The sequence below is a fragment of the Malus domestica genome, chromosome 15 (assembly GCF_042453785.1).
Source record: "Malus domestica chromosome 15, GDT2T_hap1".
Taxonomy (NCBI): Eukaryota; Viridiplantae; Streptophyta; class Magnoliopsida; order Rosales; family Rosaceae; genus Malus; species Malus domestica.
The window spans coordinates 9,755,203-9,808,331 of record NC_091675.1 but is presented as its reverse complement, the minus strand read 5'-3'; the positions used below and the strand labels follow the sequence as shown (position 1 = coordinate 9,808,331).

General features: G+C 37.6%; 7 protein-coding genes across 7 annotated transcripts; 6 read left to right on the top strand and 1 right to left on the bottom strand.

Annotated features, from left to right (window-relative positions):
• The first annotated feature begins 4,580 nt into the window (after positions 1-4,580).
• LOC139191667 (uncharacterized) lies at positions 4,581-5,045 on the top strand. Its single transcript, XM_070812657.1, has one exon. It carries the CDS (start codon positions 4,581-4,583, stop codon positions 5,043-5,045), a length of 465 nt encoding a protein of 154 aa, XP_070668758.1.
• A 7,047-nt stretch (positions 5,046-12,092) lies between these two features.
• On the top strand, positions 12,093-16,327 carry LOC103456262 (protein kinase STUNTED). The gene is made up of 10 exons (XM_008395944.4): positions 12,093-12,687; positions 12,795-12,892; positions 13,111-13,360; positions 13,455-14,177; positions 14,276-14,524; positions 14,646-14,809; positions 14,897-14,976; positions 15,142-15,289; positions 15,386-15,535; positions 15,643-16,327. Exons 1-10 carry the CDS (start codon positions 12,513-12,515, stop codon positions 15,883-15,885), a joined length of 2,280 nt encoding a protein of 759 aa, XP_008394166.1. The 5' UTR covers positions 12,093-12,512; the 3' UTR covers positions 15,886-16,327.
• Positions 16,328-17,590: 1,263 nt separating this feature from the next.
• LOC103400270 (uncharacterized protein At1g21580) lies at positions 17,591-27,936 on the top strand. The gene is made up of 10 exons (XM_070814815.1): positions 17,591-23,813; positions 24,150-24,351; positions 24,446-24,596; positions 24,736-24,835; positions 24,974-25,048; positions 25,664-25,754; positions 25,915-26,185; positions 26,295-26,337; positions 26,409-26,512; positions 27,124-27,936. Exons 1-10 carry the CDS (start codon positions 19,118-19,120, stop codon positions 27,541-27,543), a joined length of 6,153 nt encoding a protein of 2,050 aa, XP_070670916.1. The 5' UTR covers positions 17,591-19,117; the 3' UTR covers positions 27,544-27,936.
• Positions 27,937-28,173: 237 nt separating this feature from the next.
• LOC103456260 (NAD(P)H-quinone oxidoreductase subunit M, chloroplastic) lies at positions 28,174-29,491 on the top strand. The gene is made up of 2 exons (XM_008395943.4): positions 28,174-28,845; positions 29,234-29,491. The coding sequence occupies exons 1-2, from the start codon at positions 28,408-28,410 to the stop codon at positions 29,420-29,422; spliced, it is 627 nt and encodes a 208-aa protein (XP_008394165.1). The 5' UTR covers positions 28,174-28,407; the 3' UTR covers positions 29,423-29,491.
• LOC103456259 (uncharacterized) lies at positions 29,093-33,174 on the bottom strand. The gene is made up of 5 exons (XM_008395942.4): positions 32,962-33,174; positions 31,163-32,508; positions 30,727-30,958; positions 30,240-30,322; positions 29,093-29,827 (listed from the first exon to the last, which is right to left on the bottom strand). The coding sequence occupies exons 2-5, from the start codon at positions 32,420-32,422 to the stop codon at positions 29,708-29,710; spliced, it is 1,695 nt and encodes a 564-aa protein (XP_008394164.1). The 5' UTR covers positions 32,423-32,508; positions 32,962-33,174; the 3' UTR covers positions 29,093-29,707.
• A 2,223-nt stretch (positions 33,175-35,397) lies between these two features.
• On the top strand, positions 35,398-43,462 carry LOC103456258 (UDP-sugar pyrophosphorylase). The gene is made up of 17 exons (XM_008395941.4): positions 35,398-35,844; positions 35,936-36,040; positions 36,485-36,601; positions 36,828-36,968; positions 37,594-37,693; positions 38,075-38,202; positions 38,279-38,350; positions 38,478-38,542; positions 38,971-39,031; positions 39,134-39,251; positions 39,824-39,948; positions 40,345-40,421; positions 41,232-41,337; positions 41,578-41,637; positions 41,822-41,902; positions 42,430-42,669; positions 43,158-43,462. The coding sequence occupies exons 1-17, from the start codon at positions 35,740-35,742 to the stop codon at positions 43,290-43,292; spliced, it is 1,836 nt and encodes a 611-aa protein (XP_008394163.1). The 5' UTR covers positions 35,398-35,739; the 3' UTR covers positions 43,293-43,462.
• Positions 43,463-44,760: 1,298 nt separating this feature from the next.
• On the top strand, positions 44,761-45,489 carry LOC103456257 (probable calcium-binding protein CML44). Its single transcript, XM_008395940.4, has one exon. It carries the CDS (start codon positions 44,863-44,865, stop codon positions 45,382-45,384), a length of 522 nt encoding a protein of 173 aa, XP_008394162.1. The 5' UTR covers positions 44,761-44,862; the 3' UTR covers positions 45,385-45,489.
• The last annotated feature ends 7,640 nt before the right edge of the window (positions 45,490-53,129 follow it).

Sequence of the window (53,129 nt, the reverse complement as noted above, 5' to 3'; positions counted from 1 at the left end):
GATGGTATTGGTATATATATGGCGGTTTCATGCATGTTGCAACTTGCAGAAGTTGGGGGATGGCTTAGCGGCAGTAGGGGTTTCAAGCATCATTGCCTCTGGTTTTAAGCCCAGGAAAGCGACTTTTATAAGAAAGTGAGATTTTTTTTTTAAAAAAAAAAGAGAGAAGAAAGTGAGATTCTTATTCAATGTAGCTAGGCCCCTTACATTTTTGCTCATCACGTTTTTTATTTCAAGGTACAATACGTGATAAATAGTATAATAAATAAAGGAATTTTAACGAAAAATCATATTTTTATATTAAAAAGTCAATCTTTGTACTATTTACTTTACCATTTATTTTGTCCTTATCGTTAAAAATCAAAATTTTCAAGACATTTTCATTAGTTTTCCTAATAAATAAAGTTTGAGGATGCTGATCACATACTTTCAAACAAAGGGAAAGTATGTAGCCAAAATTCACAAACCTTAGCTAATATTGTCCCATCTATATGTTACAAACACAATATTAAGGAAAATACAGGCCCATAACTATTAATATACAACAGAGAATATAACTAGCATATAGATAATACGTGCCAATTTTTCGTTCTTGTGTTTGTTAGCTTGACGTACATTGTTTGCTCATTTTTTTAAGAATTTCAACTTGTCAATATATGGTTATCTAATCTTTTATATATATATATATATATATATATATATTAGAAATTTGGTTGCGCTTATGAGATCTTACATATATTATATTTTTAAATTAATAATAATATACACTAAGATCAATTATTTTCTGGTTCAACTATGTTACGGATCTCACATCTATTAAAGTTCAGAAGAAAAGAATTGATGCGTCAAGTATGATTGTTTCTCACCTTTCCATTACTTATTTTCTTCTTTCTAGCTAGGGTCGACCCACATTTGGTTTAACAGTGTTAATTTGAGTTTACCAAAATAAATCCAAGTTAGTATTCAGAGTTTGACATGACATACTTTATCAAGGAGACTTCTTCTCACATTACCACATACATGAGAGATTTTTCAGTGTGGTTGGAACACGAGTTGGTACACCGTACACCAAGTGTCATTTTTCAGTGTGATTGAACACGATCTGGTACACCAAGTGTCATAATATAAGTGATTAGATACTTGAAAAAAAAAATTCAACCATTTATATCATGACATTTGGTATATCCGAACATGTTTTCGTCACTTTGAAAAATCTATCCACATACATGCACCCACACTTTTGGCTGGACCAATAGCCGTGACGAAAATGATGCTTAATTATTCCATTCAAAATATGTCCATGTTTCTTTTGTTTATATATCTTATTCAAAAATCTCATCATTTTAATTATTTTTGGGATACAAGTAATTTCATATTTATATATTTAATAAATATGGTGCAAGTGATCCCTATCATCAAACTATTCCAGAAGCATATCTTAACGAACCCCAGTGATTAGAAACAGTAGGATTTCATGATGAAACGAGATCATCACATATGTTTTCAGCGAACTTAATTATCTATATACACGTCAACTCGCTGTATTTAGCTTAAAATAGTATTTATTAGCTGCATGCGCGCATATAATTAAAACTTAAATATATATTAGTTATAAAAGAACTTAATTTATCTATATACAGGTCAGGGGTTACATATTTATATTTAATTTTGGTTTTTTTTTTTTGAGTGAAACGATAGCGTTAGTAAGTTAAATGTTAGATTAGTGACTGACGGGGTTCGAACCCACGCCATCATGTAAGGACAAAACACATTTCCACTACTGTGGTAAAAGACCACTTGCTATATTTAATTTTGGTTGGTATTTATATTTGTTGAATATTTTAGAAACATTTTAGGTTGTTGGGTTTTGACTCGAATAATGGTTCAAAAGTACTGTGGGTGTGGAGGTGCAGGTAGCTAGGTTTTACTGTAATACGCCTTATTTGTCTTGCTCAAAATCAATCTGAGACACGTTATTGTTTTATTTACATTTTAATTTTTAAATATATTATATGAGCGAGACTAATACACATTTTTCGTAAGTAAACATGTTTTTAAGACCTATACGTAATTGACGCTAGTACATGAGATTTAATCAATTATATTCAATTTTTCTAAGATCACGTGGACAAGTTATTGGGATATTGCTTGTCATTTCATCACGTGAAAGAAACCAAACACTAGCTAATCCACCGACAGAAGAAGTTGGAACACATTGCCTTCTATGATTGTTAGAGATGTAGCCCCAATCCATCTTTTCTTTACTCACACATGATAACAATACAAACATTGAAGCACAAACGTAAACATAATTCCAGCTCTAAAGACTACAATGCAGAGGAAGGTGTGGATCTGGACCCCGGATTAGGACCCAGATTTTAGTGGAGGGCACATTGGGATCTAATTAAAATTAAATTACTTATACTTTGATAAAATACAGGCCTACTTGTCCTTGTTGTTCCTTAATATTTGGACGTATCGTCCGCAGAATAATTTTTTTTCCACCTTCTCTGCTGTTAAACAGTGTCACTGCACTTTCTTCCTTAACCTAATTCTAGTTATTTATGGATAAAACTTCCTTCCAGGAAGGAGACCTTTCCTTCATCCCCACGAATGTGAAATTAATCATTTTATCGTAGAAAGATCATAGGTCCTTTATCTTCTTCGATGAACTCAATCCAACTCTGAGCACACTTCCTCTCAGACGCTGTCGAAGGCCATCTCCACCGGCCACTTTCTACCGCCCTCCTGGATCTCTCTTTTTTTTTCGATTTCCGGCGACCCACCTACCATTGAATTTTTTTATATTTTTTTTTTGAGAAACCCCTCCAATGGTTTGCTTTACGGTATAATTGGAATAACGGGTGTAAAGATTAAATCTGGATCCAAAAAAAAAAATGGAGATGGTCCCTCACTTGTGAAAACAATGATATCACATTATTAAGAAAATAAGGATACAATATTATATTGGTGGAAATAGGGCACACGTGGCAGCTACACTTTGGCTCACGTGTCAGGTCAGCTCCATTTCGCTTACTACTTACTTTAAGAACCGCTGCCAAGGGTGATTTCTTACTTGTCACGGGCATATTTAATTTCCAGCACCGACCAATACTAAATTGAAAAGAGGGAAGTATTTAACCTAACCCTAGATATTGTGATTTGCAGAAAACAAATTGGCACTTAAATTATTGATATTAAATGAAAAAGGAAAGTGTGAGCTGGAGAAGGACAGTACATATGGTTTGTCCAAAACTGTGAGCGGGAGTTAGTTCAACATAATTCATGCATGCTCGTGGTTTAATGGTAAAATTCTATTAAATTAGATCGGTAATGTACATGTTATTCAATAGTAGTGAGGAGTCGAAAATTTGTCGTTATTGGTTGTGATAAAGCTCGTCCAGGAAAAAATCGTTTAGAACATTTCATCCAACGCTTCGTCATATTTTGTAAAGAGAACCTCAAAACATAAATTATTACTAGTTGGTCTGGTGGCGCATAGTTTCTCTATTTAGTTAAATAATTTAAAATTCGACTTCTATGAATGAAAAAATGATGTATGTTAACCGGCCATTTGTTTTTGACAGCTAGTTTTAAAAGAAATGATGTGATTTAAAAGAAATATGAAGACAATGTGTTAGTTGTTGTAAATAGTGGGTATGTATGTCCACGTGCATACAGTAAACTTTTCATATGATTAATAGTGTAATTTGCTTGTTTCCAAGGTACTTGCTCTATAAATAGAGCATTACGAGTGTTAAACAATAACAAGAACAACAAGAAAAGAAAGAAAGCTAGAATATTTTCAGTATCTTCCTATTTCTCTCTTATCTGCAATCATTTTATAATATTTTACTACAGCCTCGCTCCTGTCTCTAGCAAAGTTTATCTCTCTAACTTTTGCCTATTTATAACACGTTATCAACACAACTCTCTAACCCTAAAACATTTCTCATTGCTCTTCGCCGAAAGAAAAAAAATGTTTCCTTTAAGGATTTTACTATTCTTCTTCTTCCTCTGCCTCAACTGCTGGGTATACCCTTGTGAAGAATTATTCGCACCATGCCTGCTTTTAGTTCTCAACCTAACTGTTACTTATATCTTTGATTTCTTGTTTGGTGTAATTCCTAATTTTTTTATTTATCTTTGCTGCGATCAAAGATGGTGCGGTATTATCGCCCATCTTGGACTGCAGATTTAATTTTACCGTAAATTTTAGATGGAGCGGTATAATTGCTCACCTTACCCTGCATATTTAAATTTGCCTGCTATTTAATTTTATTGCAATTTTAGGTGGTGTGGTATAATCACCCACCTTGCTCTGCATATTTAATTTTTCTGCTGCTTGAGTGGTGCAAAATAATCGTCTATCCTATGTTATTTCGATGAGAATGGTGCAGTACAATCGCCCTCCTCATTTATCATGTAAATCTCGAGCCTGAAGTTTCGAGTGCTCATCATTTTGGCCTGAAGATCAAAATGAAAATTTAGTAAGAACCAGAAGTTCTAACAATATGTTCTTCCATAATACATATTATTGCAAGTTCTTACACACCTCATTTTTTCTTTCAGAAAAGAAAATGGCAAATTTGGCAAAGCTTGATTTTGTTGCCTTGGATATTACTGGGAAGAATTACCTTACCTGGGTAATGGATGCCAAGATTCGTATGGAGGCAGCGAATCTTGGAGAAACTATTAAGGAGGATAACAGTGCATCCGCTCAAGATCAGGTGAAAGCCATGATCTTTATCCGTCGCCACCTTGATGAGGGACTGAAGAGCGAGTACCTCATGGTTGAATATCCATTAACCCTCTGGAAGGCACTGAAAAATAGATACAATCACCAGATAACGGTGATTCTTCCGATGGCTCGTTATGAGTGGACTCACCTAAGGATTCAGGATTTTAAGACGGTGGCTGAGTACAATTCTGCTATGTTCAGAATTACCTCCCAGTTGAAGCTTTGTGGAGAAACCATTACTGAGAAAGACATGCTGGAAAAGACTTTCAACACCTTACATGCCTCCAACGTGTTTCTGCAGTAGCAGTATAGAGAGCGAGGCTTTACTCAGTACAACTAGTTGATATCTGTGCTCTTTGTAGCTGAGCAAAACAATGAGCTTCTAATGAAGAATCATCAGTCCTGACCTATTGGATCAGCACCATTCCCATAAGTGAATGTTGCTTCCCTTGAAGGGAATACCACATCCTCTCATGACAATAATTACAAACGAGGACGTGGCCATAAGACCGAAAGGGTAAGAACCATGGTGTCTAGTTTCATAACCAGATTCCAAGGCATAATACATGCCCGAGCTTTAAAAATGCAAATCGCCAGAAAGGCAAATCTCATATGAACACTCCTAGAAATCCTGAAGGAGTTTGCCATAGGTGTGGTGGCAATGTGCACTAGGCACGTACCTATCGTACCCCAAAACATCTGGTGGATCTGTATCAAGGCTCCCTTAAAGAGAAGGGTGTCGAGACCAATTTTCTCGACCAGGCTAAACAGATGGATATACCTGATCCAGTGTTCGATTTATCAGGACAATTGAATACAACCCACCTAGATGTTTTAGACTTCATTATTGAAAGAGGGAATGAAGTGTTTGGGTCCGATTAAATCATTTATGTTTGATGTACTCTTGTTATTTGTACTTGTGATTTAATGCTTGCATTTTCAATTCAATAAAAGTAGTATTCCAATATGAATAAACTGCTTTTAACTGTAATTTCCATTACTCAGATAACATGGATAAAAATTATGGTTGTTCTCAAAACAAGAGCAATGGTGGAGATTTTTGTCTTGCAGACACCGTAACTATGCATACAATACTTCGAGATCGAAAGTATTTCTCAAACTTGATACTTGCAAAAGTAAGGGTAACAACAATATCAGGGCTATCAGATGTAATTGAAGGCTCAGGAAAAGCCTAGATCATGTTGCCAAATGGAGCAATATTGTTCATACAAAATGCGTTGTGCGCTACTCGATCCACTTGAAATCTGCTAAAGTTTTAAAGACATATGTCTAAATGGATACCACATTGAAACGAAAAGTGCAGAAAATGTGGAATATCTATGCATTACCTCCAATGATACCCAGAAGCGTATATTGGAGAAGTTGCATGGTTTATCGAGTGAATTGTATACCTAAAGACAATTGAGGCACATACTGTCATGAACCAGAAGTTCATTGATTCAAAAGTTTATGTGTTTTGGCATGACCGTCTGGGTCATCCAGGATCCACCATAATGCGTATGATCATTACCAACTCTAATGGACATCCATTATTGAGCGGACACATTGATGTCTCAAATGATAACATTTGCAAGGCTTGTTCCCAAGGGAAGTTGGTAATTAGACCATCACAAATAAATGTTGATGCTGAATCTTTATCATTTTTACAAAGAATTCAAGGGGATATCTATGGACCTATTCAACCACCTTGTGGATCATTTCGATATTTTATGGTTTTGGTTGATGTATTTACCCGATGGTCACATGTTTGCCTGTTGTTTACTCGAAATGTAGCGTTTGCAAGACTTCTCGCTCAGATAATTAAGTTACGAGCTCAATTCCCAGATCATCCCATTAAGTCAATCCGACTTGATAACGCTGGTGAATTTACGTCTCAAACCTTTGATGATTACGGCATGACACTGGGCATTGATGTTGAACACTATGTTCCTTATGTCCATACTCAAGCGACTTCAATTAATAGCTCACATTCTACTCATGAAAACAAAATTGTCAATCTCTTCATGAGGACATGCCATTTTACATGCTGCATCATTGGTTCAGTTGAGACCCATAGCCAACCACCAACACTCATCAATACAACTCATGTTTAGGCATCAGCCAAACATTTCATATTTACAATTTTTTTGTTGTGTTGTTTATGTGCCTATTGCACCGCCACAATGCACTAAAATAGAACCTCAGTGTAGACTGAGAATTTATGTGGGTTTTGATTTACCATCTATCATTATATATTTGGAACCCTTAACATGTGATATGTTTACAGCTCGTTTTGCCTATTGTCACCCTGATGAGACAGTTTTCCCGTCATTAAGGGGAGAAAAAACCGTTCCAGAAGAATGACAAGAGCTGACATGGGCTATTCCCCCTATCTCATTTTGATCCACGAAGCACTCAATGTGAAGATGAAGTGAAAAGGATCGTTCATCTTCAAAGTATTGCTAATCAAATGCCAAATGCATTTAATGATGCTTCAAAAGTGATAAAGTCACATATACCAGCTACAAATGCACCTGTAAGAATTGATGTTCCTGTTGGACAAACTAAAGTGGTAGCGAATGATTCATCTAGTGCACGCATGAAGTGTGGTAGACCACCAGGTTCAAAAGATTTAGCCCCTCGAAAGAGAAAGATGAGGGCACAGTTAAATCCAAATGAAATCATTCAGGAAAAGAAAGCGAATGATACATCCATAATTCATGATTCTAAATTTTATGAAAAAGAAAATGTCCTTGATGAGACACATGTCCCTAAAGAGACAAAAGTACATGAAGGCAAAGAAATCTCCATAAATTATGCATGTACTAATGAATTGTGTGATCGAAATGAAATAAGCGATGACATTGAGCCTCACTCTGTTGATGAATGCAAACAGAGACATGATTGGCCTAAGTGGAAAGATGCAATCTAGGCAGAATTAAATTCCTTGAAAAGGCGAAGTGCTTTTGGACCAATAGTCCAAACCCCGCTTGGTGTGAACCTCGTAGGTTACAAATGGGTATTCACAAGGAAACGCAACGAGAAAAACAAGATTGCAAGATATAAAGTAAAACTCGTTGCACAAGGTTTTCCACAAAGACTTGGAATTGAATATGAGGAGACATACTCTCCTGTAATGGACGCAATTAAGTTCCGTTACTTAATAAGTTTAGTGGTTTCAGAGAAACTTGATATGCGACTTATGGATGTCATCACTGCGTATCTATATGGAGAATTAGATACTGACATATATATGAAAGTCCTAGAAGGACTTAAGTTGCATGAAACGACTAACAAACTACGAGATATGTTCTCAATCAAATTAAGGCGATCATTATATGGGCTGAAACAATCTGGGCAAATGTGGTGTAATCGTCTTAGTGAGTATTTGATCAATGAAGGATATGCCAACAATGTCATTTGCCCTTGTGTGTTCATTAAGAAATCAAATACTGGTTTCACTACAGTGGCAGTATATGTTAATGATATGAACTTAGTTGAAACCCCTAAAGAGCTAAATAAAACTGCTGAGTATCTGAAAAACGAATTTGAAATGAAAGACCTTGGGAAAACAAAATATTGTCTCGGCCTGCAGATCGAGCATTGTGCTAATGGAATTTTGGTCCATCAATCATCTTACATTGAAAAAATACTGAAGCAATTTGGCACGGACAAGGCTTATCCACTTAGCACCCCAATGGTCGTTCGTTTTTTGGACATTAAGAAAGATCAATTCCGTCCAAAAAAAAGATGATGAACCAGTCCTTGGTCCAGAAGTATCATATTTGAGTGCAACAGGTGCTTTATTGTATTTAGCATAATGTACTAGATCAGATATAGCTTTTTCAGTAAACTTGTTAGCCATGTATAGCTTTGCTCCAACAATTCGTCATTGGAAGGGAGTCAAAGATGTTCTACGATATCTTCGTGGGACAACAGACATGGGTCTCTTCTACTCAAACAAGTCCACAAATGACCATATCCTTGTTGGATACGCATATGTTGGTTTTTTCTCCGATCCGCATTAAACTGGCTCACAAACTGGATATGTGTTCATTAATGGAGATACTACAATTTCATGGCACTCAACAAAGCAAACATTAGTTGCTACATCTTCCAATCACTCGAAAATAATTGCTTTACATGAAGCAAGTCATGAGTGTTCTTGGTTAAGATCAATGATCCATCACATATGGAATTCATGTGGTCTACCTTCAAAGACAAACACTTCAATTATCATTCATGAAGATAATACAGCCTGTGTTGCCCAGATGAATGAAGGATTCATCAAGGGTGATAAGACTAAGCATATAGCTCCAAGATTATTCAGTCTACATGAACTTCAAAAGGTTAAAGTTATTGAAGTCAGATAAATCCGTTCTAATGAAAATTTGGCAGACTTGTTCACCAAATCTCTACCAAAATGCACCTTTCAGAAGTTAGTGCAGGGAATCAGATTATGTCGTCTTACAAATTTGAAGAATATGGAATCAGGGGGAGATACAATTCAGGGGGAGCATCCATGATACATGCATGTTGTACTTCTTTTCCTTCGATTATGATTTTTCTCATTGGGTTTTTCCTATCAAAGTTTTAACGAGACAACATAAGCATGTTTAACACCATATCAACAATTCGGGTAAAGTTGTACTCTTTTTCCCACTGGGTTTTTCTAAGCAACGTTTTAACGAGGCAACTGATGTTGATATGTGGGCATCCAATAGGGAGTGTTGTAAATAGTGGGTATGTATGCCCACATGCATACAATAAACTTTTCATATGATTAATAGTGTAATTTGTTTGTTTCCAAAGTACTTGCTCTATAAATAGAGCATTACGAGTGTTAAACACTAACAAGAACAACAAGAAAAGAAAGAAAGCTATAATATTTTCAGTATCCTCTTATTTCTCTCTTATCTGCAATCATTTTATAATATTTTACTACAGCCTCGTTCCTCCTGTCTCTAACAAATGTTATCTCTCTAACTTTTGCCTATTTATAACATTAAACTTTGTTTTTGAAAGCTAGTTTTACTAAAACAGAAGAATAATGCCACTATCTGTATATAATTATAAACACAGTACTCCACTCTGCTTTATGGTCATCGCGACTTTCAGCATTTGCATGGTTATCATCATCATCGTATTAATATTAATGAAACCAACAAAAAATAGAGAGACTAAAATAGTTAAGATGCTTTCTTGAAGGCTGTGCGTACGTTTTGCTTGTTGAAAAATAGAAAAATGATTAGTGTAGTCATGCATTTTTTAGAAAATGAGAAGGAGAGAAGGAGAGAGAGAACGTAGGGGAGGAGTGAAACGTTTTTTATTTTTTATTTTTTATATTAGAAGTATTTTAACATCACATGTAAGTGAAATTTTAATAAAAAAAAGTAAAATTTAGATCTGTGAAATTACATTATTGTCCATTATTTTTTTGTGTGATAGAAAACTAAGTAATCTTTTCACCATTTTTTAGTTAACAAAGAGAGTTTCATTAATTAATAGAGATTATATAAGAAAAACTAATTAAAAAGCTTGAAAACTTTGAGTTTTAATGATAAAGACAAAATAAAGGATAACGTGAATAGTATCATGATTGACTTTTTAGTGTAAAAATGTGGTTTTTTGTTAAAATGAACAGTATGAAAGCTTTTCGTTAAAGTTCACAATTATATAATTATTTCATCCTTAATAAAATCCATTTAGCATACTTTACTCACAATGCATCACTATATCTTATAAAGTAAATTAATATTAATCTAAAGTTTTTTAATACAAACAACGCCATCATAATTTCAAACTAAGCTTTTCAATTCAATCTAAATTAGATCTCAAAATGAATTGGTTTACTGTTTCTAAAGTATAATTTAGTTTTTGCCTCCGCTTAATTTCTGTTATTTCATGTATGCCCCTACCTGAGGAAACATATAGACACTTTATTTTATCTTTTGCATCTTTTACGTTCTGTCTCTTCCCTCCCGCTCTTCTCCCTCGATTGCAACTCACCACGGTGGCCGGCGACGAATCACCATTTTGGGCTTACTAATTTCATACCGGCTGGTCGAAGTGGAGGGAGCTTGAGATTTAGGAGGATAACTAATAAAACACCACCTAATGGTAGTAGACTTACTGAAACTAAGAATGCTTTATTAAAACTACGACTTGGATAATCTACCATCTCTTCATGGAGCTTTAGACCAAACGTCATCGTTGACTAGAGAGGTGTATGTGCATGCTTTCTGATAACTATGGACATATGTATATTAATTTAGCTTTCGTAACGTATCTATCTTTTGAACAATAAGTAGTTAAACATTGCCAATTTTTTGATAATTAAGAACTTATGTATGTAAGTTTAACTTTTGTAGCATCTATATCTTTTGAACAATGAAGAGTTTAACTTTCGCAATCTTTTGATAAATACAAACTTATGTGTACAAATCTAACTTCTATAACCTCTGTTTCCCGTATATATATATATTTCCAAAACATTTTAAATACTTGCAACATGCCATGTGCATTGCTACTAATTTAAACTTTTCGTGCATAGAGTCAACTTCTTTTATCACAATTTTATCTTAATGTCATACAAAATACCCTCGAAATAATATCTTTTTTTTATTTTATAAAATTGATATCAAGATTACAAATAAAACAAAATACTTAACTCGAGCATGAAGAAAATATTCTGAATTATCTGAATTACAAACATCTTATAAAGTATTTTGCAAGATAGAATTGATAGTCATACCTGGCAAAAGGAAAAGGTTGATAGATTCGCCGGTCATACAAAATCGAACCAAAAGGAATATTGAAAAGTGAATAACAATATTTTAGTGCATCCAATACCATCACCTTCACTGTACAAATAAGTAAAAAACTTTGAACTTATGGCCCGTATGCTTTTGAGATTTTTTTAATATATTCAAAATACAAAACGTTATGTAATCATATAAATAGTAGAAAAATTGTTTTTTAAGTATTCCTATAATTACATGATTACATGTAACATACGGTTGACGTGTTCCAATTATACTAAAAAATCTCACACGGCATAATGTGCACCATACACTTATCCTATATACATTTATTATGCCCATTTACCTCCCATTCTCACCGAATTTATATTTTATATCACATCCAGAGAGACTAGACCACTTTTTTTTTCACAGAGGTATAACGAAGTTCATCCATACATGTGAGTTGAAGGTGGCCCCAACCCACAGACCACCCATGCCATCCATAACTAAAACTTTGGTGAAGTTTTTTTATCGTGTTCAGATGATATATTATGTGTCATTCTATACAGGAAAATTTCATTTTTTAAGTTTTTAATTCATAATATAATTATTTAATCTCTTCTATAATAATAAGTAATGTACAATTTCGTGTGATGAGTCTGTTGAAAAATCTCTCCGAAACCTTGATCACTTGCTGAAAAAGCCATTAACAATAATTAACACATGGTTAAAACAGCTCCATCAGAGTGAGTTGAATTAGCAGTAAAAGTAGGTCCGCCCCCGTCTCTTAAATTTGCTGCGCTTTCCTTTTCTTCCGCTGCTCTGTGACTGCTTTTGCGTTTGCGACCCTGAAACGGAAAGCCAAAGCAAAGCAAACCAACCCATCTCTCTCTGCTTTGTAAGCCTTTATAATCCTATTTGACATGAATTTCCAGCACCGGCAACGGAACCGCAGAGCTTCCAGAAGCTGACCCAGATACCAAAACTACCCCGTTTGGACTCCCCTCCCCACATTGCACTGCTTGAAAATGGTGGAAAAAGGCTGTGGCGGAGGACATGGAGAGGCGGAGAGCTGCGGAGGCCGCTCGGTTGTGGTGGGGGTGAAGCTGGACTCGAAGAGTAGAGAGCTGCTGACATGGGCTCTGGTTAAGGTTGCTCAGCCTGGTGATCGCGTGATTGCCCTCCATGTGCTCGGTAAAAATGGTGAGTGAAATTTGGGTGGAAGATTAAGGCTTTTTTTCGTTTGGGATTTTGGGTTTTGGTGGGCTGGAGTGGAAATTTACTTGTTTTGGTGGATTGGGTAATTGCAGAAATTGTTGATCGAGATGGGAAGTCGTCGCTTCTTTCTCTTGTCAAAGCGTTTGACTCTGTTCTTGCAGTCTATGATGGTTTCTGCAACTTGAAGCAGGTTAATTTATCGTTATTTTTTTGTTGTTTTTATGGTAGAATTTTGTTGTCCTTTTGTATAATTTTGTCATATCCTCTGTTCGTTTCCTGAGAAAATGAAAAATGTTGTGTGACTTTTGAGTGAAAATTTGAGTTCAAACCAATTGGAGAGTTTAATAATTTTTTCAGTGGCCTGGCAGAAAGTTAAAAAGTTGAGATCTTTTATGAAAACTTTTACAGGTGGATCTCAAGCTTAAAATCTGCAGAGGAACGTCAGTCAAGAAAATTTTAGTCCGGGAAGCGAATTCATATACTGCAAGTAAGGTTATAGTGGGAACTGCCCAGAACCACCATAAAATCCGGTCATCGACCACCGTGGCCAAGTACTGTGCCAAGAAACTGTCTAAGGATTGTGGGGTTCTTGCTGTAAATAATGGGAAGGTTTTGTTTAACAGAGAAGGCTCTCAAACAACTTACTGTGACCCCCAAGGTATTTAGATTTTTCTAATTTTACGTTGCTTTTGATGATTTTCGAGTCTGTAAATTGTTTAGGGTGGGATTCTGAGTTGAGGACTTGTTTGCAGGAAGTGAAGAGCATCGCCGGAACAGTTTGCTCAGCGCATTTCACCGATCAGTGTATAAGTCTTCCAAAGTACTAAATGAAGGCAGTGACAGTGTGACCTTAAAGGACACATATGGTCAGGTTAATTGTCAAAACTTGGAGCAGGGATTAGCTAAAGTCTTTCTGGAATGTTCGGAGAGTGTTGAGAAACAGAAATGCTCAGTTTGTTCCCGGCCCTCGGTAGATAGTTCTTGTCACCAATCTGCAGAAGAGTCCTCGGATGACAGTGATAATAAATATATGGCTATAGTGCCAGTGCAGAAAGAAGAGGCACTAGCACCGAGCTCAATTTCTATGTTGATCAAAGAATTACCGGAAGTGAGACCTGGTTGGCCACTGCTTCGACGGGCTGTATTACCAGACCGACAATCTCCAGAGAGGTCTTGGATCCGGAAGATCTCAGTAGTTCAGTGGGCAATGCAGTTGCCCAGTAGACAGCATTCAACTGCCAGCAATTTCGATGAAGGGAAAAATAGTTGTGATTCAGATCAACCTTCCTGTTTGAATGGAGAAAGTGGCGCAATTGTTGCGGTGGGTGGTGAGGCAATGACTGCCCCACCTTCACCGGACTACAATTCAAAAAGCCTGCCTAAAGAATTGGAGGGACTGCATGAAAAGTACTCTGCTACTTGCAGATTGTTCAACTACCAGGAACTTCAGTCAGCTACATCATACTTCTTGGCCGGTATGCTGTTCACGAAGTTCATATGTCAGATATCCTATTCATTTTCCCGATTTCTATTGAATTTTCTTTCAAAAATATATTTTCCTTTGTAATCCCAGAAAACTTCATCGGGAGAGGCGGTAGCAGTCAAGTTTATAGAGGCTGCCTTCCTGATGGCAAGGAACTCGCTGTGAAAATCTTAAAACCATCCGAAGATGTGTTGAAGGAGTTTGTTTTGGAAATAGAGATCATTACTACCTTAAATCACAAGAACATTATTTCCCTTCTGGGGTTCTGTTTTGAGGATAACAATCTTCTCTTGGTTTATGATTTCTTATCAAGAGGAAGCCTTGAAGAGAATCTCCATGGTATATACTATATTTCTCTGGGTTTTAAACATTACAACGAAGAACAATAAATGTTTACTTACCCTGTATTTTTGTTTGAATTCTAACGTAATTACAACTTTTTTGATTTTTTCCAAATCAGGAACTAAGAAGGATCCCCTTGCATTTGGTTGGAACGAGAGATATAAGGTGGCCGTGGGGGTAGCTGAGGCCTTGGATTATCTGCACACCGGCAGTGCACAACCTGTAATCCACAGGGATGTCAAATCATCCAATATTCTACTATCTGATGATTTTGAGCCGCAGGTATACATCTGGTCGGTTTGTTGCTTTTAAAGATGCATTTGTTTATCGAATTGTCAGTTTTAATAGTATCTTGAAATGGGTTTTCAGCTCTCTGATTTTGGACTAGCAAAATGGGCATCAACCTCATCTTCGCATATAACATGCACTGATGTTGCAGGCACCTTTGGGTTCGTTACTTAATCTCATAGCTTTACCTTTCATCGTCTTTCTAAAGAGTCAAGACTTCTGTTTTTCTATAAGATGAATAAAATTTCCAAATTGAAATTCTTTTTTAAGAAACCATGGAAATATGAGATGTTGATTAATTAATAACACTATTGCATTTTCTGCAGCTATTTGGCTCCTGAATACTTCATGTATGGCAAAGTAAACGACAAAATTGACGTGTATGCATTTGGTGTTGTACTCCTCGAGCTTCTTTCAGGAAGAAAGCCTATAAGCAGTGACCATCCAAAAGGCCATGAGAGCCTAGTCATGTGGGTATGTCCTCTTCTCCCCTAATGTTTAGCAGTACTCCATGCACCTCTTGATGTTTGTCTCTTGGAAGAAATTGAATTAGTGAAACGTCTTGTACAGGCCAAGCCAATTCTAAACAGTGGGAAGGTGTCCCAACTATTAGATCCGTGTTTGGGCGATAACTATGACCAGGGCCAGATAGAGAGAATGGTTTTAGCAGCCACTCTTTGTATCAGACATGCTTCACGAGCTAGGCCCCAGATGAGCTTTGTAAGCTGGATCCGATCCCTCTTGAGTATCCTCCCATCAGTTTATAGCATGAAACAAAAATCTCTGAATTAATATTGACAAGATTCTATCTGTCCTTTTGAGCACAGATCGTGAAGCTTCTTCAAGGCGATGCAGATGTGACTAAGTGGTCCAGGCTGCAAGTTCATGCCATGGAGGAATCTGATGTGCTCGAAAACGAAACGTGTCCACGTTCAAATCTGCAGTCTCACCTTAACCTTGCACTGCTTGATGTGGAGGATGACTCACTCTCCATGAGCAGCATTGAGCAAACTGTCTCCTTAGAGGACTACCTGAAAGGGCGGTGGAGCCGCTCGTCGAGCTTCGACTAACAAATTCACAAGCACAACAATGCTAGTAATTGCACTCTCCCATTTGTGCGATTCATTTGTATATTAATCCCCACCGAGAAAATAAGAAAGGTAAGAAAACAACAGCTTTGACATGTTGCGTGAGTGTTTGGGTTATAGTTATGGATGGGTTTAGGATGAGAGGTTGTTTGTGTTTGTGCCCTCCTCCTTCCCTAGCAGTCGTAAAGTGGTCCTTATTTGTTGGACTGGTTTTCCTGGTTGGTTTTTTTTTTCAGCTTACTTGTTGGTCTCAATCAGACCAAGAGTTGGGACTGTTGTAATGTTCAAAGATGAATATGTTGTAATTCTGGTTGATTTTCATTTTCCTCTGAGTGAGCTCAAGTCTAAATATGAGGAAAACTTACGTGAAACTGTTGCATACCCTATTTTTTATGTATCAAGGTCTTCTTGGGCCGGTTGTAAACCTTTCCATGTCTCTTATCATGTGTCATTATGTGATTGAGAAAGATTGACACATATTCTCTTTATGTCTTGTCTCCAAAGAAAATGTTGATTTTCATTTTCACTATGTACAAGTCTAAGCATACGGCTAAAGGAGAAAATGAAACCGTTGCATACCCTTTTTCTCTTTCTCGAGTGATCCTTAAGATTGTGTTTTCATTTTTCTCATCGCCTGACGAGAAAGATAAACGCATGATTGTATGCAACTAGTAATAAATCAGATTCTCTATTTTGTTTCTTTCATCACCAAAAGATAAAGAGAGAGAAGGGGAATGCAATGGAAGATACTTTAGTTTTTCTACTTTTGAGTACCTATGCACACAACATGCTCAAAATTAAAAAAAGGGCAAATGCAAATGGAAGTCATTATCCTCCCTCCAACTTGGTAATAAAATTAGTGGACCATACTGTGTTGTTAGATTATTTTCCACAGGACCACAAATCACATGGTGCTAAATCTTTCTTTATGCCCCTAAAAGTCATGAGGGTCTCCCAACAACTCAAAAGCTACAACAGAAGAACCACCACCACTCCTATGGACCAAAATTCTGGTGGCCAAATTAACTAGTCACCGACACCTCAAAACCCATTTTGGTCATTTCCACAACATCCATAACTTTCACAGCAAGATTTTATGGGTGAAATAAAGGATGAATGTACCATGGTTGTCCCTTTTGGGTTGTGAGTACCAAATGTAGCTGGATGAGAGTACTATTCCTAAGCTAAAGTAGAGAGAAATGTCTTTGGCAAATAGTTTTACCACCACCTCAGTAACTATTTGGCTAGCTGAGAAATTCCAATCAAATAATAGGCACCAAATGAGACAACAAAAAATCCAAGCAAATCAATATATGTTAAAACACGAGTGAAAAGTTATGTAACGTGACTGTGTTACAATATTTATGTTTGTCATTTCATGGTTACTTTACTCTAAAAGATTTGGCAGGTAGCTAGGAAAAACTTTGGACTGATAGAAAATATTTTTTTTAATTTTTTTTTTAGAAAGAAAACAAGCAAGTTACGATTATCCACCGTTTCGAGGATCAAAAAGTCTCACAGAGGCATTTCAATCTCTCCTGGCCACAAGTTTGGCTTCCACATCAGCAATGGGTTTTGAACCCGAGACCTCTAATTTTTAATTTTTAAGAAAATATTGTAATCCGTCATTTACTATTGAGCCACCACCTCGTGATTACCGAAAGAAAGTGTTGGTTGGTGGCAATTTATACCCTTTCTCTCTAGAGCCCCGTGCCCATCTCTTCTTTCCCCAAAACCCTAATTTTGAAAGCTTCCTGGCCGTCGGCCCTTGGTTCCGGCTTGAGGTGGGTGGGTAGCCTGCCTTCCACTCTTTCGTGACTCCTAGGCCTCCTTTCTTTCAGCAACTTGGGAAGAAGAACGGAGAGCGTTCCAAATTCTAAACATGGCTAGGGTAAAGAGATTAATGTGACGGTTATAAATCATGGGGTTCACCAGGTTGCAGAGCATCTCTAAAGAATTAGGCAATTGTTTGAGGCAAAATTGTAATTTGGAGATATGACATTTTGCCTGGTTCATTTACCTAATTAAGATGTCTACTGGACAAGGCAAAATAGGTAAGGTATATCTAATACTTTTTCATTTTTATTAAATAGATGATGCTAGTCACACATATCTTCCAATTTTTAATCACGAATTGAATGAATTTGAAGGATTTAAATACATAAATTAACATGGGGTGTGTGGAAAGGAAAATGAAATATGTGGATAACACCACTCTTAAAATATGGTCCAAAGCGTGTTAAGAAAAATATTTTATTACTAAATTACTAACCGATGATGCAGTTTTTTGCTTTTATTACGGAGTGTGAATAGTTTTTAAAATTCAACATGAAAAATGGGACAATGATGAGGCACTTTCTTATGTGGACGTATTTTATTTTTGTTTATTTAATTTTTAGATTATGAATTAGGACATGCTATGCTTATATAGTTGTGAGGTTGGCCTGAAAAACAGTAAAATTTATGTTGCATGTAATTACTAAATTGCCCATTTTAAATATTTTTGTTTAGTTGTAATTAGAGGTTAGAATAATAATTTTATAAAGTTTTAGTTGACAAACATGATTCTATTAGGAGTAAGCTTTTGCATGATGACGTGAGTTTGAATTCTGTTAATGGTTAAACTCACATTTAATTTAAGAAAATTTATTGTTTGATAAAAAATAAAAAAAAGTAGTTTAGATCCGGGGATCCCAAGTTGCCTTATGTACTCCCTAGGGGACCAAGATTCTCGTCGGATCCATTCCCATCCCGCATCGTATATCATGCGGTCAGTTTTCGTTAATCATTTAAAATTTAAAACTTAAAATTCAAATGTAAATAGTATCTAACGAATACTGACCGCATGATATATAATGAACGGACATGATTGCAGGATTACTAGGATCCCTAGGAATGGATCCGGCGAGGATCCTGGTGCCTCCCTAGGAGCCACGTTTTGCTTACGTGGCGCAGAAAACCAATTCGATTGGGTTGAATGGTGCGACATGTCGTGTTGCTTTAAAAACTGTCAAAGACATATAACACACTCTATCGGTTTGAAAGTGTGAACGCAAGAAACTGCCCACCAAAAAATCAAAAAGAAAAAAACAAAGCGAGGTGACTGGATTGGATTTGATTGAAATTTCAAACGAAAGGCGAAGCACAAAGTCGCATAAGAAGCAAGAAGAAGAGGATCAGAGAAGAAACCAAAGAAACGAAAGATACGCCGTCGATGGATCCCTCTCAGTATCCCCACCACCTCACAAGGTACGCTTCTTCTTCTTCTTCCAATCCCTACCCTTCCGACAACCCTTCAAATTTCCCAAACTACTCTCACCGCCACCACAACACCAACCACCACTACACACACCACCACCACTCACAACAACCACCACCACCACAGCAACTCCTCCAACCTCCACCCCCTCCACCACCGCCCCAAACGTCGCCGTATAACTCTCTCCCCCCACCGCCCCTGCCCCCGCCCCCGCCCCCCCCACATCCTTACAACCCCAACCAGCCCCAACTCACCTTCGAACCCGAACGCTCCAGAACCTTCCTCCCCCTTCACGACTACCCCGTCTCCTCCCCTCGGGTCGCCCATTCGGAGCGCCCTCGCCACCACCGATTGCTCCAATTTGAATCGCCCTACGTCGAATCCAATCCCGTTTCTTGGGATTCTTCAAGGGCTTTTCACGATTACGATCGTGAATTGCATAAACCCCAATTTAGGGTTGAATCAGAGGGTAGTGGTAGCGCTAGGTTTAGGGCTGACTACAATGAACAGCTGCTCCGGGAACATCGGGCCCCCGTGGACGACGATTATAACAGTCGCCGCCGTGCTCGTGCAGAACCCAGTTCCGATGGAAAGTATCGCGAATTGGGGTTTGCGTCAAGCCAGAATTTGAATAGTCATTTGGATTCGAATTCGGGTGGTTATGATGGCCGGTATGATGAGTTGAGGAGTGGTGGTAGGAGAGATGAGGTGTATGAGAATAATCAGAGATGGGTTCATAATGATAGAGAAGCTACTAGAGAGTTATATGATCCATTCGTGTTCGATGAGGGTAACAGGGGCCGGAATGTTTTGGCGAAACGGGATTATTATGGTTCAGAATCTGAAAGAGGGAGTGGTACTAGTAATAGGAGGAAGCAGATACAAAAGAAGAGTGTTTTACTCAGGCTTCAAACTGTGAAACCTAGTCACCGGAATGGCTCTGCTTATTTTGATAATTCTGGCTCTAGTTCCCACAGAGGGAAAGGATACTATGAGTATTCGGGTCGCGAGATGGGTGAAGTTGAGAAAGGTGCGAATTCTTTGGAACTTGATGTTTCTTTTAAATCGAATTCACTAGTGGCGAAGGCAGTTGGAAATAGGGATGTTAAGACAGATTCAGTGTATGGCAGGGATTTCTCAAATTTGAAACTCAGTAGAGACAGTGAGAATGCTGCACCTGTACGTTTGCGAAGCTCCATAGTTGTTGCAAATAAGACATCCAGTTCAGACAAGGACCCACGACAGTTGGAAGAGGAGGTGAACACTTCTGGTATGGAGAATAGGTGTGATATCGAACAGCCCGGTTCTAATGTGAATGGTGATTCTTCTGGAAAGAGTGAAGTGGAAAGGGTTACAAAGGGTAACACAAAGGGTAAGGTTTTACAAAGAGATGGTAAAAAGGGTGTTTCTGCTCAAATGTCTTCTCTTAAGGTTACTAAGAAGAAAAAAGTGGTGAAGAAAGTAGTGAAAAAGGTCGTAAACCCTCGTCCACAGCCAAAAAAGAAGATTGATGAACCACGGGCAGCAGATAGCTATATTTGTAGCCCATCTGCAGCCTTTGGGACTGAAAAGGGTGAAACCTCTTCACCGAGCATGGTATCGGATGAACATGGCACTGATGCCAACTCTTGTAGTAAGAGCACTGGGAAAACTTCAACTTGTAATTTGGGTTCTTCAAGTTGTGAAGAAATTAATATTGATCAGGGTTGTCTAACTGTAGATGCTTCTGTCCAGGGCTTGCTTAAGAGTTCAAATTTTACCAACAATGTAACTGATTCACTTAGGGTAGCTACTTGTCCAGAAACTGGTTGCGTTGTAGATGTCAGCAAACAGATATGTCAGAGTGGAGACAGTTTATCGCTTGATAATGTCATACGAACAGAATCATCAGAGCCCAGATTGTCTGTAGAAGGCAATGCCAATTCTGGTTTTTTAAGTTCAGAGAAAACTATGATGCATGGAGACATTATGAATGTAAATGGCTCTGGCCATGGTGCAGAAACCAACTTGGATATTGATGGTGGTATAAAAGTATCTTATCAAGAAGTCATGGTTCATAACATTGGTAATGTGGATGCCATCAGCGAGCAACCTTGTACACATCAGCTCCCAACATCACTACAAATTGGTTCTGTGGAAGAACTTCCAAAGGCTATATCTGCAGCAGAAAGCAGCATAACTGTTGGTTTATCAAGTTCGGGGAAGACCTTTGCTGTCTGCTCCGATGATGGTAGAGGTACCACGTGGAACTCTGACAAAGTTAGTACTAATTATGATGAGAATATTATTGTTCCTAATGGTGGGAATGCCGATTTTGTCGGCACGCAAGCATCTGCAGATGGTGCCTCCAGATTATTTGTTAGTTGTGGCACCGAAAGATCTTCAAAGATTGCAAATTCAGTTGGAGATCGGAAGAGTGTTACATTCAAGATTAAAAAGAAGAGAAAATTTAGGACTCTGTTAGACTCTTCAAGGGCCTCCAACACTATTGTAGAGCCTAAAAATGTTTCTGCCCATGAAAATTCTGTGGATACGGCAGTAAGTTCATCCCTGAAGGATGCTAGTCATGCAGAAGTTGCTGTTTCTGGTGTTGAAAAGTTAGATATTGGCTCTCAACCTGATAATGACGGGGTCAGTGTTCTGCGTGGGAACAGCTCACTAGATGGGATTTGTGAGGCTAAGTTATCAGCTAGAAGTGATGTTAACTCTGATCCTGATGAGACTTCTCTGAAGTATATAAAGAGGAGAAAAGTATCCACCTCTCATCTGGTAGGGACTACCTCTCAAACCAATGATGGACCTGCAGATAAGTCTACATCTTATGCAGAAGCACCTTGGACTAACGATGATCCAACACAAGAAGATGAAGTTACTGCTTCCAGCATAGGTTTTCTCTCTGCTAATGCTAATTTAATTCCTTCTCAAGAGGGAAGCACTGTATTATTTGTGGATGATTTAGCGGCTGTATCTGCAGCTAGGGATGCCCTTACTAATGATGGTATGAACTTTGAGCACCAAGGTGTTGAATCATGTACAATTTATGAAGAATCAGTTCCGGATACATCGTTCCTTTGTCCCTCACCATCGAGGAATGAACAGAAAGAGGCTAGCACTCAAGCTCTGGTTGTAAATAGCCCTCAGCTTGACATTATGGACGTAGAAAGTAACCTAGAAGAAAATTTTGGTATATTTTCAACAGCTGAGCAAGTTATGATGCAAGGCGAGACTGCTTCATGCAGCGTTTCTTCAGAAGTCCAGCCTCCAGACTCAAGCAATAAATTTTCCTGCACAGATATGGAATCAAATTATGTCTCTGTGAAGGAGAAATTGCCCATTGCGTCAAATTATCTGTTGTTATGTGCCAATAACAATGAAGTATCTACTACTAACTCTAATGATGAAGGAACGGAGTTTGTGCATGATACAGTATCAGATAAGGGTTCTCCAGAAACTTCAACTGATGTCCCTTACTTGCAGATGCTACCTTGTAGTCCATCAGTTATCAAAATTTCTGATGAAAAAGCTGGTGGGGACCAGCAATTGGATTTGAAGTCTGTGGTTGAAGGTGGTTCCAATGCATCTGCTCAAAATTCATCATCAGGTGGTACCAAATCAGTGATGGGGAAGTCAGTAGCTTTACCTTTGCAAAATATCAAAAAGGCAACTCATGGTTCGAATCTAGTAAGCACAGAATCTGGTTTGAAGAACCAGCTGGGTCAAGCCACTCGTGGGATTGTGCCAGGTCGTTCATATTCGGTCTCTTCTACCTCAATGAAGACTGCCTCTTCAACTCATATTGCAAAGCCTCGGACTTGGCATCGAAATGGTAATTCATCTTCATCTCCTCTTCCTGTAAGCATGCCTTTATCTAGTACTGTTCCACCCCAAAGGCAGTTGCCACAAAGGAATGGAAAATTTCAAAGTAATTCGTATGTGCGTAAAGGTAACAGCCTTGTTAGAAAACCTCCAGTCGCTGCTCTGCAAAGCTCCCATGGGTTTAGTTCAGCTGTTTATCAGTTGAACTCTTCAGGTATAGATGGTTTGAAGAAGAATGCAGGATCTGACAGTAGGATTGATGTGAAAATGCCTCCAAGTCTCATGAGAACTGGAGAAATGAATGCTCCTTTTGATAGGCCGACACCCCAACTACCTTTGGCACCCATATTATCTACTTGTCCTGCCATCTCTTTCGGGGTTCGTGCATCATCCCCAGTGTCTGAGCCTCTTAGTGGTGAAACCAAGTTAGATCCTATGAATTCTTTGGACACCAAAGATGCACAAACATTTGCCAAGGACTCACTGACAATTTCTGAAACTCAGGAAAATCACAGTGGTTCGCTCAATAATTTGGAAAACCAGAATGTACTGCATGATGAGAATTTGGCACCTCCAAATACCAAGAAGATTGTAAATGGAAAGTGCACGTTAAATCAGTTGGTTGCAACTTCAAATCCTTGTGACCTTCCGGTCCACAGTACTGATAAGATCCAGCACTCCTCTGATGGTTACTACAAGAGGCGCAAAAATCAGCTAATCAGGACATCCTTGGAAGGTCATGCTATCATGCCTGATGACAATTTAAACTTACAGCTGCAAAGGGTTCCTAAGATTGTCCCCAGAAGAACATATGGCAAGAAACGATCACACAAGGGTATGCTGTTAGAACTTGTTCTGTTACGTGTTCTCTAAGCAGTATTTTTTTACACTTACACCTAAATTCTGAAATGCATTTTCTGGATCAAGGCAAAAGTGGATTTGTTCAGTTCCATTTATTGATTACTGCTAACTGTTAGCATCAGGGTTCTTCTATTTCCTGGATGTTGTCCTTTTCTTCATCTTTTAGACGTATTGAAGCTCTGATCTGTAACCTTTTCCAACTTAAGCTCATTTCATATTTCAATGATGATATCATTGTACAGATTTGATCCTTTTTTTGTTGAAACTCTTCAGTGTTTTAGAATCTTATTACCTTGGTTTTCTCGTACAGCTGTTGCAAAGACAAGTAAAATTGGAAAAAACTCTTTGGTGTGGACACCGCATGGTACACAGTCATCAAACAATGATGGTGGTTCACTTAACCATCAGAAGGTAGTGCCTTACCTGTTTCCATGGAAAAGAGCAAGACACTGGAGGACTTTCATGCAAAGTCAGGCTTCCAGTTTCAAATATAGTTCCGTACCCACAATCAGGTATTCGATTCTTTTCTTGTTTTGAAGAGGCAATTAGATTTGAACACATTTGTGTATGTTACTTAAGAAAATCAAATATTATTTCATTTTTCAGTAAGAAACTGCTGCTGTCAAGAAGGCGGGATACTTTGTACACTAAGTCAACTCATGGATTTTCGCTTAAAATGTACAAGGTATTAAGTGTTGGTGGGGCCAGTTTAAAATGGTCAAAATCCCTTGAAAGGCAATCAAAGGAAGCTAATGAGGTTTGTTGGCTAGTACCCAGTCAGGCTATTATTTCTCCTTCAAAGATGATCCCTTTTTTATTAAAGTGAAGTAATGGTTTCCAAATCAGAAACTGCTCTGTCCCTATCCACCTCAATTGTTTCTATTAACAATGTCTAGGAAGCTACACGTGCTGTTGCTGCAGTGGAGAAGAAGAAAAGAGAACACAATGGTGCTGCATGCATTAGTTTGGGGTCTAAGTTTAGAAGTAATTTGTCAGGTAAGTCAATTCATAGTGTAGTGAAAATGTAGAGCTATCTGATGTGTCAGATGCATGACATTTCTTGCTTGTGGTATACCTTCAATGTGTTTCCACATGGTATGTTGCTTGATTATTAAGTATCTGATGATATGGCAGGAAAACGTATATTTCGCATTGGTTCTGTCCGGTACAAAATGGATCCTTCAAGGCGAACACTAAAAAGGATTTCAGGTGGGCTGCTCTTTATTTGCTCCACATATCAAATGTCCTTTTCAACATGAGCTTTAGTGTATACTTTTTTAATGCTTATACATTAGGAGCTTGATTTTCAATTTCTTCTGGCCATTGGATGTGGTCACCACATGTTCTTAAGTTTCAACCTTTCTTTCTCTTACGAGTAGACCGTCATATCTAGTTTTGGAGTGATTGGGAAGAGTTTTTTTTTATATCCTTGTGATTTGGAACCATTATCTTGGGCTCAGGAAGTGCCTCTGATTTCTGACTAATTTCAGAACTACTGATTTGTATTTTGGTAAACAAAGGGGATGAAAGGCCCATACGATAGAAACAGAATTGCTGATTTCTGTCAGTATCGTTTTGGACATTCTTTTAGCATATTAATTATATAGTTTATGAGCAGTTGCCAGCACACTGGACACTGTCTTTTCTATTCGTGTTGAATCACATATAGCCGTATATTCCAATTCCAAAGAAGTATTATGAGGTGATTAATGAGTGTTTTTCAGTTTTGGAGGATTTTTTTTTTTTTTTATAAATATTTTGGCATATGTGGGGTACATCTTATCAGCAAATTGATCGTACAGTTTTCATTCATGTTCTGTGTAGATGACGAATCGTCAAGCTCTGGTGTGCTCGATCCTGAAAAGGATCCCAAGAGATCTTATGTTCCAAAGAGACTGGTGATTGGCAATGATGAGTAAGTTGCTGTTGTTTATGGCTTAAAGATAGATTCCTGAAATTAATACAAGCAAATGTGAATGCCAATTGATGGTGTTGACACACGAACCTCCAAATTATGGTTGCATTGTTCTTAAGTTTTAAAATTCTTGGATATAAATGCATTTCCATATTGGCAGATATTTGCGGATTGGCAATGGTAACCAGCTTATTAGAAATCCGAAGAAGAGAACTCGCATATTGGCTAGTGAAAGAGTTCGATGGAGTTTGCACACGGCCAGACTTCGGCTGGCAAAAAAGCGGAAGTACTGCCAGTTTTTTACAAGATTTGGGAAGTGCAATAAGGATGATGGAAAATGTCCCTATATCCATGACTCCTCTAAAGTTGCAGTCTGCACAAAGTTTTTGAAGGGTTTATGTTCCAATCCCAATTGCAAATTGACTCATCAGGTTTACCGTGTGACAGGACTTCACATGATCTACAACAGAACTTTGTACTTCTTTTTGGACATTTTATCCTTTCTTTTTATTTCTTTATTTATATTTTATCTTCATGCAGGTCATTCCTGAAAGAATGCCGGACTGTTCTTACTATTTGCAAGGTGCTTTCTGGTAACATTGTTCTAGTCAAGCTACTAATGGAATTAGAAAATTCTGACATGCTTCCTGGCAGGTTTATGCTCCAATCAAAATTGTCCTTACAGACATGTGAATGTGAATCCAAAGGCATCTACTTGTGAAGGATTTCTTAAGGGCTATTGTGCTGACGGGAATGAGGTACTGTCTTATCATATATACGCTTTTTTGCTTGTGTTTGTTTTTTTTTTTATGCTGGTTTGAATTCGGAAGTCTGGGACTCGTTTTTCTTGCTAGTACGGAGCCCAATTGTTTAGTTCAATTGTGTATGTGGTGTGTGGGCATGCATGTTGATTTTGTAGGCAATCAATTTGGACATACCAGATGAAAAACTGCTCGTGTTTGGTGTATTATGGGAAGGGGAATGGTTGAGATCAAAAGGAGAGTAGAAAGTTAACTATAGTTGGACCTATCTTTCAATAAAGTAGACATTGAATATGTTGAACAAGAAAGAGAGTTTCGTTGATAACATTATTATTGAGATCTGCTTACACTCAAGAACATAGTGAACAAAAGATTTAATTAACATATTTATGGAAAGGGGGTGTGGTGAGTAAAACTATTATTTGTTGAATTAGGGGAATGTGGAAAATAGTTCGGGCTGTTGAGTAAAAATCTGGGTGCAAATAGAATTTCTGCTTGTCATACAGTTATACTAGATTTTATATGTAAGGCTTGATAACTCTTCTCTGAGCAAACAAAGATACACTAGTTTTGGAGCAAGTAAAATAGAATATATATCTCCCTCACAGTGCCGGAAGAAGCATAGCTATGTTTGCCCGTCCTTTGAAGCTACTGGAACCTGTCCACGAGGGCCTAAATGCAAGCTTCACCACCCCAGAAACCGAGCAAAGGAAAAGAAAAGAAAACGATCAAGAGAACACAGAAATACTTGGGGCCGTTACTTTGTTTCCAAGGATATCACTGTTTCTGAACCGAGAACAGTGTCTGGAAAGCAGTCTGCACAGAACAGCGATGACATAATTGTTGATGGAGTCGCTGATTTCATTAGCATTGATGTTAGTGATGAGGAGGTTGGAGAAACTAATGATCCAATACAGGAGCAAGCTGCATATTGTGACAGCGATTCGTCGGAATTGGAATTAGATGATCTTGATGAGCTGATTAAACCAATTCGTTTACTGGAAAGGTTGAAGACAAATGCTTCATGACAGACGCAGCTCAAGAGGGGACAACATGCGACGAGCTATGGTATGCAGTAATTAGTCTGTTGTAGGTAAATTTTGTTTTCCCTAACTTTGATTCTGCAATGGCGAGTATGACCGCCATTGCATAGGAACACATACAGAGTATTATACTGGAAATAAAAGAGCAGGTGCAGGAGAATCCGCCGTTCTTACCGGAAACCCGGGGCTGGTCTAGCCAATCCATCGTCCTCAGATGTACCGGCGGCCTGCACTTTTGTTATAGGTTTTTATTTGTTTTCTTATCTAGGGAATTGAGATTTTTTTTTCTTTTAGCTTTTTCCTCCCTACTAAATTGTATACTGTACATTTGCAACACTATCAAGTTTTTAATAAGAAAATATTGCATTTATGTTTTCAGTGTAAGTTTTCCTTGAACCCGAGTTTTCTGAATTTATTTTTAGTCTTATGCTCTAGCGCGATGGAACTGTTATTGGAATTTCATAATAGTTCTCGGACAGTTTTTAGATGTAATTTTTCTCTGATAACATTTACAAAAATACCGCATGATAACTTTTTTGACTGTGTCGAAAATGCCGTTATTTTGTAACTCAATAAAATCATATGCAATTATGCTACTGCAAGTCAACATTTTAGCTACAACTTATGAATTGATGGCTATTAATTTTCTGTTTATTTTAACCACAAACAACTCAAGCTCCCAAGTATAAAACAAGAAATCTTATCCCCACAAATAAGTGGATCAATTTTCATTGGGGCCTCCCACAATTTCGCAAAAGTTGGAGCACCCAAAAGCAAAATCATTTCTTCACTTAAACCACATAATATAAAAATTGAACAATTTGGCCCGTAGCCTATTTGCATTCAGCCATGGCAGCAACAATGGCAAAGTTTCCACTCTTGGGCTATTTTGGAGGCAAAAAACAGCTCCAAAAAAGAAGGGATTTCTCCATAGCAGCTCAGCAGTCACAAGTCCAAGAGTCGCAAGAGAAAGCAGAGGAGGAGAGAGAGAGTGTGAGGACAGAGAAAGTGCTGGGAACGGGAGGCACACCACTGAGGCCGGTGGAGAAGCAGGTGAACGTGGAGAGCAAGAACATGGGGAGGGAGTACGGTGGGGATTGGCTGAGCAGTGCCACGAGGCACGTCAGGATCTACGCAGCTTACATTGACCCAGAGACATGTGCCTTCGACCAGACTCAGATGGATAAGCTTACTATTATTCTGGACCCCACCAATGAGTTTGTGTGGACTTCTGAGTCCTGCAACAAGGTCTACTCTTACTTCCAAGAGCTTGTGGATCACTATGAGGTAAGAGAAGCTTTGATTTTGAGTCCATTGAAAATCCATTTGGTGCTCATTCATGGAATGTGTGATGTGTGGTTACTCATTTATATCTGTGTCGTGTTTGTGTTAACGCAAAAGTGAATCAACACACAAAACGATATCAAGACAATAACTTAAACCGTACAAAAATTGATCAACAATGCATGTCAAGCTAACAAAGATTTCCGTAAATTTTTTTTTTAGCTATAGGTTGTAAATGTGATCACAAACATTAGGTTGGACCGTATCCCTCTTTCCTTTGCCTTAAATTCAACCGTACAGAAAGACCACGTTTCTTACATTTGAAGTTGTAACTAGGGTTTCAATGTCTTGTTTCTTGTTGAGACATTACCATTTCTATGTGAAAAATCAGGGAGCTCCATTGACAGAGTACACTCTCCGTCTGATCGGATCGGACATCGAGCACTACATAAGGAAGCTGCTATACGATGGGGAAATAAAGTACAACATGGATGCCAGAGTCCTCAATTTCAGCATGGGCAAGCCTCGCATGATGTTCAATAACAATGACATTCAACCTCAAGATGTACAACAGTCATAAGATTTCAACACACTGGCTGTAAACAGATGGTGAATATTTATATTAATTCGATTCTGATACGTTAATTTCTTCCCTTGCATATATCTGAGGGAGGGAGGGAGGGAGGGAGGGTGGGAGGGGGAGTCGAATACGATTTTAACATATGGTTAGTATTTTCTACTGCAAAAGTGGGAAAAGTTCCTAAACCACAGCCTATTTTAAACCCTAACTATCTTCACACTAAAATCTTACCAATGCACTCGTCAAACTTGTTTCCATCGGAATCTGAAGACGGTGCATGAACTCTTACTTGCGTTTGCCTTCAAGTCCCCTTTCTGTAAGTCCAGTCTTCTTATCAGATGGTGGCAGCACTTTCAAACAGGACGAGTCGTTCCAAGGACAGAAGCTTTCATCTTGGGCCACATTCTAGCAAAAATATACAATAATTACAGAAATTAGAAGACCGTTACTAGACGTGAATCCAATACCCATCAGCTGGGATGCACATGTACGCAACACTGGCCCTCACATGCAAAGTAAGGCGTGCAAAAGTCATACACCATCACAGAAACAACAATGTAAAGGCATGCCAACGTGTGATTTTACCAACACAGAAACAACAATGTAAAGGCATGTCAACATGTGCTTTTACCATGTGCGGGAGTGTACATGATACCAAATGAAATACCTCCAGTCTTAAAACAGAAGTCTATTTCAATATAGGTATCGAAAACTGATCAATCCCAACAAAAATGAAATCAGTATATCGCTCGACTAAATGTTAACTAGCAATAAGATAACCCTAGTATCATACAACAAAACTCAAAAAACAGCTAACCTTCAGCCAGTAGAAAAATCCCCGCAAGAGATTCAAAACTCTAGGGCGGTCACCGCGAGCTGCCGTAATCTTTCTTTTCAGAACTGTAAGGTTTGAAAACAAATTAATTAAAATAAAATACAATCAAATTGAAAGGTTACAAACAGTATAAAGAAAAAGGATCTAAATCCTTGTACTTTTGGTAAGGAACAAATTATAGACTCGATGTCTGCTTCAGTTCATCTAACCGTTCTAACACAAATACAGGCGGTGTCACATTCAAAATCCTTCCTAAATATGAGAGAATCGGCAGCCACAAATCTCAATAAAACATTATCTCAACCTACTTTCATTCAACAAATTGATCATTTAAGCTTTAGAACTTCTAGCTGATCTATATCTTGTTTTAAAATTCAATTCAGACAAACAGGAAAAAAAAAATGTTGAACGACAAATAACAGTAAATTATGCTATGCTCCTTTACTCATGCATAATAAAGAAAACCAACCTATGTGCTGTTTTAGATATGAACGTGCAAGTTTCCCCTCAACTGGACAGGTTATTGTTCTACCGCGCAGATTTCTGTTGTGCTCTAATGGCTTTTGGTGAGTTGCTTCTTTCAAGAGGCTTCTGTACTCTTCATGGTCATAAGGCCTGGTAAGAATATCCATAAGCCCCTTCCTAAACTGCGAATGACTTGCATCACGAGTTTTAACGCACCGCCCACTGTCTGCATCCACCTATTAATTTGCAAAGCATTGACAACAACCAGCAAAAGACAAATTTCAGATACTACGAATCAATAAAATCACTCACATACAGACGTATATGTACTTGCACAAATGCTCATCTGTTATGTGTCTCTGTGTGCGTGTGTATGTGTATGCATGTAAAGCATAAAATAGAAAAAACAAACCAAAGCTGAAACGGGGGAAGATACATACAGCTGTAAATGAGGTAAAACTTCTATTTGGAGGTGAACTCTCTCCATCATCACCAAGTATCACCGGTCTACCATTTGGAGGTGAATATACCATTTTCCCATCATCAAACTGTAGACAACTTAAAAGCTTTGCGTAGTCCTCATCTTCTAATCCGCGCTTGCATCCTTGTTTGGCAAACCAGAGATCCGCCACATGAGTTCTTTTTACAGGGCACTCCTTTGTGCTACCTTTAGCAGCTTTCTCATTTGCACATCCTTGCATGGTAAAATGAACAGCCTCCACAGGGGGTGTTTTCAAAGGACACTCCCGTGTGCTACCATTTGCAGCTTTCTCATTTACATTCTTCTTCTTCTTCTTCTTCTTCTTCATCGAGCTCTTTTCCAGAATTGCCCTGTTTTCTTTCCTCATATCATACTTAACAGTTCTTGGGCTCGCAGTCACTTCTTTATACACAGGAAGAGCAGAATTTTTAGGGCAATTTGTGCATTTTCTCTTCGTACCCCTCCTTAAAGTGCTTTGAATATCAGGCTTCTCTTTCACCTGAGATTTTTTAAATGTTTCAGGGGTGTCAAAATCGGGCCCGTTAAGTATCTCATTTTCTTGTTCATACTTGATCACTACAGATTTCCCATTATCTCCAACAGCTTCCAACACATAAGACTTTCCATCTTGCCTCAACTTTTCCAAGAATATCTTATACTGAGGATCCTCATCATCAAGACTATCATCCAGAGACTGAATGTTTTCATCACCATCATCCGCATACCTACTGTTTACATGGACATCATCATCATCATCATAACCATCATCCACAGACCTATTGTTTGTGAAGGACTTTCCACCTTTTGTCAATTTATCCAAGAGTATCTTATGATCAGGATCCTCATCATCACCACCATCAACACCATCATCCAAACACCTTACCTCAACGCTGTGATCGCCATCATCCACAGACCTATCATTTACATTGTCATCACCACCATTCCGATCATCCACCCATCTATTGTCAATATAATCAACATCACTGCCATGATCAGCTAAAGAACTCAAGAATGTCTCATAATCCTCATCCGGTATCAGTTCTTCAACTTGAGTACTGCACTTTCTTCTTTTCTTGGTGGCATTGCCGCAGGAATTGGGCTCAAATATCCTATCGGCCACACGCTCTCTCTTCCCCCGCCTCACTGATCCCTTACCCATACCGTCCTCAAAATCCTTCTTTAAACTGTTGAGTTCTCTTATCAATGTAGTTGGCGCCATTTAGCAACAACCAGCTACCAGCACACAAATACAAAAACCCCTCTTTTGTCTCTCAAACTATTTCTGCATTACCAAGCTTCTGTTTTCTGAAAACGCAGAAAAAACAAGAACAAACCAAAAGAAAATCAAAATCATTAAAGCAGAAACCAGAACATGAATTGTGAGTCTGTGACCTATAATTCTTTAACGTCAATGGAAGAGAGAACCCCTGTTTGGTTCCTGAGAAAATGCAGGAAAAGAAAAAACACTGAAAGATCCCAATTCCTACACTTTCTTTGAACAAAAAAAACCCACCAACAAAAAACCTTAAGTAAGCAAGTATAGGACTTTCAGAATTTTCGTGGGTTTTCTCAGGAAACAAACAAAGGAAAAACCAATCAAGAACCAATTTTTACACTTTCTTTGAGAAAATTAACGAAAACCCAACATCTGTGAGACTCAAACAAACATAAAAATAGACTTTAAAATTGGCAGAATAATTCCTCAAAAAAAAATGCAGAATAATGAAATCGTTAAATCGTTGGGGTGTTGGTTCTTACCTCGTTGGAAGAATTTGAAAGCCGAAGAGTGAACAGATAGAGAAGGCTAGGAGGCGACACAACCGAAGACACAACTCAAAACGAGATGCAAAGACTTGTGTCCTGAGCCTTGGGGACTGACTTTCGACTGATCACTTGAGTCTTGACCAGACAAAAACACTTCGACTGACCCTTGCACAATTTTTATTTTTTATTACTAAAAAGATATGATACAAGTTTGAATCAAATTTACAAATTATATAACGTGTCACTAATAGCAAATAAACACGTTAATTAACGCTTAAATAATAATTCAATCATCAATAATTTAACATCCTACATCGTCCAGGGAGTGGATCATGTAAGCCTTATATGTATATTCTCATATTTACCTGGTACGAGGTATTTTGGGAACTCAGTAGCTTCGGGTTCCATCGGAACTTCAAAGATAAACGAGTTCAGGCGAGAGCATTCCCAAGATAGGTGACCCACTGGAAAGTTCTCAAAAACAAAACCGTGAGGGTGTGGTTGGTGCCCAAAGCAGACAATATCGTGTCACGGCGGAGTTGAGTCCGGTATGTGGTGGGGGCCCAAGCGGGGTTGTGACAATTTGGTATCAGAGCCAATCATTGGCCGAAAATGTGACGACGAGGACGTCGAGCCCCTAAGGTGGGTGAATTGTAACATCCCACATCGCCCAGGGGAATGGATCTTGTAAGTCTTATATGTATATTCTCATCTCTACCTAGCACGTTCCCTTTTGGGAACTCATTAGCTTCGGGCGAGAGCATTCCCATGATAGGTGATCCATTGGGAAATTCTCGTGTTCCCATGATAGGTGACCCATTGGGAAGTTCTTGTGTGAGTTCCCATAAACAAAACCGTGAGGGCGTGGTCAGGACCCAAAACGGACAATATCGTGCTACGGCGAAGTCGAGCTCGGGATGTGATGGGGGCTCGGACCGAGATGAGACAAATAACCACATTATTTAATTTAAAAAATTTAATCTCTCTAACATTATTCTTACAAAAATATTACACACATGTATGTCTCACAATTTTAGGATGTCTTTTTGTTTTTGGCTAAAGAATCCCTATTTTCTTTTTAAATTCCACTATTAATTACAATTTTTTTAGCAGAAAAATGTACATTCACTTTTTCTAAACGAAGAAGTACATAGCGAAGCAAATATTGAGAATGAGATTATGGTATGCGATGATTGATAAGATACCAAATGTTTGCTTTCGCTTGTGCCTGTTTAGTTATCTATTTTATAAATTTAAATACGAAACTTAATGAATTATATGATGTCAATCGTGTATTGATGATTAAGCTAATTTTTTACTAGTACTAAAATTTTAACCTCATTGTCACTCTTAGTCTCACTTGCACTTTCAAAGTTTCTATATGCACCAATGTGGTCATGCACTATTAGGCTTAAGCCTCAAGTAATGATGGGGCAACACCAACCAAAAAATCAAATGAGTTAAGAGTCCAAACTGAACAGAACCAATCGAACCGAAAAGGTATGATATCAAAGCATATATTTAACTCGATTTAGAGGAGAATTGTGTTGATAAAGAAATGTAAGATGAGAATAAGATATAGAGGTACAATTATATGCTTGGAACAATTTTTTATCCTACGTGAGCATAGAATCATGGAGATTTATGTATATGGATATTCGTCACTTATCATCTTTCAGACAACTGGTGATTGAAAAACTAATGAATTAGAATGATATTATCCACACCTTTTTTTACCTTTCACATATTTCTCTTAATTTTCGGTTGTCAGATCTAAAATAATTGAAGAACACCAAAGACATAAATTAACAGACGGTGTGTGAGAGATCCAAAATTTTTTATAATTACACCATCCATGAATTATTCTTTGTTGCAACTTCAAGCGGGAGACAAAATAACCATTGAAACAATGTAAAGGAGAGTTGAAAAGATTTTCATGAATTTTTTATTTTAGTTTTTATTTTAAGGAGAAGTGAAGAGATTCTTAGGTGATGATATGCTTAAAGAATATGCTTATTGGATGGATGGAGAATATTACCAACTGGCAAGTAACGAAGACAAAGATCGACCATCTTCAAAGTTGAATTGAGAGAACCTTCCACTTCACTTTAATAAATGGTTGTTGTTTCCATGTCCGAGGTTACCAACTTAGCTAAGTCATTGTCAAGTTCAATGTTTGGTCTCTGACCATAGGAAATTTTGGTACACACCCATTCAGATAATCTGCATTTGAATTAAAGTACACTACGTAATCTAGATGATAAGTACGTTAGCTCAACTTTAATCGTGAAAAGTTAAACCGTTTTTACGCCCCACGATTGCAAATAGGCTAACGAAATAAAATAATTTAAGAGCAGGTTTGGAAAGTAAGACGATTTTATCAACTAACTATACTTTTGTACGACACATCGAGAATGTGCTTTCTAAAGCAAACCATCAAATTTCGAACAAATCCTTTTTACCAAAAAATTTTTGAACAAATCCGGCGGCCGAGAACGACGGCGTGAAACCGACGCCCACGTCCACAAAGCACACAGCCAGACACGCCACGCAAACAGTGGGCCCGAAATTAACTAACGTTTTTCGCGACCCGCATCATCAATTTAACCGCCTAACTCATATCACATACTCCGTTTCTCTGTACGCAACCAGCACCTTCCCCCACAACCCCAGATTCCTCCCACTGTTCATCACTCTCCCTGCGGACTTTCGTCGAACACACAGCGGCCTTCCACCGCCGCAATCGTATCTCCGCTCTGCGCCACGGCAACAATGGCCTCCGCGCTCGATTCCGCCACCGAAAAGCTTGCCAGCCTCGACATCGGCGGTTCCGCGCCAAATCTGCAGAAGAACCTCCACCTTCTGAGCACTGAACAGGTGAGTACGCAATTGTGATTTCTGCGAACAATTTGATTGTTTTTTTTTTTTTTTGATGTGGGTTTGATCGGAACTGCTGGTGGAGTTGCAGATTGAGTTGGCGAAGATCCTTTTGGAGACGGGGCAGAGTCATTTGTTCGAGCATTGGGCGGAGCCTGGCGTCGACGACGAGGAAAAGAAAGCTTTTTTCGATCAGGTTTGGTGGTTTTTTTTGTATCAATTTGCTAAAGATTTTTCTTTTCTTTCCCGGATCTGAGATTGGATCCAAGTCACGGTTGGGTACTGTTTAATATCAGTTGGAGTGACAGATATCGTAAGAGAAATTTAATAACATTGAAGGATTATTTTCTGCATAATATTGTTATGATATTGGGTTCTTAGATAAATATTTCTTCAGTAAATTTGAAAAAACACCGTGATAAGTATAGTTTTATGAAAAGAAAAAAAACACTTTAAGAGTTTAATTGGGGAAATTAAACTCGCGGCTAGCCACTTGTCATGTTCTAAATGATTATTAGTTGTGAAATTCCTTTGGTTTTTATCCTTTTCTAAAGTCATGTTATGAAGGGCGGTCTATGTGGAAAGCCTTCTTTTTTTCCTTTCCCTTTTATCTTTTTGTCTGACTGCAAATTCGCTACAGGTGAGCCGGCTCAATTCAAGTTATCCAGGGGGTTTGGCATCTTATATCAAAACAGCTAGAGAACTCCTAGCTGAATCAAAAGCTGGAAAGAATCCATTTGATGGTTTCACACCTTCGGTAAGTGTATATTGGTGAATGTGTAGAAATTATGTGATAACATATTAACATGTACTATATTGGATAAAGTTTATAATTCTGGATAATTTGTATAAAAACCATCCATCCATATGGCTTCAGTTGATGTCACTGTACTATTAATTTTGTTTTGAGAATATTTGATGATCTAATGATTTTTCACCGATATAAAGCTTGAAACAGTGATACTTGAGAAATGACTTTTCAGGTTCCAACAGGTGAGTCCTTGAATTTTGGCGATGATAGCTTTATCAGTTTTGAGGAGTCAGGTGTTAAAGAAGCTCGTAAAGCTGTATTTGTTCTTGTTGCTGGTGGGCTTGGGGAACGCCTGGGATACAATGGAATTAAGGTTTATAATTTACTACCCTTCATGGTCACTTAGTTTTCTATGAATTTCAAAATTTTCAAGTGCATATCATCTATCAAGATTCAAGACAACTTATCATAATTTTAAACCAATAATTGCTGACGGCTTTACCCGTCCTCTCCTCACTGTCTTCATTACCCCACTATGTAGCCTCACGTATCTTCTCCTTGACTTGCATTTTTAAATGCTGTATCTTCCTCCTGAACCAAATGTCTTCTTAGTCAAGCAGCCCCTCCTTTTTTACATGGTTAGATTAGCTATCTGAATCATATGCTCGTTGGTGCTCTTTATATTTCTCATCTATCTTTGGCAATGGGATTCTCGAGGTTTGGTAAGTTAATCTTGGGGACATATTTCTCAACCAAATATTTCCATAACATTAGCCATTGTTGGTCTGTGGCCACACTAGAGCATTTTCTATGATTATATCAGGCATTTTATCTGCTAAATTAGCATGCAATTATTCTTACTTGGTGGATCCATGCAAGTGCCTTAATGTGAAAGCGTACCTTCTTGCTCATTCCAAAAAACTTCAAATTATTGATGTGTATGATAATGTAATCCCTATTGATTAAACTTGTTTACCCTATTGTTTTACATTGTGCAGGTGGCTCTTCCCAGAGAGATCACCACAGGAACATGCTTTTTACAGTATTATATTGAATCAATTCTGGCTCTTCAAGATGCTAGCTCTAAACTTGCATCAGGTTTGTTACTGGCTAAGTATCACATGATTTGTGGTTAAAGTTTGTAGGATGCTAGTGCTACCTTAAAAGCTATGATGTCCTTTTTCCTTTTCTATGTTTTAGCATATTTTGAATATGAAATACAAGTTTTTCAAAATCCAATGTCCACCTAGAGTTTGTATGAGAGCAGCATTATCGGACTAGTGATACAGGGTTCTATAGTTGAACCTTCTCTCTTTGCGTTAAGGTTTAGGATATAGGGTTCAGAGTGGTTGGGTTTTTAATTAGGAAGGGCAGTTAGTTATCGTTAGGTCCTTGTCTAAGAATTCACTATGAAGGCGATTGTTGTGTTAAGTTTTTCGTCTTCTCAATCATAGCTAATATATCTTCCAAAATTTGTAGGTGAAAGGCAAACACGAATTCCTTTTGTTATAATGACATCAGATGATACACATTCTCGTACACTAGAGCTTTTGGAGTCAAATTCATATTTTGGAATGGAACCTAGTCAAGTCAAGCTTTTAAAGCAGGTACATAATGGTCATTACTGCTTTGCTGAAGAGAGTTCATTGAAGATGGTGTATGAATTTCTCTACAATGTTGCAGGAAAAAGTTGCATGCTTAGATGATAATGATGCCAGGCTTGCAGTTGACCCACGTAACAAGTACAGGATTCAGGTAACAATTACTTATATTTTTAATTAATTACCATATGTTGGGTCAATAAAGATCTAAGAACTTTGTAATCGATTTTTCCATGAATTTTAAGTTTGTCTGGTTTCTCTTTCCTTTCTCTTTTTGGTAGACCAAGCCTCATGGGCATGGTGATGTGCATTCGCTACTCTACTCAAGTGGCCTTCTAAAAGTTTGGTACGTCATGTCACTTGAATATTTACCTAATTTATGGAATCCGTTTGTGTGTGTATAACTTCCTTTCTATGGTTTTACTTAATGTAAATGCTGATTGGTCCTCTGGATTCGTAAGGTCATGACATATATGGTAATTGATCTTCTATGTGTGCTCAAAGAATGGCTGGGGAGTGGTTGAGCCTCTTGCAAACATTCTGTTCTTTCGTACTTTTAAGCCGTGAAATATTCCCCGACCGATGATTACCTGATGAGATAAAAGATTAAAGACAATGCTACATTACTTCTAAAATATTAATTTCATTTTCAAACTTTAGTTTGGCTGAAGTTGCTTGTTAGAAACTTGAAAGGTTCTGCAAGTATGACCTTTCTATATATGCCTTGACAATCTTCACTTTCATGATATATGATAGTATTTTATCATTTTACAGGCATGATGCTGGTTTGAGATGGGTTTTGTTCTTCCAAGATACAAATGGACTTCTATTCAATGTTAGTTGCTTTGCCGGTTTCGTCTACATTTTCTACTAATTTGAGGGGTTGTTATCAGATGTGCAGTCAGAAGCCTATCTCCTTATGCCTCTTGTTTTGTAGGCAATCCCAGCGGCCTTGGGTGTCAGTGCTACCAGAGAATACCATGTTAATTCCCTAGCCGTTCCGCGCAAAGCAAAAGAAGCGATTGGAGGAATTACCGGACTTACTCATGCTGATGGTATGTAACACGGTTCCTTGTCCTTATAAATGCTATAAGATATATCATTATAACCTCTTTTTAGGTTTGGAATTGCTTAACTCCTGTGATGGCAGTCATTCTCTGAAAGATTTTTCAAGTGACTTTGACTGTATTCTGAGTCAATCTTTTCCAATTCACTTTTAATTTACTCCCTACTTATGGATTTAAGCCAGTGGTTTATGAACTTGTTTCCATATTGAAGATGAATGAACTATTGTTGCTGATTTTTTTCTGTGGGATTCCTTTTTCTTTTTGGATACACAAACTTCTTAGTTTTGTTATACCTAAATAGAAAATCAGGACTTGGTTCACCTGTTGCTTCTCATGATAGAGACATTACCATATCCAAACAATAGAAATTAAGGTTTTTGTCACTTGTCTTTCACATCACATGTCATGTAGCAGGAATTTGTCGGATGGGGATATGTCAGTATGGCATTGTAGATATCTTCAATCTACACTGTTATGCTTTCTGAAACTTTAGTCTCACAGTCCTTTGTTTCTTTATAAACCATGACACATAATGTCTTCAACCGCAAAACTTGCTTCAGGGAGGTCGATGGTGATCAATGTGGAGTACAACCAGCTTGATCCTCTGCTTAGAGCAACAGGATATCCTGATGGTGATGTCAATAATGAGACTGGCTATTCTCCATTCCCGGGGAATATCAACCAGGTAATCTTCTGGCACAAATTTTCCTTCCTCCCCTTCACCCCTTCCAAAAATAAATATGCTTTCTAGCCACCAGTAGTTTTATCAAGCTCATGGTTTTAGCTTAGAGAGAGGTATCATAATTCAATCCTCAACATAATTAGTGTTGCTGTTGAATATACTGCATGAAGAACTGGTAAACGAGAAGTGGGAAAAAGATACTATGAACAATAAATTAATAAAAGATAGAAATTTCCATATACATTAATATGAGAAATTGTTGTGATTTTCAACTAATGTTTTTAATGGATGTGTCCTTGAGTTCAATATATTTTTTGATATCACAACAATTGGAGTAAGACTGATACTGACCAAATTTGTCTTACAAATGAAACTTCTGTGCTGATTTATTCATTGCAGTTAATTTTGGAACTTGGTTCATACATTGAGGAGCTCACAAAAACAGGTGGTGCCATAAAGGAGTTTGTTAATCCAAAGTAAATCTTCCCTTGATTAGACTTCTAATTTTTTTGTTGCTGGGGCTGTATTGTGGTTTGTTATTTTTGTGCATAAATCTTGTTTTCAAGAGATTATAAGTTTCTCATAACTTTCGAGAACTTTTCTTTTAGTTCTTGCAGTCACTAGGGCATGGTAGTATAAAATATTAGCCTGGGTGGCTCTGCTGAGCATGTAGTGTAGCTATACTTCACCTTGAAAATTGATTGCCTGGCTTAGTCAAATAAGTCAGAGCCTGGAAGTTTTATATGTGTGGGAAACTGTTATCCACATGTGTGAAAAGGACTGTTTGGTCTTTAATTACTTGGCCTATAGAATGTCTAGTTATTAGGATCTTGCTCATCTCCATTTCTGTATCAGTGGAGAAGGCGGATGATAATCTGGATAATAAATTCTGCACAGGGTAGTGTGTGGCCTGCCCCTAATTCAAGGGGAAGCCGCACCTTGGACAGCCTGGATTAAGTAACAAATCTCCATTTTCCATGCAAGAAGAGACGCTATTTATCCTTGGTAATAAAGTAATACATTTTATGTGCATATTTAATATGAGATCCTATTGATTATGGATTATAGGGCTGTATAAGAAGTTAGACTCAGCATTATAATTCAATCACTATGGAACTATTGCTCCAGAATCCAGAACTAAATACCTTTCCCATCTTTGTCTTGAGATGTATGATATACTTTTCATTTCTCTTACTCTAAAAGTACATGCTAGATTGCTAGTACAAGAGAATAGTGAGAATTGTTTTCCACTAATATCGTATCCGGTATTTCCCTTGTTGCTGTAGATATAAAGATGCTAGCAAGACTTCATTTAAGTCCTCAACTCGTTTAGAGTGTATGATGCAAGACTATCCAAAAACTTTGCCTCCATCTGCTAGGGTGGGATTCACGGTAATTATCCTTGTGGCCTGAGATTATGCCTTTAAGCCTTTTTATATGCATGGTCATTTTTTCCCCTTGTGCAAGATGGGTCCTGTCTTTTATTAAGACGAATAGCTTCAGCCCTCTCTCTCGCTTGAAAAAGGGAATAGCTTCTTCCCATGGCATCTTATCAAATTTTCAATTTTTTAAGTATTGCCACTATTGAGTCAAATGAAATAACAAGCTGTCATGTCACTGCTTAACGCTTAGGTAATGGAACCATGGCTTGCTTATGCACCTGTGAAGAACAACCCTGAGGATGCTGCTAAGGTATGTATAATTAGTGCCCCTTGAGTTATTTCCAGTGTTTCATTTATGTCATATGACAACTCAGCCAAATTTAATAAAAAATTTAAAGTATGGTGCTATATCATCCTCTTCTCATAGCAGGTTGTGGTCTTTGGTGTTGCTGGTTTGATTTTCTTACTAATTTTATGCTTGAATTTAACTGAAGTTACCAAAGGGAAATCCATATCATAGTGCAACTTCTGGAGAAATGCTCGTTTATCGTGCGAACAGCCTAATTCTCAGAAAGGTAATTGTATTAAGATAGTATTTTAATTCAACACCGTGATGCTAAGCTTTCTTTTGTTGTTATACCACACCCACATGTTTCTGAATAAATTATGCCTGACTTTGCCTGGAATAGTCGGAGGATGCTGCATTAGCTTTTTATAAGAGTCAATTTGATCTTCTTCCCCAGGGATCCGAGGGCCCAGTATGCTACTTAGAATTTAGTTATGGCCATACTATCATCCTCGGTGTACGATTATAATCACCTTAGAAGATAAAACCATTATTAACCTGTCCTTCACAACAACCCAACAGAGGGGACCCTCCCCAATTGAATCATCATGAGATAAAATCTCAAATCACCAATTCGTCTGAAATTTTTGTTATTTTGTCTTTTTTTATTCAGTCGCTACAAGATAACCTAGGGAAAGTTTAGGGATGTTTTGTGATTTCTGAAAACCCGGTCTGGAGATGTTGAGCTGCCTTTATCACTATCTCTCTCCCTCTGTCACAGTCTGAATTTTTGTGTTTTACTTTTATGCTTCCCAGGCCGGAATCGGAGTATCTGATCCAGAACAACAGGTGATCAACGGCCAAGAAGTAGAAGTGTGGCCTCGTATCACATGGAAGCCAAAATGGGCTATCACTTTTACAGACATAAAAAGCAAAGTCAGTGGAAGCTGCTCAATTTCTCAGAGGTCTACATTGGTAATCAAAGGCCGGAATGTCTTTATCAATTCTCTCTCCTTGGATGGGGCGCTTGTTATTGACCCAGTTGATGACGCAGAGGTATGTCGAAAATGGAAAATTTTGCTATGAGAGTTGCAAATTGGCAAACTTTAGTTCTTTTTAGAATATATATTACTTGCAAGTTCTAACTATAGATAAATCATGAACTCGTCCGGTGCATCTAATCCGAACATGCCAAAAATATCATTACCGTTAGCAAATCTCCTAGTCCATGCTAGTTTCCCAAACTTCCCATATCGTAAGATCTACTCTGCAAATTTTATTGTTTTCTGCAACTCAAGTTTGTGATGATCAAAAGCTCAACTCTCACTATGGACCCCTATTCACATCCTCGGAGTTTCTTCGATCCTTAGTCATCTCGCGTATTTTCACTTTTTGGCATCAGTACGTATAGGTGGATTAACATTTGCAACATAATACGGGAATTTTAATTAACAGAGAAGGAAGTTGTTTTAGTACGTTGGAGGTTGCATACTTTAAGGGCGGGTGATTCCATATTTTGTTACAACAGTTTTGCCTTTCGACAGGTAAAAGTGGAGGGCTCGGTCGTAAACAAGGGTTGGGTCCTCGAACACGCCGATTGCAAAGATCAGTCGGTACCCGAGGAACTGAGAACAAGGGGCTTCAGAATCAACAAGATTGAAGAGCTGGAGAAGAAGTGAAGAAACGTCTTCTAAGCTGAATTCGTTGGGTCTTTCAGGTGAAAGCCTTTTCTTTTTTTCTTTTTTTCTTTTTTTTTTCTGCTTCTGTCTTTATGTTATTCGTGTTAGGGCCACAAATAATGTATTTTCTTTTAATTTGGTTAAAATTATTATTTGATTTTCTTTTTAAATGTGGTTTTTGGCAAGACCTGAATTAGGTTTTTGTGTTGGTTACGTGATTCCCAATCTTAAATTCCGTACCTCCCTCCTCGTGCCGTTCTAGAATTTGTCTTCTCTCCTCTTTTATTCTCGTTGTTATTAAGATGGTCACCCAACTTTCTAATTGGGTTGTTTGGGAAAAATATATTTGAGTCTAAAGTCACACCGCCCTGTTGTGTTATTGATTCAGGTTTTATATATGATGATTGATAATATCATGTAACAATGTGATAACCGCGTTGAGAACGAATGGTAGATTTTGGGAGTTTCTAGAATGGTCACCGATCGGTGGCATTTAGTCCTCTGTTTTCTATACAAATATTTCTTTGGGCGGTTATGGATTGTAGCTCAATTATGATGCCACGTTAGGTTTTTCTGCGAACCCTATATTGGTGTGGTCTGTAAAATTCGTCCTTTTTCTGCATTTTATACAAATACAAGCAATATTAAGAAAGAGAAAATTGCTCTTAAATCTTTGAGTTTACAACAAATGTTTTTAATTACTTAAATCATAAGTTGGTTTTTTTTTTTTGTTTCCAAACTTATTTTATGAAGTTTTTAGTTCGGGCCCGCCTGATCGGATTAGCTCACCTCTAACTACCACAAAAACCATGTGTCTCCTCTTCATCAAGTCTCACTTTTCAGAAAATCTACTTAATATTTTTTTTAAATAAAAGAACAAATTCTGACCCAAAAAAAAAAAAATTATTGAAAATAATATATTGTGAAGCAACATGATACACGAGTATAACCGTCCAGATGATTGCATTTTCTTCTCAACTAGATAGATGCCGCGCGTTTCTCGTTCACATAACACAAACATTAAACAATACAAAGGGTCACTATTTGCATACCAAAAACAAAATGAATAAGGTCCCTACGACCCTACCCATGATTTGGGACATGTTCCTTGACTTGTAGGTTTGTTTCTAATGGTATGTTGAATAAGATGAATTAATGGGAGATTTGAGATTTGATTTTTATGGACAACGAGTTCAATACCTAATTATTATCAATTTATCGTGTGATTTAACCTGAATCCTATATGTCCTAATGCACTAATATCCTCTTGAAGGCCCAATTTGAAGATGAAATAAAAGAACTCATAGATAATACAATTCCACTTGTTGGAGTAGTTGACAATCTACAGGTAATGGAATATGTGTACCATATAATATAGATGCATGTTGTTAGGAAACTTCGTGCCAATTCCTCTACAAATACAAGCCGTACAAGTCAAGGACAACCGATAGAACTTCCAATATTCCAACCCTATATATATAATGACTTGAAACATAGCCATTACACAGAGGTTCTCATATTTCATAACATTCAGTTCAATACTCGTATTGTATTTCTTTAGTCTTTTTGCATGACAACAATCTACATGATGTGTCCTCTAAGCACCAACGACTTGCACCGTATTTTCGAAAATCTCGACAAGAATGGAGACGGGCAAGTGAGTCTCGAGGAGCTCAATTGGCTCCTCGAGAGAATCGGCGTGCAATTCAGCCTGCACGAGCTCGAGTCCCTCTTGGGAAAACCGAGCCTTGACATCAACGAGTTCTTGTTCTTCTACAAGTCCATATCCATGCAGCAAGGTGACGCCAGTGGCGAAAATGAAGGCGGTGACATTCGTGAGGATGTCGGTGTTGATGGTCAGGAAGATGAAGATGAGAAGGACCTTGCGAAGGCATTCGGTGTGTTTGACTTGAACGGCGATGGCTTCATTTCTAGCGAGGAGCTTGAGAGCGTGCTGAGGAGATTAGGGGTTTTGGAGGAGAATAGCAGCCGGGACTGTAGAACCATGATTCGCGTGTTCGACACCAACTTGGACGGCCTGCTCGACTTTCAGGAATTCAAAACCATGATGTTCCAAAATACTATTTCTTAATTAATTCCCGTGCTCCCATTTACAACTTTTTGAAATTTAAAGTGCAAGTATTTTGCAGCCCCTGCCCAGCAATTCTTTATAATGATAAATGGTTGTTTTTTTTTCTTTTTCCATGCGATATTACTACTTTATTGCAAGTTAAATTTCAAGAAGTGAAAGTGTTTGAATTTGAAACACAATAGGTTGAAGACGAGTAAAAAAAATTTTCTTGTTAAACTCTCTCGAGCAAGGTATAGGTTATTAGGTCAGCATCATCCTTCTTCCTCTACCAATTGATGCTAGTATACATTGGTTGTTGGATGGGATCCATCAGCTTGTGATTTCAACTATCTAAACAATATAATCTACATTTATCAAAATAATATGCAATATAATCTGCACGTCACCCCTAAGTTCTCATATATATGGTCCCTAGCAAGTAGGGATGGGCAAATACTCATTGATTATGGATAACCGCGGTTACCCGCCAATTTAAATTAAACGGTTACAGTTATGGGTAACCGTTTAGATAAATAAACGGTTATGGATATAACCGTTTACCCGCGAAATTTAAATGGGCGGTTATGAGTATTAACTGTGGTTATAAACGGGTAACTGTTTACCCGTTTATTTTATATATGTAAAACTAACACAAACCATGTTCTCGATCCAATAATACTTGACACCCAATAAATTAGTAAGGAATTCATCGGTTGCTACATGAATGATGATTCTCATCATCAAGGAATTCGCCAAATTAATTTAAATTCCTTGTGGGTAACCGTGAAATTGACAGAAATGCTTTGACAGAAATGTCTTCTAAACAATTTTTGTAACCCAATAATACTTAGCAAATGTTATTGTGAACACGAAAAATTCCTGAAACGAAAGAGACAAGAACAACGCGCACAAACAAATATTAAGTATTTGATGATTTTGGGTTACAATCTCTCTCTATTTTGATCCTCTGATTCGATCTCCGTAAGGTGTTGATTTGTGGATGTTTCGTTGATCCAAGGGCCGTCGGGGCTTGATATTGGATGAACTGTTGGAAGTTTCTTCAAAGGGCCGTGGACTTGATCTTTGAAGGTGGATTTGAGCGGATCTTCAAGGAGCCGTTGGGGCTTGATCTTGAGGATGAATGTTTCTTCAAGGGCCGTTTGAGGCTTGATCTTGAATAACAGTGATGAGTGGATCTTCAATGGCTTTTGGGCTTGATCTTGAAGAAACAGTGATGAACAGATCTTCAAGGGCTTTTGGGCTTGATCTTGAAGAACGGTTGGATGTGTGTGGATTCGCCGACGTTGTTGATCCAAAGGGCCGTTGGGCTTGATCTTGGATGAACGGATGATGAACGATGGTGCTTTCTTCAAGGGTCGTCGGGGCTTGATCTTGAATGAACGGATGATGAACAATGGTGCTTTCTTCAAGGGCCGTCGGGGCTTGATCTTGAATTGGTGGATGATTGTTGATCCAAATGGCCGTTGGGGCTTGATCTTGGAAGAACGATGAACGAAGAACGAAGAAGGCTTTCTTGATTCTTCGGGAACCTGGATGCTTGAGAGCTTTGGAGTTTCAGAGCTTCAGAGCTTCAAGGTGTAATATGAATTGGTCCCCCCAAATGAATGAAATGGGCTTGTATTTATAGAATTTTCCAAGACCTAATTTTGAATATAATATCCCAGATGAAATAAGTCGTTTCTGCCAGGTGTTGACACGTGTCTTATTTGATGACTTTTCCAACTCATTTCAATTTTCGTTGAGTCACATGCTACGTGTAAAATTTATGCAATACATGAGCGTTGACACTTTGATTTATCGGTCAACATTTATTTACCGAAATTTCGATGTCTACAGTTATATTTACCTTCATTGGTAACAATTAAAAATATTGTCCATAAACTATTATTTCAATTATTGGAATGGTATAAGGACTTAAAAAATTAAAATACGGAAATGTATACATTGGTAAAAAAGAAAATTATGACAAATTTTTATTATTTTCAAGTTGTTAAAAAACATGTAGACGAGTGAAAAAGAGGTAATGGTAAAAAAAAATAAACGGGTTAAAAAGGGTAAATGGGTATTAAATGGTTACGGTTAAATGGATATGTGGTTATGAGTATGGTTAACCGTTTATAACGGTTATGGGTATGGGTATAACCGTTTAGGCAATTACCCAATGGGTAAACGGTTATGCGGGTATGAGTATAAACGGTTATGGGTAAATAACCGCGGTTACCAGCCGGCCATAACCGTTGCCCGTCCCTACTAGCAAGGCTCCTAGTATCAGAGTAATTGCATGGACATATTAAAATAAGGAAAACTAATGAAAAAGATTTCAAAACTTTGAGTTTTAACCAAAAACCATCATATAACTTTATTTAATGATAAAGACAAGAGAAAGAAAACAAAAAAAAACAAAAAAAACCTAACTAAAGGCGTGTGCAAAAAGCACCCAACCAATCCTTCAGTTGCATAACCCTTTGACATAATCCAAGCATATTTTATTCCTCTAAAATTAAAATTTCAAATTGAAATGGGTTTTGTTCGATTTAGAACCACATCTGGGGCGGTATGGTTGGGAGGGAGTCGGTCAAGTGTGGGTTGGGATGGTTGGGGGTAGGGGTGGGGCAACATCATTGACAACATTGTTGAACTCATCACTCATTTTTCTAGTAATGGTATTGAGCTATTAGCCATGCATGACTTTAATGGTGTGGAAGTTAATCTCTATCATGTTTTTTTTTATTTTTTTTTATTTTTTTTATAATCTTTTTATTGCATTTTGGTGAAATAACTTGAAAATCTGGAACGAGCATCTACCGTTAGGTTTCATAAACAGAACGACTGCTAATACATTATTAACTTCTTTTGTCAATTAAACTTAATAATCTAGGCTCTTAAGCATCTTATAAACCAACTGCCAATTTTGTGAGACTTCGATACAGTGTGCTCATCGTACATAAAAATTATTTTTAGAAGAAGAACCTGCCATATATGTGACAGCTCATTCCGGAAAATAATTTCCGTTGACATGAAATTACTAGTTTACCCTTGGACGTTAAGTTGTGTGGTGTATGACTTGTATTTAAGTTGGATTTAATTATGATTTCCTAAGTTTTTGGAACCACTTAGGAACTAAGAAAGACTAAATTTTGATTGGTTGGAGAGATTTGGTCCACACACTACACCTCACTTTCTCTCTCTCACTCTCGTGCCCTCTCTATCTCAGACTCACACTCTCCCTCTCTTCCTCTCTTATACGGACACAACCAGAAACCCTTGTAAACGTGACAGATCGAAGAAGAAAAATGGTACCATTGTGTTCCTAAGGTCCTCACGAGTTCAAAGGTACCAATTACAGGTAAGATTACCTTCGATTTCACGCCGAACCACAAAACCCGATTTGGGGTACTATTCATGCTCACGTAAAATGTTGATTTTTAGGAAATTTAAAGGACATAGGGAGCTTAAGGAGGTCCTTACGAAGCTTGGAGTACTTCGTTTAAAGAAATTGGACGTCGAAATAGTGAGAACGACGAGTTTTAAGGTTTGCTGGATTATCGAAGCTTTTTCCAACGGGATTTCGGTGGTTTCAGAGCTCGAATCAGGTATGGTTTTGTTCATCTTTGTGAGATCTTTAAAATGGTTCAAGTTTCATAAATTTTGCGTTAAAAACGAAGAAGATATAAAGAAATGAAAATTTCCCAGTTTTCGGCAACGACAACGGTCGTCGGAGCTGAAGGTAGAAGACGAGAGGATATTCCGTTAAGTTTAACGAAATATTCTAACGCCGTTAGGTCACGCCGTTAAGTTTTGTTAAGGAATAAACGGAATATTCTGGAATATACCTGACGACGTCAGTTGACACCGTCAGTGTGCCTGGCACATGGCCGAGCGTGGGGAGCGCGTCTTGCCGTGCCTTGGCCGGCGCGTGGCGGCACGTGGGAGCTAGGAAAAATATTCTAAAATTTTGGGGATGATCCTGAGGTTGTGTAGGTATATTCATATACCTAAATTGAGCAATATATGAGAAGTTATTACTTATTGTTGGTTATGTGCGTTAAATAACGTTTATTCGGTTATTACGCCTATAGGTGAGACCTATTCTCAGGACTTGAGTAATCAATTGAGGCTCGGGGGCTACGACCCATCGACATATCTGTGAGTGAGCAGTTATTTTCAGTATATATATATACACTTGACGTTTTTCCCAGAAAACTTATAGAAAGGAAATGTGATTTAAATGTCATGCTATGCCAATGCCTATATTTTATTTTAGTATATGCATTATCATAATTATGCATATTGTCGCATGGTGCTGTGGAGGCCCAGGTAAGCTCAGGTGAGTTTTGTTTTGATTATGTGAATTGTCAATGATGTGATATGTGATTGAATAATGTTGAGCTCATAAAACTACACCTAGGGTGATTGTGATTTAGCTAGAGATATGATACATGCCTGTTTATTATGTCACCTCCCGCATCATATGCTCACATTGGATCCAATTTAGGTGCACAGTATTGTCGTACATACCTTATTTATGGTTCCGACTCGTATATGACTAGCGATTTATCGCCCGGCTATTATGTGAGGGGAGTGTTGAGCATAATTATATTACACCCATTATCGTCGTACAGACCTTTGCATTTGGTTCCGACTCTTGTGCAGTATGTTACTGTATAGGTCATTGTAGTGACTTCGACTAGATTGATTTTGAGCTATGAATTCAGCCGTACGGACTACTACAGGGGTTCCGGCTAACATATTATATTTCTATGAATTTATTCTTACCTGATTTGCTTACTCTATTATATCGTGGCATGGCATACATAGGTTTATGATTATGTGAAGCATGATTGAAATGATATAATTACATTTATTTATTTATGTATATTCTTATATCTTCATTCTGGGAAAAACTATACTTGTTTTACGGCGAGGGGTTAGTATATTTAAAGGAAAATAAGGTTTTCATGTAAATGTGTTTTACTGACCCACTCAACTTTGTTTTTCGCCCCTCCAGGTTTTAGTTAGCAGAGTTTGGCGGCCACGAGGAATTCAACGGTGTTTTGACAGATCCTGAAAAAGTAGGATTCACCCTCTGGTGTTGTATCTTAGTAACTGTCCTACTTGACTGCAACTAGACTTTCCTATTGCTCTGAAAGTGTATTTATACGCTTAAACTCTCACTAGTATCCTTTCTTAATTGGGATTGTTAGTTGCTTGGTTTTAAATTGTTAGTATTTCTCTTACTCTTTATTGCTTCCGCTTTGCGCTCATGGCTACGTCACTCTCACGTGACGGCCAGCACATCTCGACTCCGGTTGGGGTGTGTCATATATATATAAGAAACATATCAAATTTCTTTTCTTTTTATTGCCCTTTACGCGTCAACCCTCCCACCTAATCTAAATGTAACAACTAACAACTACTAGGAAGGAACATACATAGGAAAACCAAGCAACCAAATTAATGTTTAGAAATTAATGCAACAGCTAAAGCAAGAATTCCCATGGTCTTAAGCAAGATCTTCTAAGAAAGTTCAATGATGTATATGGAAGGACTAATGTACTTTGACAATTCCACCTATCAATATATGTCGAAATCTTTTCAAATTACCTCAAAATTAGGAGAGATTTTTCGCTATACTTAAAACATTGTCACGTCGTGTCAATTTTGCTCAAATTATAATACAACTTTATTTTTTATTAATATACATTCAAAATGATACATATCAATCATGTCATTCACGTATACTATAACACGTTAAAAAATAAAACATATTAACAATATTATCAACAATATTTTCCACCTAACTAAAAGTACACAAAAATACACCAGTTTCAACTGCATATAATATTTCTAGGAATGTAGCCCCATCACAATTTACAACAAGAAAGTCGGCTATATGCGGTTAACAACAACGGTTCCTGGAAAACAGACTGCCATGCATTGAGTCTGCATGGTAAGACTTGTACGGTTGGACCTTGGCGGGTTACTACGAAGTTCCCACTTGACTTCATTTAAAATTGAACTGCACGTGTATGGTCCAATATAACAAGCTGAGGACTTAAGAAAACAACTAATTTATCTGTAAAAACTAATCTGGCATAGTGGCAAACTCGTATACCACAATAAAAACGATAATAGATTTGACGAGTTGAGTTACATAAATAATATGGTCATCGTCTATAAAAGTAGTCTTATTCCTGCAGTAAGAAATAACGAAGACGTTAGGGTTTAGCCATCAATTACAAAGTAGATTATTTCATTCCCACTCAGAGCGGTAGAAAAGGCAAATTTCTTGATAGAATGACCCCTTTGTCCCCTGTATCTCCAAATTTTATTAAAAAAATCGTATATAATATATAAGTATACAGGCTTATAATGTATATTCATCTTGTAGTTTAAACTCGAAGGTAGTCATATAAATGATTGGACTTGATTATTGAACAATTGCACGACTTAATGCATGTAATAATTTATCGGTTAATCAACGTTTGGCTTTACATGATTAACACGTCAAACATACATTTTTTAGCCTGACTTACAAGGAAACATATCATTTTAGGTAGATATGTCGACCAAGCTATAGCCAATAGGACTATGATATGTATATTATACAATAAAGAATAAAACTGTGTCCTGATCGTGTTAACAGATAACAAATTTTATTAAGATATTAAAATGATTAAATGGGTCAAGTCACTTATCGTCATTGAATTATTAATATTATATGGGTTCACTTAAGACAATAAGAATGGCAAGGAATTTGTAACTCAAGTTATTATAAGGCTTTTACCTATGAATTCATAGTTATGTGTTCGATTTTTCTGATCAAAACTATACCAGTTAGTGATGAAAATAATTTTATCTGATCAATATTAAGGGAAATTAATCCAAGCTCACTAATTACATATTATTATATTGACTTGTTTGGTGTTTAATTATTTCATTTGCTCAAAGTTCAAAACGTAAACCTAAGTTTTTTGAGAAAGTGCGCTACGTGATTCGTACAAAAACCAACTCGACCATCATGCATCCGTTCTTGGAAGTTGCATAATTGACCTAGAAATGTGCGATTAATTGTTAATCAAATCTTTGACAGAAAAGAAAAACAATTTTTAATCAAATTCCTAGCATTCAAATACTCTTTTGAATAATCTTTTGAAAGCAACCCCACAAGTGCATGTCCTTTTGCTTGCTTCGTACGGAAGGGTTTGTGTTTTAAGAGGAGACTTGGACATTTCAAAAAGGGCAATGAGAAGATTGTTTACATCGTACAATTCAACCAATTATTCGGAAGGGTTTGTGTTTTAAGAGGAGACTTGGACATTTCAAAAAGGGCAATGAGAAGATTGTTTATATCGTACAATTCAACCAATTATTTCTAAGGGAGTTTTAACGAAAAGTTCACGGTACTGTTCATTTTAATGAAAAACCACATTTTTACACTAAAAAGTCAAACCTGTTACTATTCACTTTACCCTTTATTTTGTCCTTATCATTAAAACTCAAAGTTTTCAAACCCTTTTCATTAGTTTTCCTTTATTTCTAATCAGGAAAATAAGGGGTCAATCCATATTTTTCTATAGAAAACACAAGTTACAGTGTTACACAATGTTCTTTCATGGCAGTAATTGGGATCATCTTGTACTAAAAGCATTTATAAAGGAAAATAGACTAGAGAAAGACCGAGCCGATTAGTCAGGTAAATGTGTCTACCGTCTTGCACTTAAGTTAGGATTCATTTTTTCCTA

Coding starts and splice junctions, on each gene's coding strand:
- LOC139191667 (XM_070812657.1), top strand. CDS start 4,581: ATGGCAAATTTGGCAAAGCTTGATTTTGTTGCCTTGGATATTACTGGG.
- LOC103456262 (XM_008395944.4), top strand. CDS start 12,513: ATGGTGGAAAAAGGCTGTGGCGGAGGACATGGAGAGGCGGAGAGCTGC. Junction 12,893..13,110: donor GTTTCTGCAACTTGAAGCAG/GTTAATTTATCG, acceptor AAACTTTTACAG/GTGGATCTCAAGCTTAAAAT. Junction 14,810..14,896: donor CTGATGATTTTGAGCCGCAG/GTATACATCTGG, acceptor ATGGGTTTTCAG/CTCTCTGATTTTGGACTAGC.
- LOC103400270 (XM_070814815.1), top strand. CDS start 19,118: ATGGATCCCTCTCAGTATCCCCACCACCTCACAAGGTACGCTTCTTCT. Junction 24,836..24,973: donor GTTTAGAAGTAATTTGTCAG/GTAAGTCAATTC, acceptor ATGATATGGCAG/GAAAACGTATATTTCGCATT. Junction 25,755..25,914: donor CTGGTGATTGGCAATGATGA/GTAAGTTGCTGT, acceptor CCATATTGGCAG/ATATTTGCGGATTGGCAATG.
- LOC103456260 (XM_008395943.4), top strand. CDS start 28,408: ATGGCAGCAACAATGGCAAAGTTTCCACTCTTGGGCTATTTTGGAGGC. Junction 28,846..29,233: donor AGCTTGTGGATCACTATGAG/GTAAGAGAAGCT, acceptor GTGAAAAATCAG/GGAGCTCCATTGACAGAGTA.
- LOC103456259 (XM_008395942.4), bottom strand. CDS start 32,422: ATGGCGCCAACTACATTGATAAGAGAACTCAACAGTTTAAAGAAGGAT. Junction 30,323..30,726: donor ATATCTAAAACAGCACATAG/GTTGGTTTTCTT, acceptor CAAACCTTACAG/TTCTGAAAAGAAAGATTACG. Junction 29,828..30,239: donor GATTTTTCTACTGGCTGAAG/GTTAGCTGTTTT, acceptor TATTTTTGCTAG/AATGTGGCCCAAGATGAAAG.
- LOC103456258 (XM_008395941.4), top strand. CDS start 35,740: ATGGCCTCCGCGCTCGATTCCGCCACCGAAAAGCTTGCCAGCCTCGAC. Junction 35,845..35,935: donor ACCTTCTGAGCACTGAACAG/GTGAGTACGCAA, acceptor GTGGAGTTGCAG/ATTGAGTTGGCGAAGATCCT. Junction 37,694..38,074: donor TAGCTCTAAACTTGCATCAG/GTTTGTTACTGG, acceptor CAAAATTTGTAG/GTGAAAGGCAAACACGAATT.
- LOC103456257 (XM_008395940.4), top strand. CDS start 44,863: ATGACAACAATCTACATGATGTGTCCTCTAAGCACCAACGACTTGCAC.